We start from the raw sequence: 72089 nt of genomic DNA, 5'->3' as shown, positions 1-72089 counted from the left end.
ACTTACTGGCACAGTTGTTATCAGACATGAAGGGACGTTCGTTCCTATAATTCAGTTGTACCATTTCTCCGGACGAAGGACGGTCCGAACAAAATGGGTTCGATGAGCGGATGTTACCGGAGAAAAAAACAACTTTTTATGTCAAACACAAATATGCCCACCTGGCCATGAAAACGTTCAAATCCGACAATGACAACGTCCTTACGGTAGTAGACAATGGACATAAAAAACAATGGGATGATCCACCCATACAAAGGGCCTTTTCTCATCCCGAAGTATGTTAATGGTTCCACTCGAAGGGACTTTGGAGGGGCTGAATATATCAACATGAAAACTGTGCCTGTCCCAAACGCCCCACATTCTCGCAACATTCCGCTGCCAACGACGCAGCAGGCTTTGTCATCTAAGGTAGCTACTAGAACAGACGACAGTAATGGTGAAAAAATGTCAAAGCATATGTGATCTTCAGTATCGGAAAAAAGACAAAAAAAATCTAATCAAAATAAAGAATGTCCTTTGTCGTTTTCCGCTCTCATTCATCCTTCCGAGCTCGCCTACTTCCTAGACTACATACCATAATATGAACCTTCATTTGTCGAATACCTTTTCGCTCTCTTTCTGGGTTTTTCGGTTATCCGGTTTTTATGCTTATGACACTTTGACCGGCCATCTCCTGTCTCAGTCTCAGTCGGTGCGGTGCTTTGGGGTATGGTCAACGTTGTCATATCGACTAAAGTACGGGCTCCCCATCATCAGGCGGTTCTGCTTGAATTAGGACGATCCTGCTTCTCGGTGTAGGGAGCCAAAAAACGGGGGGTCTCCCAAGGTGGTCGATTGGATTTGGTTCTAACGCGGAGGAGGAGGAACGGGAAGAAGCTTGGACTGGTCGGTTGGATGTCGTCCCGTGAAGCTAACTGGTGATAGCAGACGATTTAGAGGAGGAAAACACGCGAAGGTTGACGCTGTGTGGCATAATAATTTATTCAGATATATTTTGCCATTTTTTCGCTCTCTCTCGCCGCTCTCCCCCTAACCGTTCATCTGCTGTATAATCTCGGATGGCCTTGGCGAAGTTTTCTGTTCGAGCGCCTCGTCGGTCAGACCAGCAAAATTTGGAGCTTGTCTTTAAAAGGCGGAAAAAATTTATAGAATACTTGAAATGGTTTTCAGGAGCTAGGTAACAAGTATGTCAAGGGTTTCGAGAAATGTTTAGCTTAAAACAATAGTCTATGCTATATGTATGTTCATTCATAGAAGGGGAAGATCCTTATGTTCCTTAGAATCAACAAGAGGTCTAGTTTTACAAGCCTACATCCTCGAGATATGAATTTAAATTTCAAAATTCAGGGATTGACAATGTTGTTACGTTGTTTTCAGCCGATACTTTTTGCTTTGATAACCGATATCTGCTCCACATCACGACAAGTACGACACCGAACCCAGCCGGGGCGAACTCAAGTTGATTGAGATAAAGTGGAATCAGCCATGTATTTATTCCAGGGTCCATCCAGCTGTTGGGCGGAGGTAGATGGGGATGCAGACAGAAGGACAACGTCAGCCAGAATCGAAAACGGGGAAAAAAATCTCACATCGCATACAGCTAGAGCGCCATCATCATCTTTTGCCTTTGCAGTTGTTTGATTTTGCCTGCATTTTCTTGTTTCATCTCATCATCAGCGCAAAGCCGGTCGCCACCATACTACATATCATCGTGTTCGTCGTATTTATGGCAGGATCTGATCCCGGCTGATGAATGGCCATCATCCTCCAGCTTTGAGCTGGATGGGATGAAAGCGAGAGGTTGCATTCCGGATTATTTAATGCACCAGATAGTGCACCCCGGTCTTTTCATGAGAAGTGTTCCGTCCAATGAGTATTGAAAAAGATGATTTTTTGCTTTATCTGCTTCAAGATCGTCAGACCTGTTTCCAACTTTGCCATATTGTCACTACTTATAACCCTGGATTTATTTTAAAGAGTTTTGAAAAAGATATTGATTTCGAGTTAAAAATTATTTCTTTGTATCATAAATATATTATAATTTGTAACATAGTTTCCAAAGGCGAACGGAAACGAATCAAATTAATTTTTTTGATCCATTCATAATTGAGGGTTTTATAGGGGAATTCTGGGAATTTTAGGGATTGAAGTTTCTGCCGAGATCTGAATCCTTGATTTAGAATTAAAATATTAAAACTCTGCTATTTAAATATATTTTTTTTTGTATTTTTCTAGAATATTTTTATTATTTATAACACCGTTGTTCTAGAACAATTGTTTTTAAAGTTTTCCCTACTGCCCCCTTGGGGGCGTTGAGAGCTTATAAGGGGGCGGTTAGCTCAACTTAGAAATTTGGGGGGTGTTAGAAGGGCTAAGGAGGGCGGTGGGGTAATTTTCAAATTTCTCGTTTTCACAAATTACGGAACAACTTAGAATTGGAATGACAACGAGTACGTTCAATACCCAAAAATGAAACGACTTTTAAGAACTCTGAAAACAAAGTAAAACCAGGTTAAGGAAAAAATTCTTTAAAGCTTAATTCTTTTAGAAATGGGACACTTTCTTATGCTAATAGCTCATTTACTAGTTATAAGAAATTTAAAATTTGATAGCATTTTGTTGCCTGTAAAAATTACTAACCGACCATTTTTTTTTAAATTATAAATTCACGCGTTTTCGAGATATTTACAATGCAAGAGAAAAACAAAAAAAAATCTTGCACAGTTTCCTCCAAAAGCATCAAATTGATAGCTGACAAAATCGTTGATTATTCAAAGGATTAGTGTGTGTGAGTGGTGGAAAATTATGCAAACACTGTCCACAAAGTCCACAAAGTTCAAATTAAGCATTATGATTGGCAACTACGGTTAAGGGTCATCAGGGAAGACAAGTCTCAGACCAGAATTTTAAATTTTCAATAAACGATAAACTAAGTGCAGATCGCTGAAATGTCCAACAATTTTTCTCTGGTAAGCTAAAAGTGTTGCTATGAATCATTCAAACATAACCACAAACAACAAATTTTTGCTAGTTCCAGAGTTGTAATTTGGTACCGAGGCAATGAGACAAGTGATTTCTGAAGGACGACAAAATTTCTGAAAAACCCTATATCAAACAAATTCCAGAGTTTGAATCCAATAACATGAATAACATGTCTGCTCGTGGTAAGGTCCCTATAGCATATTTATGTATGCGTTTGATAGTTGTTTTGTAACTATAAAATATAATGATTTGCCAAGATTCATCTCCTATATAATAAAAAACAACAATTTTCAAATCGAAAACATTGATTTTTACTGTTTTTTAAAGCCTAAAAAGAGTAATATTGTATGTACCCTTCACAACCTACGATCTATACTAACCGGTTATACTTTAATATTAATCTTTTTCTTACAAAAACCGATAAATATTTTTTTTCATGAAATATCATAAGATTTCCTCCATTTCCTTCATAGAAAATATTTCAATCAAACTAATGGTTTTTAAGATATACGCATTCGCAACTGTCCCATTTCTAAAAGAACTAAGGTTTATTATGTGATATAAGCCTACTTGGTTGAAGTATTGAAACTTTGCTTTTTCCCCAGGAACGGGTTCAGCCCAGAAGGGGCTGCCCAGCAACACCCAGTCCCTGGTCTAAAGCCACGGGGACTAACGGGTTTGGGCGCTCAAGGCCTCTTTTGTTCCTGGGTCTCAGGGCGTATGTTAGGCTGGGGGAGTTTTCGGATGGGTGGATTCCTACAACAAAAAGTTACCTTGGTTTAAAGCTGGTTTATTCGGCGAATTCTTACTGTCGGATGGAAAGCACACGGGATCGGGATGGTAGCGGGGCAATCGGCTCACTCGGTCAAACGTCTTGATCGTCAGACACCGGGCGATGCCTGGATGACAGGGGAAGGAAGCGCGGTACCACGCACCACACTCACGGCACGGCTGGGCAATCCGGTCTCTCTACCGGGCTTGGATAGGCAACCCACACACGCGCCTACGGGACCTCTCGGCTGGACCGTCGTCGCACCGGACGCAACGTATGGAGACGCCTGGATGGGACGGGAGCAGTGCGATACCACGCACCACGCTAACGGCTGGCTGTTTCTGTCTCTCTTCTTGATCTCGCTGGCAGACCAACCACGCGCTTTCGGATAGGCGCGCACCTCGGTATGCGGTTGGGCCACGGGATGGGATGAAAGCGATAATGCGGTACAACGCACTCGAGGCTGGCTGAGGCTGTCTCTCTCCGGTTGGTCGCACCTCGATTTGCGCACACGGGTGTTGGCGATGTTCGGGGACCACTCACCACGCGTTGTGTGTCGTTTGTTGGAATTGCACACACACGATTCTTCGGATCAGTTTAAGCTCCGTCTAACCACACACCACGGAACGTCTCGAACCACCACTGACTCGGAATGTGGTCTTTGGGAGCGATCGCAAGGCACGTCTCAACTCGTTCACCGCCGGAAACCAAGAGACTTGGTGATGCGCTTTGACTCACCAAGCAACCTCGCATCTCGATGTTCGCTGCTTATCTGCGTTCTTCCAGAACGCGTGGTTGTCGTCGGTGTTGCGTTTCAAGCTTACGCAACGCTTTGGGCCATGTGCGTTTCAAGTTTTGGCCTACTTTGCGCTGATCACCACGTGTTCGAATTCGAATCCGCCGTTGTCTTTCTAATCTAAGCTATTTATAATGTTTTAACCTAACTCCAACCCATCAGTTACTTTATTCAAAAAAAAAAATCAAATCAATGTTACTCGTTCGGTAACAGTATTCTACTGAAAGATTCGTCTCTGTGACGCTCACTGAATAAGATAGTAAGTTACTATAAAAATACCGATATCTGAACTTTTCTAAAACCGCGGTTGAACAGCCGATGGAAGCGCTGACGAATTTGGGTGATGGTATTGCATTAGTGCAAGTGAGATGCAACTATAATTTCACCCAACTTTTAACAGTTCTAAAAAGTTTTTCTTAAGGAGAGATAAAATAACTTTTCGCTTCCATAACCCATTAATGGGATTTTTTCGATTGCTTTGATTCAGACAAATATCTGTAAACTCACAGAGTTGTGAAGCAAGTTTTTCTTCTGTAAGTCACAGTCCCAGATTTTTTTTCTAGTTGTGATAGATTTCGTATTCGTTCTATTCAATGATCTGATTTGGGGTTTGTAAATTTATTGCAGGTTGTACTAAAAAGCAAAAACTTTAGATGGCAATGCAATGCTTGAAAATCTTTGAAATGTATTGCTTAAGAAAATTACAAAAAAAATCTTTCGAATTGAATCGGAATAAAAGGCAAATTTATGCACAATATATTCTGTTTACAAAAATATAGGTGGGTTTGTTATTAGATAATTGTTTTGATTTTAAATTGAAAAAAATGAAATTTTGGCAGGAGGAACAAACTTTGTGACTTTTTCAAACAACGGTTATGCAACGATGCAAATTAGATTTTTTATTCTGAAGATTTTAAAAAATACGCTCAGGGGGGCGTTGAGCTCGAAAATTTAGCCAAAGAGGGCGGTGAAGAAAAAAGTTTGAAAACCATTGTTTTAGAAAATGAATGAAAGCAACAATGTGGGACTCTATACGATGTCACTTTTAAGCATCACAATCATTGTGCGAAGCTCGAAAGATTTCTTTTCTGTGTAGGGGAACCTGGGGTAAGACCGTCAAACTCGGAGTTTTACGGAGTAATTACGTTTCGCAAAAATGCACTTTTTTTTACCCCCTCCTCTCCCGTATGTCACAAATCGTGACGTTTTGACGTACCCCCCGTATGATAATTACGTCACGCTTATAGTGACCACCAACCCTCCCCCCCCCCCCTCCAATCTTCTAATTTTTGATGAAATAAAATAATTGTCTTATTACTCGTTGCTTTGTGCTTGTTCCAACACACGCGCCATACTATGAACCACTTTTTTTTTAATTATGCCTTTTTTTATTACGTTTGCTGTTTCATGAAGCTTGACCTTCGAAATAACTCAACATTTTGAATTTGGTCGAAGTTCTAACAATTTGCCGATTGTCCTTCTTCGGCATAAAAACATCATATTTGACTTTTCATCACTGAACTACCGTTTTTGCGTAATGGAAAGATTCCAGATCCGGGTTGTGATATAGCTCAGTTGGTAAGTCTGTTGCTTCCTGAGCCGATGTCCGCGAGTTCGAGCTCAAGAGTAGAAATCGAACACAGTTGTACCGGATAAGTTTTTCAATAACTGTCCGCCAACTGGAACTTTGATAAAGTCGCGAATGCCACAAAGGTGGTAAAACAACTATAATCGAAACAACAAAAGTTTTAGGTCCTATTTAAACAGAGTAGAAACATTGTGGGACCTATTGAAGTGCTTTGCAGAGAAAACGATCGCATTTGGAGGCAGTCTTCTTGGTATGTTTAGCCATTCATCGTGTCAATCGTTATGAAAGACTGAGTTATTTGAAATTTCCACATACCGTTAGCCTCCTCAAGTATTAGATATTAATTTTGTCGATTTTTTCTCCTTATTTATCTCCGGGAAAACAGGCGAGACTTGTCAACGATAAGTTCTTGGTTGGAAATCTCTCAGGTGACCGCTAAAGAGTTCGTTTTGCTGTCCATTATGAAATTTTACAAAATATCTCCCCCCAAGCAGTACAAATATTTTGCGCACGATTTGACCGCCGTATTTTGTTTATTTAACCGGTGGACACTTTTCTATCTTGTAGAAATGAAGTTAGGCCTATTTATAAGTCAGCTAGGTGAACCAGTCAGAGAAATTTGACTTCTTTATCACTTCCTCTATTCATATTTCCGGATTGGGCTTCAAAACCCCTCTCACACTGCTCTCCTTTCAAATTTTCGCTCACACTTAGGACTTCTTGAACGATTTATCATATGAACTTTGATCGTATTGTTAATTTCAGCTGTTGTTGGCTCTCCTACTGAGACTATTCTAGATTTTTCGCGATCCTGCCCAAAAAATGTTGCCAATGAACTTCAGTATTGGATGCTGTCACAAAAACCACTTGAAAAGTTGTCACCGAATTTTATACACATACACATTGCATTACTAGGTATGTAGCTTCACTGAAAGTTTAATCAATTTCCATCCATCCATTCAAAAGTTATTCACAAAACTAAGTGTTGCATTTTTTTCGAATACACTCCTTATGTGCAGCCACATTCTTTTGGGACAACTTCACAAATTCTTTTTCACCTTCTCGCGTTACAAGTTCGTAAGTAATTTCGGCGAAACACTTGTTAGTGATTTGCAATCTGACAACGCTGTTTGAGGGTCTCTTTAAAAATATGCAGTTCATGTTTTCGAGATGACTCCCATATTTACATCCTAGATCATGGGTGGCCAAACCATGGCCCGAGGGCCACGTGTGGCCCGCGACCAACTTTTTGTGGCCCGCGAAGCTCATTTTGGAAAACTATGTTGTAAGAATTTAACATTTTTCTTGGCCTGGATATATTATTGGATACGTGTAATTGAATATACACCAACTAAATTTAAAACAAAGATCTGAAAATTTCTTTGAACTGATATAAGTCAAAGGGGTAAAAGTGTAAAAAAAACTTGTTTCGAAAAAACACGCTTTTAAATGGTTGTGTTTGGCCATTTTTCATACATTTTTCGAACATTTACAACTATCTTTCAAACGTAAAAGTATGCGAATATAATTTTCAAAATATGAAAAAATACCAAATCTAATTTGAAACATGGAGAATCGATTGGCAGTATTTACTCAAAATTGATCATATTATACTCCTAGCTCTGAGGGCCTCATATAATTTTACAAAAAAGTGACCGTCACCGAATAAAAAAAAAACAATTACAATTACAATTTTTAAATTTTTAAAATTGTACGGTATTTAAGACATTAACTGTTAATTCCACACTCATTTTTCAATGTTTTCCGATTGGGTTTTTGTGACTACATATCCTTGGAAGATCGTATCAAATTGTATTTCATCAACTAAGTTCATCCATCAAAATTTAATAACTTTTCAAATTCATGTAAAGTATCAAAAGTTTGCTCTGTATTTTATTCCAATTTGATATTTTTTGCTAAGCTTCAACAGAAAAGGGTATATAAATGAAAATACAGACCCCGTTCGTTTTTGGCAACATTCGATTTTGGCAACATCCGATTTTGGCAACATCCGATTTTGGCACATGTGCCAAAATCGAACGGTTTTTAGAAACAACATTACAATTTAGTTTTCGTTATAACATGACCAATTTAAATCAGACAAATACCACTAATATGTTTTTGTGTTCTGAAATGGTGATAAAATGCAACAATAAAAACAAAAGTTTAAAAAAAAATTATTAAGTACTAAAAAATGGCAAAAAGTTGAAAAATTCAAAAAGTTAAAAAACAAATTCAAACAAAAGACTGAAAATGACTAAAAACAACTAAAAAATGATGAAGAACGAAAAAAACAGCAAATATGACAAATGAAAACAAACATTTTAAACAAAACAAGATAAGTGCAAAATGCATCAAAAACATAATGAAAAAAATCAAAAAAATGGTCGGAAATTGACTAAAAATAGCGTTTTTGATAATAATATTAGTTATTTTGTAGAAATAACTGATAAAAAAGTGGAGAAAAAAAACCGTTCGATTTTGGCAACATTCGATTTTGGCAACACAAAATGTACGAGCGTGTTGCCAAAATCGAACGGGGTCTGTAAAACCAAATCAAAATATTTTTCAATTGGCAACGTGCTCTGTATTCATGTTCATTAATAATGAAAAACAAGATAAAAATTTACAGTTGGGTAGTAGATTTCAACTAGAATCGGTTTGGTACTGATTAATTGCTCAGAAGAACCACTTTTTTTTAGCAAAAATTTCACTTTAAAAAGGTGCAATAATTTAAAACAATCAAATTCGTATTCATCCTGGTTGTAGAAAGCTTCCCAATACACTTGTCAAATCGAGATACTGTAAAATTTGAAAAGTGTTGAGGTTGAGGTCCGTAGGTCCGTCAAAATCTTGTAAACGTTACTTTTTTTTAAACTCCAATCTGCGTTTTTTTCTAAATTTTTTTTGTCAATAATTCCATTCTGAGTTTTTTTCTATTTTTTTTATTTCAAATTTTTCTTAGAAGAGCGGTGAACTTGAAAAAATTGGAAAATGGGCGGTTATTTTTCTAAATTTGGAGCCCATACAATTGCCTAAATGTCTATTGTAGTTGCGCGATTTGCCGTTTCTGGGATGGAAAAATCGAGGAGGTTTAAAATCTCTTGAAAAAATGATAAACATACATAAGTTGGGAGGGTTAACTATTTCGAATTGCGTAATATTTCTACTATTTTCCAAATGGAGCAAAAATTGTAAGAATATGCAAGTAACAAAAATGGTTTATCACTGACCACACTGACATGACACTTAGAACAAAAATTCAATCATTTTCTGTCTAATTTTTTGCTGTCAGATTTTGCAGGTTCGCAATACCGACGGCAGGTGGCGAACCTGAAAAATTAAAAAAAAATGCCCTGTAGCAAAAATGGTCCTGTTTAACTCGATTTTATCGTAGAAATTGCGTGTTTTATTTTTAAAGTTGGGTGGCATTTCCTAACTGGGATAGCATTTCTTCAAATCGGTCGATGCGCACTCTTGAATCTACATTGCGTACTGTTGGAAAAAATTATCCAGAAAACAAATCGAGTGTCTAGTCAGCAGTGATTGAAATCCTCACCAATTTTCTCATCAGAGGCATTCAAAATACACACTTTGAGGCCTCGCATAGCTATACAGGAGACGATACATATACATTCATTCAAACCTCCCCCCATGAGGAGGATCTGCTCTGAGAGACACTATTCGTTTGCTGCCCCGAACGAACTCTCTCAACGTTCGGTTGCTACATGATGCATGGAGAAGACGAGGCACACATACTCATTTACGTTTTTGAATTTGAATATCTCCTGCCGATAGCTGTCGTAGAGGAGAACATCTTCAACCTCGCCGCAAAGGTTGAGGCAACAACAAAAACAACCGAACTTATCGCGTTGCACAGTCCCGCAACGTATAGTGCAAAGAGGGGGGAGGAAAAAGAAACGAAAAAACTAGCTGCCTGCGTGCGGTTGCTGTGCAATAATAGCAATAGCAGAAAAATCTCACGCATTCGATCCAGGCACAAACGAGGAGACTCGGGTTCGCTCTGCCTTTTGAAGTCGCTTCCCTCAAGCTTGTAACAGGAGATGAGCGAGAGCCATTCGTTTGGTTTTTTGGATTCGCTGACTCTAATGTATACTGCTTCTTGAAGGCGGGCCATATTGAGAGCGTATGCATCATCGGTTTTGTCGTTTTCGCTGCCTCAAAGCAACCTTTGCTTCCGAGTAAAGCGTTGAGCGAGAGAAGGTTGATCAATTCATGCTCAGCAAAATTCAATCACTGCTAGTCAGTATGATCAGTGGGTTTATTATGATGACTCTAGACTCGATGTGAACTAGGAAAATGGTTTTTCTCTTGAGTTGTCAAAAATCTGTTTTTATTTGTTGTCTAAGAATACTCCAGAACAATTTGTTTTTTTTTGGCCCGCAAGCCAATCTCATTTCTGAAAATTGGCCCGCCTATTGAAAATGTTGGCCACCCATGTCCTAGATGATATTTCATTGTCAATTGCACTTAAATCAAAGACTTTGTTAATCGAGAATTAATCTCCGCGCTATAATTAAAACACAAACATTTCTTTGTCAATCATATCCTAAAGAGGCGAAGGTCTATTTTCAACCTGAAAAAGCAATCCGAACATTGATCGCGATTGAAACATTCGATTCCCCAAGGTTTGGCTAAATTAAGAAATTCTAAAGTCTAGGTCTATCTAGAACTATTTAGGAAATCAAAACCGTCTGTTAGTTACAAGCTGTGGAATCGAGAGGAAGAAAAAAAACGAGCCAACTCACTGATCATTCCGGAGCGAGGCAATAACAGAAGTAAAAAAAATGCACGGAGAACCGAAGATCCGGAGAATGATCTCCTAAAAAATAAAAACTTGTTTATACTTCCTTTATTGATCTTTTAAACATGCGTTTATGGTTTGCGAGCCACAACGATCGATGGTGGAGTTTTGATTTCTTTGCTTACTGATGCTAAAGATGCTGATTGTGACCGACGAAAGACGTTGGCGCACGTTTTCATTGCTATTGGTGTGTCTTTATTTCCGTATTTTTCAATTTTTCAATAAAGTTGCTTTGGACTTATTTATACAAATCTCACATTTTCTTCCTATACTTTCATAAAATCTCAATAAACTTTTTATTTAAATGAGAAAATCGGGTGTTCATCGGTACTGTAAGGTTTGTATTTTTGGAAAAGCGCTATGTGACGTCATTTGCTTTTCATATGTCTTCTTAGCCACACTAATATTGGCTTCAATGCTCCAAAACGCTATCCCATTTGTGAGAAGATCGAATACCATTGATTCATTTGTAGGTAGGGTATTGAATGGATTCTTGTTCTTTGAAAATCGAGCGCGAATGAAATTTCAGAGGGGACACATCTCAGATCGTGATTTGGTCCATTCCAGAATGTTTCATCGAGCTTGTCATCGAAAATATTCGAATGGTTTATTCGATTCTCTGTTTACCGAACATAAGTTGTGGTCGCACGATTCGTTATTTTGGTTCGGATTTCGGAAGATTTATGATCGCTTGAGTTGTTTAAGGATCGTTACGCCCGTTTCTAATAGAAATGTCTCAAGCTTTAGTTGGATCTCGGCCAGCCAGCAAATGATGAGGCTCATCCGGTCAGGAAGCTGAGGATATCTTCTTCTCGCCCATTCTCATTCTCGCCGAATCTCTCACCAAACTGTACGTAAACCTGTCAGCTTGATTGTTATCGAATGTGTGCGATCTTGTTGTTGTGCTCGGTTTTATAGTGGCTTAATTAAGAGATTTTGTTTTGTGATTTTTCTACATCGACTGCCATTAGTCTGTTCGTTTAGTATTGGGGTGAGCGATTTTAGACGAGAATTGTCGTGGCCTTGAGAAATGCGTTCGCGAATCGGAATTCGATCGTAAAATGGAAACATTATTATTGCGGTGGGTTATTAGCTAAGCTGATCGATATCTTAATTTGGAACTAGAACAATTTATCTTTTTTATGATGAATTTCAAATGCGAACTTTATTTAGATACTTCCCAAGCAACCAAAAGTCACATATTTACTTGAATGAAGGCATTGAAAGTTACATATTGGCTGACAAAGAGAATCAACTGCCCAATTCCCTTTAGTTAACTTTATGTACTCATTAATGAACTTGAAAGTTGCAAAAGTTATTAATAAGTACGTTGTATGTGACTTGTTTCCCAATTCCCATTAGGGAACTATATGTGCTCATTAACGAACTTGAAAGCTGCAAAAGTAATCTATACGTACGTTATACGGGACTTAAGTCACATAAAGGGCACAAAAGTGCCCAATACGGGATTTGGTAAGTCACATAAAGGGCACAATAGTGCTCAAACGGGATTTGATAAGTCACATAAAGTGCATTGATGTGCTTTCAAAATCAAATCACCTCTTCGAGTTTTAGCTTCAGTTAGAACAACATATAGGTACGGTCTTGTGGTAGCGTGTTTGATTCTCACTACGAAGGCCGGGGTTCGATCCCCAAGCCGGGCAAGTTTTTTTTCAACAAGTAATTTAGTAATTGATGATAATCAAGAGAAGGTGATATGAACCGAAGCCAACAGTTCAGTTGTGAGATAGAGAGAGATTTTTTTTGCTCATTTTGCGATTTTTCGGAAGCTGAATTAAGAGGCCGCTGGAAGCTGAATAGAAGATCATTAAACTTGTTTTGGAACTTGAAAGTATCAATAAGAACTTAAATTTTGAGCTGCATAGAACGTACTTCATATCAATGATGGGGCTGAGTAAGCGTTTTTGTACCTGTTTTATGAGACTTTTGGTTGCTTGGGTTTAGGTTTAGGGGCCTAGGGTCAGGGCACCCTGGATGAAAGCTAAAGTCTCCTTAAGTAAAGGATCAAGTCTTCTTTAACGTAAAAATATCACAATTTTTTCGTCTCACGAAAATGTTTCTAGTTCATCTACGGGTTTTTGTATCGTTCTATCCTTTTGGGGCATGTTAACTTGAAATTCACGGTCCGGAAATACAAAAGACGGTGAGTAGCTATTTTTTTTTCAAAAAGGTATGATGAAAATGAAAAAAGGATACCCCCATTCTCCCCTAGTTAATACTTATAACTCTTGGTTAAACAGTTTTTTCATTAGAAGGTATAACAATTTACAATACATCAAATCATGAACAACTTTCTAAACTCAATCAAAAATTCCATTAATTGGAAAATCACAGCCTTTAATCCGGTTCCAGCCGTTTATCGAATTAGATAACCGTTGTTCTCACAATCGTCTAATAGGATGAACGGCTCATGTATTTCGGTTTTTGACACTTTAACTTCCTGAGGCCATTCTCTTGTTAGCAGAGCCTAAACATCCATCTAATTTCCGCACAATTGATTATTGTTCCAAGTTAATTAGTACGCGATAGAAAAAAAAGCTAAACGACCAAACTTCATGATATAACGCTATCTCACCTGCCAATAGCTTCCCAAAGTATCTCCGAAAGTGACAAACTCGTTTCCCTCAAAGTTTAGGTGCAAAATGTAAAGCTGAAAAAAAAACTCCGCTAAGCCCCCTCGACGACAAACTAGTCAAAGTAGAAATCCAACGAAAGTGATGGAACGATTTCGGTGACAGAGTCATCAGCATTTGTGTTCCCATCCAACTTTTGATACCTACCTTCCTATTTTTACCTCGCAATTCGCAAGACGTCGCTGGCTGAAGAAGTGAAAGAATCGACGACGCCATCGTTTTGCGGGAAACATCAGAGAATGAACCTCTATAAATATCATACAGTCAAAGTTTCGACACAGTCATTCAGGTGAAAGGTGATATTATTAAGTCATTAATATCTCATTTATTTTGGTTCGCCCCTTCCAGGCAGCCCGCGTCACAGGTGAATGCGATGTCGAGGGAGCAAAAACAAGAAGAAAAAAAATGTTGACAATCGCCGAAGAAGTCGTAGTTGTTTGCTTTAGACTCGATTGAAGATGTGGGAAATGATTGGCGTTTCATTTTGGCTTGAGACAACTTTCAGCTGACAGAGTGAAAATCGATTTTCTCTAATCGCATTAACAGTTCACTGAAAGTTCCGAGATGTTACGTAAACGCAGAAGTGCTTGCTGCTTGGGATTCAATTTGGACATAAATTATATCAAACTAGCTTAACCCTGTGTGCTTTGCAACATATCATAAAGGCAAGGCTGGTAGCGGTTTGACAATGAAAAAGTAGTGAATTTAGTGACCAAAATTTGAAAAAAAGTGACCAAATAGTGACTTTGAGGACCGAAAAAAGTGACCAAATTGTGACTATGTTTATCGAAAAAAGTAACTTTGAAGTACAAAAAATGAGACCAAATCAGGTCCGTGCGAAGGACCCGTCCATGGGGGGGGGGGAGGTGGTGGTTTGGAAATTCAAATTTTGATAAAAATAATAACAATACCAAAAATATAAAATTGAAAAGAAAGGGGTTTCTCACACCGTTTGTCACTCATGTTCAACACAAAAACTACAAAAATGACTGATAAACTAAATTTTGGAAACATATTACAGTGAATGTTTCAAATTTTCGATAAGTCAAGAAAGTAAGAAATAAATTAGTTTCGAAAGAATTTCTTAGCAAATTGAAAATTTAAAAAAATCTGAATTCTAAAATAAATGTCCAATCTTGTACAAAACTTACCATGAACGGATGTTAGGAAAATGATAGTAATTGTTAATTTTTATTCATCTAAATTTGGAATTCTTTTCTTCATTTTCAACTGGCAGTTTAGTGAGAAATTCCGCTGTAATTTTTTAATTTGAACAAAAAATATTCAATCACGATTTAAAATGTGAATTACTGATTACTGAATAAGAAATGATTTTGGAACAGAATTTATTCAATTTTCGATGGTTTAATTTAATTTGATAAAAACAAGAATATATAATTATTTTAAAAGTGCCAGTTGTATAAGCCAGACATAAAACCTTTAATAAAGTAAAATCCTCCAGTTATCAAAATTTCATTTTTGAAGCTTAAATAATAATTTCATGTTCAACTACACTGACAAAGCAATGTTAGAAAATGAGTAATTACGTGAATGATAAAAACTGATGAAAAATTAAAAATAATGAGTTCAAAACATTTGATATTAATATTGAAAGCACAAATCAAATACAAAGTTAGTTAACACTGCGTATTAAAATTTATTTTTAAAGTTGCTACTTAGAACAATTTTTCAAACGTTTTAGATTAATTTGAAAATTATGATCGATCCAAAAAAACATGATTTCAAATAAAAAATATTAATAAATAGTTTTAAAATTTTCGATCGCAGGTTTTTAAGCTTTAAATTACAAGCTCTGAGTATTTTGTCTATTTTGATTAAAATATTGGGTCCCGAAAGAACAGAAGGTTGAAATTATGTTTTATTATTAAAAATTTGGAGTTAAAGGCTTCTGGTTGAAGAACACGAAAATTCAGAATTAAAAAACAAGGAAACAATTGTTAAAAATATGTCTTTAAAATTTAAAAAGTTTGATTTAAAAAAATCCGGCTAATTGATTAGAAAATTGAAAAAAAAACTGTATAATAAAATTCGGTAAATTTATTTGAAAATTGAAAAAACAATATGGAAATAAAAAAGATTAGCTTTTAAAAACATTTCAGGAAGAGTTTTTTCTATAAACATGTTTCACTATAACCATTTTGGTGCTTATTTTTTTTAAATTATTGATTTGGTAAATAGTGTCCTAAACTACAAATTTTGTCAAATTCGGCCGAACAAATTTAGTTTTGGTGATAAGAAGTTTACTACTAGTAAAATCAAACATTTTTAGATAACTGATTGTGGAAAAATGTCATAACAAGAATTTTTTACATCACAGAAGAAAGTGTAAAAAAAACTTGATTCTATTTATAGCTCTTCAATTCATATAAAACTTTTATTTTTAAATAACATGTTTTTGATTTGAGTTTTTGTAAAAAAAAGTGCAGAAACTTCTCTAAAGATTTTTAATTATTTTCAAAAGTCATTTCAATAACAAAAGCTGATAGAAATATTGCATACATATTTAGATTCGGGGAGCCCAAATTAGTTGAAATTACCGTTTAAATTCATTGCACTTAAGAAAAATGTAAATTTTGTGGCCTTGTGTAAATTTTTAAAACCCTTTTTTTTAGTATTTAGAAGAACAGAAAACACGAAATAAAATTTAGTATGAAATTGTTTTTTTTAGGAATATTTCGTATCAACATAACATTTGTTATGACATAAAAGATTTTTTTAATAAAAAAAATGGTTTGTTTCAATCTCAATCTTAGTTACACTTCTTAATAAAACCCATTCTAAAGCGAGATAAGGTTTTTATATATCAAGTTTTGAGTTCCAATACAAAAGGTTGATTGAACCAAAAATTAAAAGCTGCAATCAAAGTTAGTTTCAATTCATGGAACGTCAAATAATGTAGTAGATCGAAATGTCTCAAGCCAAGGGTGATTCATGCCGAAATTCCGCCGGAGGCGAAAAAAGTTTCTGACTGACTGATCAAGTAATTTACCGTTACTACCGTCAATATTAACACGCGCAACTCAAATTACTCTTTCATTGGTTTATTTTCGATGAAAAAGTGACTTTTGGTGATAATAGTGACCATTTTTCGGAAAATAGTGACTTTAGTGACCAAATGATGAAAAAAGTGACTTTTTAGTGACTGACCCAAAAAAAGTGACCAAGTTACTAAAAAGTGACTCGCTACCAGCCCTGTGAAGGTCGGAAGAAATACGGAATTCATCTTTTGTCACTTAAAGTTAGGGGGGATAGGTGTGTATGAACATAAAGTAAACTACATTTTTATAAATTTTTAACAAATTTCACAAACTTACTTACTTAATGATCCCGCGCCGATCCTCCGGTGCATAGGGCCGTGGTAAGAGACCTCCATTGTTGACGATCCGCAGCCATCGTCTTCACCTGGTCCCAGTCAAGATTCTCGTCGACAGTTTGGATTTCAGCGGCTAGGCTTCGCCGCCACGAGTTTCTGGGTCTGCCTCTCCTTCAATGACCTTCTGGATTCCAATCTAGCGCCTCTCTCCAAATCTCGTTTTCATCTTTTCGCAGCGTGTGCCCAATCCATCTCCACTTACGTTCCCGAATCTCGATTTCTAGAGCCCTTTGATGACACCGGCGATGTAATTCCTCATTCGAGATCCAGTTGCCCGGCCACCAAGCGCGGATGATATTCCGCAGGCAGCGGTTTACAAATACTTGCAGTTTTCGCGTCGTTACCGCATATGTGCACCAAGTTTGGCACCCGTACAGCAATACGGATTTGACGTTTGAGTTGAAGATTCGGATTTTTGTTCGTAGAGAGATCTGGCGTGAGCGCCAGATGTTTCGGACACTCGCAAACGCAAATCGGGCCTTTCTTATGTCTTTCCTGGTACCAATATCAGGCGTTATCTGGCTACCAAGATACTGGAAGCACTTCACTTTCTCAACTTGTTGCCCAGCTACCATGAAACTGGAGGGATTTCCTGTGTTGATCTCCATCGACTTGGTCTTTCCGACATTGACTTTGAGACCTGTTGACTAGGAACTTCCGGTGAGGTCGTCGAGTTTGCTCTGCATATCCGGTTGTGTTTAGGCGAGCAAAACAATATCGTCAGCCAGGTCAAGGTCGTTCAGTTGCTCCATTGTTGAAGGTTTCCACGGCAATCCTCGGTTCGGTACCCAGTCGATCGATCCAGTCAGAATCTCATCCATTACGATGAGAAAAAGTAGCGGTGATAAAATACATCCCTGTCTCACTCCAGCAGTTACAGGGATTTTTTTGGACCTTGCACGAAAATGCCTCGTATCGTGCTTCGATGAGATGGACTAGTTTCTCTGGAACCCCTCGTCGCCTTAGAGCCGCCCAGATGTTTTCATGGTTAAGTCGGTCGAATGCTTTGTCGAAATCAACGAAAACCAGCAGAAGAGAGTCCTGGAATTCGTTGATTTGTTCCAGTATGATTCGTAGCGTTGTGATGTGGTCCACACATGATCGTCCAGATCGGAATCCAGCTTGTTGCCGTCGGAGTGTAGCGTCGATTTTCTCCTGGATCCTGTTCAGGATCACTTTGCAGAGTACTTTGAGGGTTGTACAGATCTACGTTATGCCTCGCCAGTTACCGCACTCTGTCAGGTCTCCTTTCTTCGAGACCTTTACGAGGATACCCTGCATCCAGTCGGCCGGGAATGTTGCAGTATCCCAGATGTCAGCGAAAAGACGGTGCAACATTTGTGCTGACAGGCCAGGGTCGGCTTTCAGCATTTCAGCAAGGATGCAATCGATCCCAGGTGCTTTGTTGGATTTCATGTTTTTGATTGCCGCTTCTATTTCAGCCAGCGAGGGCGCTTCCGAGTTGACGCCATTTATGCGACTTACTGTTGGCGCTTCGAGCTGCGGGTTTTGTTGGCCATCGCTATTCGTGACTCGGAAGAGTTGTTCGAAGTGCTCAGTCCATCGTTTGAGCCGATCTGTTCGATCGGTAAATAACTGACCTGCTCGGTCTTTCAGCGGCATTCTTGCATTAAAACTTGCACCACTGAGGCGGCGAGAAGTGTTATAAAGCAATCGGATGTCTCCATTGGCGGCGGCTCTTTATCCCTCTTTGGCTAGGGAGTTTGTCCAGACTCTCTTGTCTCGTCTACAAGCTCGTTTAACTGCCTTTTCCAGCTCCGCATATCGTAAGCGGGCGGCTGCTTTGGCTGACCCGGTACATGCCTGCTCATTTTCGACTTTTACCTTTCTCCGATCATCGACCATCCTCCAAGTTTCATCCGACATCCATTCACTTCTTCTTCCACACACTTTATCAAGAGTACCATGGCTCGTCGTGATAAAGGCATTCTTGATTTCACACCACTGTTCTTCGACTGTTCCGTCTGTCGACAGCTCCGAGGCTCGGGATTCTAGCTGTTCAACGTATGCCCTTTTCACCTCTGGATTCTCCAACCGGCGGACGTCGTATCGACACCCGACTTTCTCCTCGCGCCGTTGGACACGCGCAACTCTCAGTCGTATCTCGCCAAGGACGAGGTGATGGTCAGATGCAATGTCTGCGCTTCGCTTGTTGCGGACATCAAGAAGGCTCCTTCTCCATTTTCGGCTGATGCAGATGTGGTCAATTTGATTTTCTGTTCGGCCATCTCGGGATACCCAAGTGACCTTATGTGCTGGTCGATGGGGGAAGAGCGATCCACCGATCACCATGAATCAATAATAAATGAAAAAAATTATCAACAAGTAAAAAATATTATAACGAGTAAACAACATGGCTTCTTCAAAGGACGCTCTACAACATCAAGTCTTCCCGAATTCGTTACATACGTTATCGATTCTATGAGCAAAGGCTTTCATGTTGAGGCTATTTATACCGACTTTAGCAAAGCCTTTGATCGCATTGACATGCCCCTTTTAATCTTCAAATTAAAAAAAAATTGGCTTTCATCCAAATCTTCTCTCCTGGTTACAATCATATTTAACTGATCGAACACAAATCGTTCGTTTCTAAAACGAATTATCCAAATCTGTAGCTGTGACCTCTGGTGTGCCTCAGAGGTCTCATTTAGGACCTCTCCTTTTCATACTGTTCGTTAACGACATTTCCTGTATTCTAAAACGGATTGAATACCTAATATACGCCGATGATATTATACTATTTCTAACGGATAAAAGAAACACCATTTTCACGTTTTTGCCTTTCTAACAGAAAGGTATAGTTATCGGTCGATTTGGGAGATCCTTAATTTTGGGTCTTAGATATACCTTTATAGGTACCTATCGAATCAGCTCGACGAGTTCTGTCGATGTCAGTGTATTTGTATGTATTGGTGTGATTTTTTTATAAACTTTGTCACTACGTTTTTGCGAAACTGGGAAGTACAATAAAAATGATTTTTGTCTTAAAAAATTTGATTTTTTTCCCTCTTCAATGTATAAAAGAAAGAAAAAAAAACAAAATAGTTTGAAAAATAAATTTTCATAGTAATTATCATCAAATCATCACTCCAAAAAACGTGTCAATTTGGCTGGCTAGCCACAACCAGCAATCACTAAAATCAAGATTATCGTATAAATGACGTCAAATTATAGATGACGTCATAGACACGATGGGCGCGCTCACTACCTTACACAAACGATGAAGTTAGGAACGACACCTTTCCCTCCCACTCAGAATTGCTGACTTATAAGTAACTGAGTGGGAGGAAAAGAATGCTTTTGGAAGCCCTAATAATTTTATACATTGTTTATGGTTCAGCTTTACGCCGAACCATTCCAAAAAATTTGGAGCCAAGCTCCAAATACTTAAATTTAATTATGGTTTTCACCAAGGGGTACAACCCCGAAATTAGTAAGTAACAGTCATGATTACTTGTGGCTAACATCGCATGGTACGGAAGCGATTGATACTTCGATGTTCGCTAGCAAAGGTTGCTCTGTGAAGGAGATAACGACGGAGGGATGCGTGCGGGCGGACGAAACAAACCATCTCAATTTCTCTCACACGCTTCTTTTTTATTAACCATAACCATACTTAATTAATAATCTAAAATGGTTTAATATGGTTACTTTTGAACGATTTTTTTTCGTAGAAATGTCAACCATGATGTTAGTTCTCATGTAAAAATAAGAAAAAATTGTTTCATATTGTGTTCTTTTAATTTATATTCATGTTCTGATTGATTTTGAACGGTATGTTTTTTTAATGATCAATATTTAAGAAAGTGTACAAAGTACAGACAAGCCAGATATACCACCACAACATAGTATTGGGTAGGAAGAGTGAAATTCACTGCATCAATTTTGCATCAAATTTATTACCATTCCGCAGAAAACAGCCATTTTTTAAAATAATTGTAACCTTTTAAATAAAAACTTTCAAGAATAAATTTCATATAACTAACTATATAGTCAGTTTTTAGAAGATAAATTTAAGTTTTCTAAGTTAGTGGCACCATATTGAAAAGTATATAAGCTTGGCTACCTTATACCAGTCCACCAAGATTTGTAAAAATAACGTCTTGAATAATATAAAAATGTAATTCCATGAGAACTATAACATATTTGATTCTGTCATTTTGACTATTTCCAAGTTTCCAACTAGTTCCACATGTTCCACATTCCACATTTTAGATTAATCGTAGTTGTTAGAATTTGGGTAAGATTAAATTATCAAAATTTGGTTCAAAATAAGAAATTGATTGTGGTTACAAATAACGAGTTTGTAGTGATATGATGGGTAATGATATATATGCCTTGAACGTCAGTATGATAGTGAACACCAGAAAGACCAACAGATTGATCCACATTTCAAACTGCGTCATTCAGATCTATCTGACCACATCGACCAGCTTGAAGGAGGTCTTAATTTCTTCATTATCGGACATTTTGCGTCTGCTGTTAGCCAACTTGTTAGCCCCCTCAATCGGGCTACTACTACTGGTCACTTCATTTTAAAGGCCTTCCAGCTCGATTATCGTATCCGACATCCGTTCATTCGCTTCCGTTTTAAGTTTTCGACATCTTTGGATGGAGATCGTCTTGAAAAGGTGTAACAAATGTTTTCGACTAATTTCAAGCAAAAAAGTTTCAAACTTCTTACCGCTAACTGTTATGGTAAAAGTGTTTCGAACTCTAACGCACCCAGGTATTCCGCCTCTACCATGGTCGTCTGTTAACATCGTCGTCTGTCATTTTATCGCTCAGAGGAAAAATGAACCTCTGTGACTTGCAAGTACATCTGGAAAGTCACTCCAGGTTTGGCTCCCACCTGTCATGCTGAGATTTCTTTCCGGTACAATATTTAAACTTTAGGCGATTTTAATATCTATTATCGAATACATAAATATTTGATAGTATCAAATATTTAAGAAATTTTTGTTGTGGGGGGAAATAGCCTACCAACATGTTTCTACCGGATTCAAATCATTCGTCCCCGTTTGGTAATCTGCATTGGGCTGTTTTGTACATTCTGTCAACTGCTAAATTGGTTTTGCTTGTTACTTGGCTTTTAACGATATTTATTATCTCTGGAATCCATGATAATTATGCTGCTCCACCTCATCATAAGTGAACTGGAGGCAAACCGGGAAAACTCACTTCGTCAGGTCAAATTCTTCCAACCACTGCCGGTAGTTGCCTTTTTTGGAGACCGGAGACGAAAATTACAATTCATGTTCCGAACAAACTTTGCGACGAACTTTCTGTATTGGCTCGATAATATTTTTTTCACGCACGGCAAAAATAAAAACAACCGTAACGAGTACTTTAGAGCAGAGGTGCCAGATGAACACACCTAATATGCATTGCTTTTTCAGTGGGCAAAGTTTAAAATCACCATAACTTGCATTACTTTCATATGTTCGTGTAACAGTGTTTGTTTACATACAACACCCAAATCGAACTATTCAAATTTTTTCGAAAGTTCTTTTCTGACCGGTTAATTAATAATAATCCGCTGCTGCACCCTCGAATATATTTAAAGAAAAAGCCACCGCCACCGAAAGATGATTAATACAACGCGTTCGCCCAGTGTGTCGTCAACAATTGATAGCAAGGTCGGTATTTTGTGGCTGCAAAGCTCGGGTGAAGCTGCCCATCGGAATGTTCTGCTTCCATTAGGTAAGTTTATATTTGAATGTTCAAGTGTGAAACCTTTAACTTTTCCAGCAGATGGTAGTTTTTTGATCGGTGCATACAATATTAAGATTGCTCAAACCCAATTCTAGGACGCCACGGCCAAGGCAAGTTTGATGTTCGCTCACGCATCGGTCAGCAGGGTCAGCATCTGATCACGTTCGAGAGCCTCGATGCGAACCGATACGCCTACACGGACTACACAACAGCTTTTACAACTTGTCCAATATCAAAGGACCCTCCTGCTGGAACTCGAACCGGGCTTACAAGTAAAAAGAACTCTGGCCCCAGCGAAGCTCTCAAGTTCGACTATGAACAGACTGAAAATAGAAACCATTTCGAATGTAAGAGAACCTTTTTGGACGACAGTAAACATGGTCAATAATTATTCCTTTTTTCCAGGGTATCCTTTCATGATCCACATCGATTTGGTCATATTGGTCAATTTAGTCCATTCTGGGCAGAAAGGAATAGGATTGACTTCCGATAGGCACCCTATTTATTACATTTGGGATGAACTCATCTTGCCGTACCTCACCCTAGACATGGAATGGGCCAAACAAAATTTAGCATCTCACGCTTGCATCAGGGCGTTGAATTTATTCTGGAAGAACGATACTCCAGTGGTCCATAACTGTCAGTATCCGGGACCAACCTCCACCATCCAGAAATGTTGTCGCTCATCCGATTCGAAATGTAGAAAGAATCAAGTAACTTTCATCCTTATCAGTCCTGAATGGTATCCTATCCAGTTATAAAGAGCTCTCTCAAGGCGAATCAACTGTTCCACCACAAGCCTCCTAGGCAACAGCGCACGTGTAAATCGCTCCTACCTGTTATACACTTAACCTTCAACAGAACCAGATCAAGCTGCACTTCACTCCCAGACCATGAAATTACAATGACATTTTTGGACAAAACATACCACAGGTCAAATGATGAGCTCGAACTATCTATTCTTGAGTTACTTGAGTTGGTGTTTTGTAATATATTGTAATATTTAATTTTATACTCATGTTCCTAATTGATTTTAAAAATATATTTTACTTATCATTGGACTCTATGCTAGAATTATTGATACTCTATTCTCGCTGCCTTCACTCCAACGTTTGTTCTCAGAGCAAACGTTAAATTATTTGAAACACATGGTTGGAGACCTTTTTGCCTTTCTAACAGAAAGGTATAGTTATCGGTCGATTTGGGAGATCCTTAATTTTGGGTCTTAGATATACCTTTATAGGTACCTATCGAATCAGCTCGACGAGTTCTGTCGATGTCAGTGTATTTGTATGTATTGGTGTGATTTTTTTATAAACTTTGTCACTACGTTTTTGCGAAACTGGGAAGTACAATAAAAATGATTTTTGTCTTAAAAAATTTGATTTTTTTCCCTCTTCAATGTATAAAAGAAAGAAAAAAAAACAAAATAGTTTGAAAAATAAATTTTCATAGTAATTATCATCAAATCATCACTCCAAAAAACGTGTCAATTTGGCTGGCTAGCCACAACCAGCAATCACTAAAATCAAGATTATCGTATAAATGACGTCAAATTATAGATGACGTCATAGACACGATGGGCGCGCTCACTACCTTACACAAACGATGAAGTTAGGAACGACACCTTTCCCTCCCACTCAGAATTGCTGACTTATAAGTAACTGAGTGGGAGGAAAAGAATGCTTTTGGAAGCCCTAATAATTTTATACATTGTTTATGGTTCAGCTTTACGCCGAACCATTCCAAAAAATTTGGAGCCAAGCTCCAAATACTTAAATTTAATTATGGTTTTCACCAAGGGGTACAACCCCGAAATTAGTAAGTAACAGTCATGATTACTTGTGGCTAACATCGCATGGTACGGAAGCGATTGATACTTCGATGTTCGCTAGCAAAGGTTGCTCTGTGAAGGAGATAACGACGGAGGGATGCGTGCGGGCGGACGAAACAAACCATCTCAATTTCTCTCACACGCTTCTTTTTTATTAACCATAACCATACTTAATTAATAATCTAAAATGGTTTAATATGGTTACTTTTGAACGATTTTTTTTCGTAGAAATGTCAACCATGATGTTAGTTCTCATGTAAAAATAAGAAAAAATTGTTTCATATTGTGTTCTTTTAATTTATATTCATGTTCTGATTGATTTTGAACGGTATGTTTTTTTAATGATCAATATTTAAGAAAGTGTACAAAGTACAGACAAGCCAGATATACCACCACAACATAGTATTGGGTAGGAAGAGTGAAATTCACTGCATCAATTTTGCATCAAATTTATTACCATTCCGCAGAAAACAGCCATTTTTTAAAATAATTGTAACCTTTTAAATAAAAACTTTCAAGAATAAATTTCATATAACTAACTATATAGTCAGTTTTTAGAAGATAAATTTAAGTTTTCTAAGTTAGTGGCACCATATTGAAAAGTATATAAGCTTGGCTACCTTATACCAGTCCACCAAGATTTGTAAAAATAACGTCTTGAATAATATAAAAATGTAATTCCATGAGAACTATAACATATTTGATTCTGTCATTTTGACTATTTCCAAGTTTCCAACTAGTTCCACATGTTCCACATTCCACATTTTAGATTAATCGTAGTTGTTAGAATTTGGGTAAGATTAAATTATCAAAATTTGGTTCAAAATAAGAAATTGATTGTGGTTACAAATAACGAGTTTGTAGTGATATGATGGGTAATGATATATATGCCTTGAACGTCAGTATGATAGTGAACACCAGAAAGACCAACAGATTGATCCACATTTCAAACTGCGTCATTCAGATCTATCTGACCACATCGACCAGCTTGAAGGAGGTCTTAATTTCTTCATTATCGGACATTTTGCGTCTGCTGTTAGCCAACTTGTTAGCCCCCTCAATCGGGCTACTACTACTGGTCACTTCATTTTAAAGGCCTTCCAGCTCGATTATCGTATCCGACATCCGTTCATTCGCTTCCGTTTTAAGTTTTCGACATCTTTGGATGGAGATCGTCTTGAAAAGGTGTAACAAATGTTTTCGACTAATTTCAAGCAAAAAAGTTTCAAACTTCTTACCGCTAACTGTTATGGTAAAAGTGTTTCGAACTCTAACGCACCCAGGTATTCCGCCTCTACCATGGTCGTCTGTTAACATCGTCGTCTGTCATTTTATCGCTCAGAGGAAAAATGAACCTCTGTGACTTGCAAGTACATCTGGAAAGTCACTCCAGGTTTGGCTCCCACCTGTCATGCTGAGATTTCTTTCCGGTACAATATTTAAACTTTAGGCGATTTTAATATCTATTATCGAATACATAAATATTTGATAGTATCAAATATTTAAGAAATTTTTGTTGTGGGGGGAAATAGCCTACCAACATGTTTCTACCGGATTCAAATCATTCGTCCCCGTTTGGTAATCTGCATTGGGCTGTTTTGTACATTCTGTCAACTGCTAAATTGGTTTTGCTTGTTACTTGGCTTTTAACGATATTTATTATCTCTGGAATCCATGATAATTATGCTGCTCCACCTCATCATAAGTGAACTGGAGGCAAACCGGGAAAACTCACTTCGTCAGGTCAAATTCTTCCAACCACTGCCGGTAGTTGCCTTTTTTGGAGACCGGAGACGAAAATTACAATTCATGTTCCGAACAAACTTTGCGACGAACTTTCTGTATTGGCTCGATAATATTTTTTTCACGCACGGCAAAAATAAAAACAACCGTAACGAGTACTTTAGAGCAGAGGTGCCAGATGAACACACCTAATATGCATTGCTTTTTCAGTGGGCAAAGTTTAAAATCACCATAACTTGCATTACTTTCATATGTTCGTGTAACAGTGTTTGTTTACATACAACACCCAAATCGAACTATTCAAATTTTTTCGAAAGTTCTTTTCTGACCGGTTAATTAATAATAATCCGCTGCTGCACCCTCGAATATATTTAAAGAAAAAGCCACCGCCACCGAAAGATGATTAATACAACGCGTTCGCCCAGTGTGTCGTCAACAATTGATAGCAAGGTCGGTATTTTGTGGCTGCAAAGCTCGGGTGAAGCTGCCCATCGGAATGTTCTGCTTCCATTAGGTAAGTTTATATTTGAATGTTCAAGTGTGAAACCTTTAACTTTTCCAGCAGATGGTAGTTTTTTGATCGGTGCATACAATATTAAGATTGCTCAAACCCAATTCTAGGACGCCACGGCCAAGGCAAGTTTGATGTTCGCTCACGCATCGGTCAGCAGGGTCAGCATCTGATCACGTTCGAGAGCCTCGATGCGAACCGATACGCCTACACGGACTACACAACAGCTTTTACAACTTGTCCAATATCAAAGGACCCTCCTGCTGGAACTCGAACCGGGCTTACAAGTAAAAAGAACTCTGGCCCCAGCGAAGCTCTCAAGTTCGACTATGAACAGACTGAAAATAGAAACCATTTCGAATGTAAGAGAACCTTTTTGGACGACAGTAAACATGGTCAATAATTATTCCTTTTTTCCAGGGTATCCTTTCATGATCCACATCGATTTGGTCATATTGGTCAATTTAGTCCATTCTGGGCAGAAAGGAATAGGATTGACTTCCGATAGGCACCCTATTTATTACATTTGGGATGAACTCATCTTGCCGTACCTCACCCTAGACATGGAATGGGCCAAACAAAATTTAGCATCTCACGCTTGCATCAGGGCGTTGAATTTATTCTGGAAGAACGATACTCCAGTGGTCCATAACTGTCAGTATCCGGGACCAACCTCCACCATCCAGAAATGTTGTCGCTCATCCGATTCGAAATGTAGAAAGAATCAAGTAACTTTCATCCTTATCAGTCCTGAATGGTATCCTATCCAGTTATAAAGAGCTCTCTCAAGGCGAATCAACTGTTCCACCACAAGCCTCCTAGGCAACAGCGCACGTGTAAATCGCTCCTACCTGTTATACACTTAACCTTCAACAGAACCAGATCAAGCTGCACTTCACTCCCAGACCATGAAATTACAATGACATTTTTGGACAAAACATACCACAGGTCAAATGATGAGCTCGAACTATCTATTCTTGAGTTACTTGAGTTGGTGTTTTGTAATATATTGTAATATTTAATTTTATACTCATGTTCCTAATTGATTTTAAAAATATATTTTACTTATCATTGGACTCTATGCTAGAATTATTGATACTCTATTCTCGCTGCCTTCACTCCAACGTTTGTTCTCAGAGCAAACGTTAAATTATTTGAAACACATGGTTGGAGACCTTTTTGCCTTTCTAACAGAAAGGTATAGTTATCGGTCGATTTGGGAGATCCTTAATTTTGGGTCTTAGATATACCTTTATAGGTACCTATCGAATCAGCTCGACGAGTTCTGTCGATGTCAGTGTATTTGTATGTATTGGTGTGATTTTTTTATAAACTTTGTCACTACGTTTTTGCGAAACTGGGAAGTACAATAAAAATGATTTTTGTCTTAAAAAATTTGATTTTTTTCCCTCTTCAATGTATAAAAGAAAGAAAAAAAAACAAAATAGTTTGAAAAATAAATTTTCATAGTAATTATCATCAAATCATCACTCCAAAAAACGTGTCAATTTGGCTGGCTAGCCACAACCAGCAATCACTAAAATCAAGATTATCGTATAAATGACGTCAAATTATAGATGACGTCATAGACACGATGGGCGCGCTCACTACCTTACACAAACGATGAAGTTAGGAACGACACCTTTCCCTCCCACTCAGAATTGCTGACTTATAAGTAACTGAGTGGGAGGAAAAGAATGCTTTTGGAAGCCCTAATAATTTTATACATTGTTTATGGTTCAGCTTTACGCCGAACCATTCCAAAAAATTTGGAGCCAAGCTCCAAATACTTAAATTTAATTATGGTTTTCACCAAGGGGTACAACCCCGAAATTAGTAAGTAACAGTCATGATTACTTGTGGCTAACATCGCATGGTACGGAAGCGATTGATACTTCGATGTTCGCTAGCAAAGGTTGCTCTGTGAAGGAGATAACGACGGAGGGATGCGTGCGGGCGGACGAAACAAACCATCTCAATTTCTCTCACACGCTTCTTTTTTATTAACCATAACCATACTTAATTAATAATCTAAAATGGTTTAATATGGTTACTTTTGAACGATTTTTTTTCGTAGAAATGTCAACCATGATGTTAGTTCTCATGTAAAAATAAGAAAAAATTGTTTCATATTGTGTTCTTTTAATTTATATTCATGTTCTGATTGATTTTGAACGGTATGTTTTTTTAATGATCAATATTTAAGAAAGTGTACAAAGTACAGACAAGCCAGATATACCACCACAACATAGTATTGGGTAGGAAGAGTGAAATTCACTGCATCAATTTTGCATCAAATTTATTACCATTCCGCAGAAAACAGCCATTTTTTAAAATAATTGTAACCTTTTAAATAAAAACTTTCAAGAATAAATTTCATATAACTAACTATATAGTCAGTTTTTAGAAGATAAATTTAAGTTTTCTAAGTTAGTGGCACCATATTGAAAAGTATATAAGCTTGGCTACCTTATACCAGTCCACCAAGATTTGTAAAAATAACGTCTTGAATAATATAAAAATGTAATTCCATGAGAACTATAACATATTTGATTCTGTCATTTTGACTATTTCCAAGTTTCCAACTAGTTCCACATGTTCCACATTCCACATTTTAGATTAATCGTAGTTGTTAGAATTTGGGTAAGATTAAATTATCAAAATTTGGTTCAAAATAAGAAATTGATTGTGGTTACAAATAACGAGTTTGTAGTGATATGATGGGTAATGATATATATGCCTTGAACGTCAGTATGATAGTGAACACCAGAAAGACCAACAGATTGATCCACATTTCAAACTGCGTCATTCAGATCTATCTGACCACATCGACCAGCTTGAAGGAGGTCTTAATTTCTTCATTATCGGACATTTTGCGTCTGCTGTTAGCCAACTTGTTAGCCCCCTCAATCGGGCTACTACTACTGGTCACTTCATTTTAAAGGCCTTCCAGCTCGATTATCGTATCCGACATCCGTTCATTCGCTTCCGTTTTAAGTTTTCGACATCTTTGGATGGAGATCGTCTTGAAAAGGTGTAACAAATGTTTTCGACTAATTTCAAGCAAAAAAGTTTCAAACTTCTTACCGCTAACTGTTATGGTAAAAGTGTTTCGAACTCTAACGCACCCAGGTATTCCGCCTCTACCATGGTCGTCTGTTAACATCGTCGTCTGTCATTTTATCGCTCAGAGGAAAAATGAACCTCTGTGACTTGCAAGTACATCTGGAAAGTCACTCCAGGTTTGGCTCCCACCTGTCATGCTGAGATTTCTTTCCGGTACAATATTTAAACTTTAGGCGATTTTAATATCTATTATCGAATACATAAATATTTGATAGTATCAAATATTTAAGAAATTTTTGTTGTGGGGGGAAATAGCCTACCAACATGTTTCTACCGGATTCAAATCATTCGTCCCCGTTTGGTAATCTGCATTGGGCTGTTTTGTACATTCTGTCAACTGCTAAATTGGTTTTGCTTGTTACTTGGCTTTTAACGATATTTATTATCTCTGGAATCCATGATAATTATGCTGCTCCACCTCATCATAAGTGAACTGGAGGCAAACCGGGAAAACTCACTTCGTCAGGTCAAATTCTTCCAACCACTGCCGGTAGTTGCCTTTTTTGGAGACCGGAGACGAAAATTACAATTCATGTTCCGAACAAACTTTGCGACGAACTTTCTGTATTGGCTCGATAATATTTTTTTCACGCACGGCAAAAATAAAAACAACCGTAACGAGTACTTTAGAGCAGAGGTGCCAGATGAACACACCTAATATGCATTGCTTTTTCAGTGGGCAAAGTTTAAAATCACCATAACTTGCATTACTTTCATATGTTCGTGTAACAGTGTTTGTTTACATACAACACCCAAATCGAACTATTCAAATTTTTTCGAAAGTTCTTTTCTGACCGGTTAATTAATAATAATCCGCTGCTGCACCCTCGAATATATTTAAAGAAAAAGCCACCGCCACCGAAAGATGATTAATACAACGCGTTCGCCCAGTGTGTCGTCAACAATTGATAGCAAGGTCGGTATTTTGTGGCTGCAAAGCTCGGGTGAAGCTGCCCATCGGAATGTTCTGCTTCCATTAGGTAAGTTTATATTTGAATGTTCAAGTGTGAAACCTTTAACTTTTCCAGCAGATGGTAGTTTTTTGATCGGTGCATACAATATTAAGATTGCTCAAACCCAATTCTAGGACGCCACGGCCAAGGCAAGTTTGATGTTCGCTCACGCATCGGTCAGCAGGGTCAGCATCTGATCACGTTCGAGAGCCTCGATGCGAACCGATACGCCTACACGGACTACACAACAGCTTTTACAACTTGTCCAATATCAAAGGACCCTCCTGCTGGAACTCGAACCGGGCTTACAAGTAAAAAGAACTCTGGCCCCAGCGAAGCTCTCAAGTTCGACTATGAACAGACTGAAAATAGAAACCATTTCGAATGTAAGAGAACCTTTTTGGACGACAGTAAACATGGTCAATAATTATTCCTTTTTTCCAGGGTATCCTTTCATGATCCACATCGATTTGGTCATATTGGTCAATTTAGTCCATTCTGGGCAGAAAGGAATAGGATTGACTTCCGATAGGCACCCTATTTATTACATTTGGGATGAACTCATCTTGCCGTACCTCACCCTAGACATGGAATGGGCCAAACAAAATTTAGCATCTCACGCTTGCATCAGGGCGTTGAATTTATTCTGGAAGAACGATACTCCAGTGGTCCATAACTGTCAGTATCCGGGACCAACCTCCACCATCCAGAAATGTTGTCGCTCATCCGATTCGAAATGTAGAAAGAATCAAGTAACTTTCATCCTTATCAGTCCTGAATGGTATCCTATCCAGTTATAAAGAGCTCTCTCAAGGCGAATCAACTGTTCCACCACAAGCCTCCTAGGCAACAGCGCACGTGTAAATCGCTCCTACCTGTTATACACTTAACCTTCAACAGAACCAGATCAAGCTGCACTTCACTCCCAGACCATGAAATTACAATGACATTTTTGGACAAAACATACCACAGGTCAAATGATGAGCTCGAACTATCTATTCTTGAGTTACTTGAGTTGGTGTTTTGTAATATATTGTAATATTTAATTTTATACTCATGTTCCTAATTGATTTTAAAAATATATTTTACTTATCATTGGACTCTATGCTAGAATTATTGATACTCTATTCTCGCTGCCTTCACTCCAACGTTTGTTCTCAGAGCAAACGTTAAATTATTTGAAACACATGGTTGGAGACCTTTTTGCCTTTCTAACAGAAAGGTATAGTTATCGGTCGATTTGGGAGATCCTTAATTTTGGGTCTTAGATATACCTTTATAGGTACCTATCGAATCAGCTCGACGAGTTCTGTCGATGTCAGTGTATTTGTATGTATTGGTGTGATTTTTTTATAAACTTTGTCACTACGTTTTTGCGAAACTGGGAAGTACAATAAAAATGATTTTTGTCTTAAAAAATTTGATTTTTTTCCCTCTTCAATGTATAAAAGAAAGAAAAAAAAACAAAATAGTTTGAAAAATAAATTTTCATAGTAATTATCATCAAATCATCACTCCAAAAAACGTGTCAATTTGGCTGGCTAGCCACAACCAGCAATCACTAAAATCAAGATTATCGTATAAATGACGTCAAATTATAGATGACGTCATAGACACGATGGGCGCGCTCACTACCTTACACAAACGATGAAGTTAGGAACGACACCTTTCCCTCCCACTCAGAATTGCTGACTTATAAGTAACTGAGTGGGAGGAAAAGAATGCTTTTGGAAGCCCTAATAATTTTATACATTGTTTATGGTTCAGCTTTACGCCGAACCATTCCAAAAAATTTGGAGCCAAGCTCCAAATACTTAAATTTAATTATGGTTTTCACCAAGGGGTACAACCCCGAAATTAGTAAGTAACAGTCATGATTACTTGTGGCTAACATCGCATGGTACGGAAGCGATTGATACTTCGATGTTCGCTAGCAAAGGTTGCTCTGTGAAGGAGATAACGACGGAGGGATGCGTGCGGGCGGACGAAACAAACCATCTCAATTTCTCTCACACGCTTCTTTTTTATTAACCATAACCATACTTAATTAATAATCTAAAATGGTTTAATATGGTTACTTTTGAACGATTTTTTTTCGTAGAAATGTCAACCATGATGTTAGTTCTCATGTAAAAATAAGAAAAAATTGTTTCATATTGTGTTCTTTTAATTTATATTCATGTTCTGATTGATTTTGAACGGTATGTTTTTTTAATGATCAATATTTAAGAAAGTGTACAAAGTACAGACAAGCCAGATATACCACCACAACATAGTATTGGGTAGGAAGAGTGAAATTCACTGCATCAATTTTGCATCAAATTTATTACCATTCCGCAGAAAACAGCCATTTTTTAAAATAATTGTAACCTTTTAAATAAAAACTTTCAAGAATAAATTTCATATAACTAACTATATAGTCAGTTTTTAGAAGATAAATTTAAGTTTTCTAAGTTAGTGGCACCATATTGAAAAGTATATAAGCTTGGCTACCTTATACCAGTCCACCAAGATTTGTAAAAATAACGTCTTGAATAATATAAAAATGTAATTCCATGAGAACTATAACATATTTGATTCTGTCATTTTGACTATTTCCAAGTTTCCAACTAGTTCCACATGTTCCACATTCCACATTTTAGATTAATCGTAGTTGTTAGAATTTGGGTAAGATTAAATTATCAAAATTTGGTTCAAAATAAGAAATTGATTGTGGTTACAAATAACGAGTTTGTAGTGATATGATGGGTAATGATATATATGCCTTGAACGTCAGTATGATAGTGAACACCAGAAAGACCAACAGATTGATCCACATTTCAAACTGCGTCATTCAGATCTATCTGACCACATCGACCAGCTTGAAGGAGGTCTTAATTTCTTCATTATCGGACATTTTGCGTCTGCTGTTAGCCAACTTGTTAGCCCCCTCAATCGGGCTACTACTACTGGTCACTTCATTTTAAAGGCCTTCCAGCTCGATTATCGTATCCGACATCCGTTCATTCGCTTCCGTTTTAAGTTTTCGACATCTTTGGATGGAGATCGTCTTGAAAAGGTGTAACAAATGTTTTCGACTAATTTCAAGCAAAAAAGTTTCAAACTTCTTACCGCTAACTGTTATGGTAAAAGTGTTTCGAACTCTAACGCACCCAGGTATTCCGCCTCTACCATGGTCGTCTGTTAACATCGTCGTCTGTCATTTTATCGCTCAGAGGAAAAATGAACCTCTGTGACTTGCAAGTACATCTGGAAAGTCACTCCAGGTTTGGCTCCCACCTGTCATGCTGAGATTTCTTTCCGGTACAATATTTAAACTTTAGGCGATTTTAATATCTATTATCGAATACATAAATATTTGATAGTATCAAATATTTAAGAAATTTTTGTTGTGGGGGGAAATAGCCTACCAACATGTTTCTACCGGATTCAAATCATTCGTCCCCGTTTGGTAATCTGCATTGGGCTGTTTTGTACATTCTGTCAACTGCTAAATTGGTTTTGCTTGTTACTTGGCTTTTAACGATATTTATTATCTCTGGAATCCATGATAATTATGCTGCTCCACCTCATCATAAGTGAACTGGAGGCAAACCGGGAAAACTCACTTCGTCAGGTCAAATTCTTCCAACCACTGCCGGTAGTTGCCTTTTTTGGAGACCGGAGACGAAAATTACAATTCATGTTCCGAACAAACTTTGCGACGAACTTTCTGTATTGGCTCGATAATATTTTTTTCACGCACGGCAAAAATAAAAACAACCGTAACGAGTACTTTAGAGCAGAGGTGCCAGATGAACACACCTAATATGCATTGCTTTTTCAGTGGGCAAAGTTTAAAATCACCATAACTTGCATTACTTTCATATGTTCGTGTAACAGTGTTTGTTTACATACAACACCCAAATCGAACTATTCAAATTTTTTCGAAAGTTCTTTTCTGACCGGTTAATTAATAATAATCCGCTGCTGCACCCTCGAATATATTTAAAGAAAAAGCCACCGCCACCGAAAGATGATTAATACAACGCGTTCGCCCAGTGTGTCGTCAACAATTGATAGCAAGGTCGGTATTTTGTGGCTGCAAAGCTCGGGTGAAGCTGCCCATCGGAATGTTCTGCTTCCATTAGGTAAGTTTATATTTGAATGTTCAAGTGTGAAACCTTTAACTTTTCCAGCAGATGGTAGTTTTTTGATCGGTGCATACAATATTAAGATTGCTCAAACCCAATTCTAGGACGCCACGGCCAAGGCAAGTTTGATGTTCGCTCACGCATCGGTCAGCAGGGTCAGCATCTGATCACGTTCGAGAGCCTCGATGCGAACCGATACGCCTACACGGACTACACAACAGCTTTTACAACTTGTCCAATATCAAAGGACCCTCCTGCTGGAACTCGAACCGGGCTTACAAGTAAAAAGAACTCTGGCCCCAGCGAAGCTCTCAAGTTCGACTATGAACAGACTGAAAATAGAAACCATTTCGAATGTAAGAGAACCTTTTTGGACGACAGTAAACATGGTCAATAATTATTCCTTTTTTCCAGGGTATCCTTTCATGATCCACATCGATTTGGTCATATTGGTCAATTTAGTCCATTCTGGGCAGAAAGGAATAGGATTGACTTCCGATAGGCACCCTATTTATTACATTTGGGATGAACTCATCTTGCCGTACCTCACCCTAGACATGGAATGGGCCAAACAAAATTTAGCATCTCACGCTTGCATCAGGGCGTTGAATTTATTCTGGAAGAACGATACTCCAGTGGTCCATAACTGTCAGTATCCGGGACCAACCTCCACCATCCAGAAATGTTGTCGCTCATCCGATTCGAAATGTAGAAAGAATCAAGTAACTTTCATCCTTATCAGTCCTGAATGGTATCCTATCCAGTTATAAAGAGCTCTCTCAAGGCGAATCAACTGTTCCACCACAAGCCTCCTAGGCAACAGCGCACGTGTAAATCGCTCCTACCTGTTATACACTTAACCTTCAACAGAACCAGATCAAGCTGCACTTCACTCCCAGACCATGAAATTACAATGACATTTTTGGACAAAACATACCACAGGTCAAATGATGAGCTCGAACTATCTATTCTTGAGTTACTTGAGTTGGTGTTTTGTAATATATTGTAATATTTAATTTTATACTCATGTTCCTAATTGATTTTAAAAATATATTTTACTTATCATTGGACTCTATGCTAGAATTATTGATACTCTATTCTCGCTGCCTTCACTCCAACGTTTGTTCTCAGAGCAAACGTTAAATTATTTGAAACACATGGTTGGAGACCTTTTTTTATATTGTAATCTTTAATTTTATATTATAATATTTATCTTTAATTGTACTCTGTGTTAGAATCATTGATACTCACGATACAAATATATTTCGCGCGAACACAAACGATGGCTGGCGATAACAGCAATAGTAACAACAAAAAACCACCTCCACCCCGGCTGGGGCTGAGTAAATTTCCTGAATATTGTACAAATCGCACCATACACTATGTCACAGAGGGTGGTTTGTACAAAATATTTTGATCCGGACGATTTTACTCAAACCGTTTGCGCGATCATTCAAGCAGTGCCATACCTCCTAATAATCAATTAATGGTCCTAGTAAATCACTTGCCGTGTTTCATGGTACATTTATTTGTTCAAAAAATTTTTTGAGTATGATGACACTAATCATCAAGCAACGAGTAATTTCAAGTCAACATATTAAGATTCAATTATTCGATATACATTCGATTACCATTCGAATTTTGATTTCTCCAATTGTTTGCTTATCTTAACATTGTGAAACGAATTCAAATCCATACGCGGAATACAAATTCAATTTACAATTTATAATTCATAATTTGGATTCAAAAACCAGCATCTAAATAGAATTTAAATTTAAATGCAGACTCACAATTCAGAATCACAGTTCAAATTAAAAAATCATCATTCAGCACAAAAAAATATTAAAATCATAAAATCAGATTTAAATCTGATTTTGGAATTGTAATTCACAGTTGTGAATTCAAGTTCTGGTTTTAGATTCAAAATGTACAAATTTCTGATAAAAAATAGTATCATTGAGGACCTCAGGATCAAAGGGGTGCAAGTGCCAAAATCATCAGTTTTGAGTTAAGTATACCTAACGATTCTTCATGTTGCAATGTACATCCGATGCAAAACTCAGATTTTCTATAATTTTTTTAACACTTGTTTGATTGAATTGAAACTGCTCGAATACGAAAATTATATGAAAACTCGAGCACCTTCACAAATTTGAAGCGCGTTTTCTCGAAACTATCATTTAGGCACTTGTACCCATCTTATTATATTTTATTATATCATAATGTCATGGGGTTAATTCATGAGATTTTATGATTTTATATTAAAATGAACGGGTTTCAAATTACATTTTCTGTTTTTAGAATTATATTTTTGGTTCCTATCTTTTCTAGTTGTAGCTGCAGAATCAGTTTCAAACGATTTTTAAATTGTGTAAACTAATCGAATCCGTTGATAATTTCAATAGATTACTTATTTTAATTTTGTGTCAATATCAGTTGCCCGACCTATATCGCGTTTTGATGAACGGAGCTCTAAGCTCGCGGGAATAGAGAGGCTACTTTGTACGTCTCGCAAGTCCAAATCAAGCTTTGCAGTCCGGATTTATAATGTTCCGGACAGATATCACATGCTCGCGTATGCCGGCAATGTTGCGGGCAGTAAACTGACACTGTACAGCTATCACTTATGCAACATGTTGTCATATTGTCTGTACATCTGTAAATCTCATGTCTCGTCGGGGTGAATGATAATCGTTTGCCCCTGGTGCACTGTATGGCCGTAAATTGCAACTGCTACCCTTTTCCCTAGTTAATACTTCCTAGGCTTCGGGTGGCTTGTGGCAATGGTAGGTACAGTTGAGGCTCATTTTTGGTGCGGCCGACGACCGCGCAGTTCGAACAGGTGTGTCTGACTGTGTTGTTGTGGCTTGCTTAGAATGAATTAGAATTGATCTGGAAGCGGTCCAGGTGGATGTTCAATTGGTACCGTGAAGACGATTGATGGTTGATCACGTTGCCAGGGATTCACAGATTGAAGAGAGTCTAGGATGCCGCGTCACGATTTGGCGTGGCTAGGCAGGCTGTCTGCTGACAGTCAAGAAACGACTACATGATGGATGACCAAATTCATTTGCCTTTTAGATCGAGTTGTGTAGTGTGTGGCGGGAGTTTGATATCATATCATGAGAGCATTATTCTCAACATTGTTACAACAGAAACAACTTTCTAAAAGCGCTATTTCAATTCAAAGTAACATTTGCATAAGTCGTTGAAATCGTATGTTTTTATAAACTGTTTTATATTTACATATATTTTAAAAATTTCTGTGTAGATTTCATACATCATGGAATTGGAAATTCAAAACCGTTTTGTTTCTATAACCTTTCGAAATTTTTTCTTTCTTCCAGAAAGGTATAGTTATCAGTCGATCTGGGAGATCATTAATGATGGGTCTTAGATATACCTTTATAGGTATACCTAAGACCTATCGAATCAGCTCGACGAGTTCAGACGATGTCAGTGTATTTGTGTGTATTGGTGTGATTTTTTGTAAACTTTGTCCACACGTTTTTGAGAAACTGGGAAGTACAATAAAAATGATTTTCGTCTTAAAAAATTTGATTTTTTCCCCCTCTTCAATGTATAAAAGAAAGAAAGAAAAAAACAAAATAGTTTGAAAAATAAATTGGGACACGATGGGCGCGCTCACTACCATACACAAACGATGCGTTCTAGTGAGGAACGACACCTTTCACTCCCACTCAGAATTGCTATCTTCAAGATAACTGTGTAGGAGGAACATAAAACTTTTGGAAGTCCTATTAATTTATAAGTTGTTTCTGGTTCAGCTTTGCGCCGAACAATTATTTTATAGAAATACCGGTATCTGAACTTATCATTTACCGTGGTTGAATTAAAAGGAATCTTTCGATTGCTTTGATTGAGTCTTAGAAGTCCTTTTTTATCATTTACCGTTTGATATTTTCATTTAACAAAAATTATTTACAAAGACGATTTTGGCAAACACCTTACCATAATGGCCTAAAATGGGTAATCATAAGAATTGTACACCGCATTCAATTTATTATTTATGAAAACAAAAATGTTCTGAATCTGTAAGAAAGGCTCTAATCCACTGTTAAGTGTATTAAATCGGGTTTTTTTCTAGAGCTATCGTTCAAACAAATGTATTCAAATTTTTTGCATGATACAAAGCATTGTTAAAAGAACATTTAGTATTTTTTCGTAGAAAAATATTGAAAAATGAACCGGTGACGAAGCACTTTCGAGGATGCCTTTTACAAAACAGGATTTGCGGTGGACATTGTTTCTCAGCACAGAATCATCTGAGGTCAAAAAATCAGAGCAAAATATTTTTAATAGATATTTTTCTGGACCCCAACGATTTTATTTAACTTAAAAAAAAAATTTATGAAATTTTTGTGGCTGTTTGAAGTAAAAACTACGATTTTTCACGAAAAAATCCGCCATTTTTTATCTGTAAAATCTCCCCAAAGTAAAAAAAAAAGAAAAACGTTGGGGTCTGGTATTTTATATGTAGAAAATGTGTTCCAAATTTGAAAAGAATCGGATAAGTAGTTTTCAAATGACGATGTCCACGGACTTTAAAAATGTGCTTCCGAGAAAAACGCGTATGAAGTTTCTGCTCTTACTTTCTTGCAGTATTCGATAGGAGGAGATAAAGGCCTATAATTTCTACAGTTTTGCTTCAATTGACTTGAAAATTCGACACAACATTCTTGAAATGTTTTACAATAAGAAAATAAAAAAAATAAAAAATCGATTTTTTAAACGTATACGATAGAGGCTGCGAGTCAAGTCAAGATTAAAATTAGGGTAGGTTTTTAATGACATTTCTAGTGTGGTGGTATCACGGTTGCAGCCACCCCAAAGGTATGCTTTCGGAGGCTTGTGTGGCACGATATAGGGCCCCGGGAGTGGGTTGAGGCAGCAACAATCACCCCACCAAAGTTCTTCATGAATTTTCCCGTTCTGATATTGGCAGTTTGCTAATGTTATTTACCTATTGTTTGTGTAATTTCTCCTGGCTGGACCCTGTCAGATGCTTACCTAGGGTGACCATCTGAACTGTTATGTAACTTAAGTGCTCGACCTCCATCTCCACTGGTTTGATAATAAATTTTTGGATCCGATAAGAACAAGATCCGGCATTTATTCCGTTTGACCTGGAGTTCAGGAATATATTCACTGTGTCAACGTTTCCAGTAATGGTTCTTCAGTTCCATTACGTACCGGAACGTTACTAAGAGACATCCGAATTGAGAAGATAATTTCCGTTCTCGTTTTGCTCCTTGATGGGTCGTCCGATCAGCAAATGACCCGGTGTCAAGGTTTGAACATCATTCGAATCATTTGATCATGGGGAAATTGGCCTTGAGTTCATGATTGCCTCTTCAATTTCGACTTATAAGGTAGTAAATTTTTCAAAGTTTAAGCACGCGTTTCCGGTCACGATGTTGAGATTTCGCTGTTTTTATAGCCACTTCAAAAATTGTTGATCCAATAATTTGCTATTTATTCATTTATGATTGTCGTCAAACTTGTAGCTTAACATGAAAAACTTATAAATTTTCCATAAGTTGTTTTCATCAATCTATCGAAGTGTCTTCACAGTTGAGATTTTCATTTTTTCTTTCAAAACAATTACGATGAAAAGATCCTGCCGAAAAGCTCATCAATAGGCGTTTCTAAGAATTTTTGCGTACCCAAGCCATTTCAACTTGTCATTCTGTTTAGCTTCGCTCAACAATGCGCCCCATTCAGAAGAGGAGTCTGGCAACCTTGTTAAATGTTGCTTGTGTACGCGGACCGCTGCTATAAATACGTTTAATATCGGTGTAATTTGGAAAGTATTTGTGCTCAATATAGTGATTCGAGTGCGCGGAATATTACTCCTTATTTGTAAAGTTAAATTTTAGTGAAAAAGGCATTATATTGTATGTTATTTGGAAAAAATAACTACGACGATCGAATTAAAAGAGAAAAGGAATACAAAACGAAAAAGAAAAAGCTACTGGTCTAAAATCTCGCGTTCGGGCATCAGAAGCTTTTTATCCAGGAAACAAGGATAAAGCTTTCGTAGTGGTATAAGACTTCAAAAGCCATCAAGAAAAGCTTGAACTGTTTTAAGTGTGATGACAAAAAGTTTTTTTTTTCCAATTGGAATTCGGACGGAATAATCAATCAATATTCCTAGTATGCTGTTTCAGTAGGCAGTCCCAAGCTAAGTATTCTTTTTTCAATAATTTGAGAACTACTTCGACATTTCCTCTCGAATATCACTTATAAAAGTTTTCTAACAAATGATGATGTTTATGTATAAAGTGGATGAGTGAGGGCTTTTGAAATTAGTCTATGCAATTGCTAAAAAGTTTATTTTTCGGCACTAAACAGAAATGGAACAAAAACTTGTTCAATTATCGAATACAGGAGGGATAAAACTAGAAAACAACTTCGCGTATTATTCGTTGTTATGGTTTGATAAGTTCATCTACAGCACGCCAGAAAAGGGCTATTCGAAAAAGCTCAGAAAACTAACCACCAGATGGTGCTTGTGCATGTTCGAAATGTGAAAGCTTTTACCGTCGACACCGTTTCTCAACCCCTGATATTTAACATCGCATGTTGCGAACATTTTATGCTTGCCAGAAGATGCATTGAGATAATATACTTATCATTCGTTAATAAGTTTATATTGTACATACTTATTTAATAATATTAGCATATTCCAATTAAGTTTACAAATTATTTCCATATCTTCGAATTTTTATTTCCAATTCAGCTCCAAAAGTTCATTTTTTGGATTGGAAAGCTTAAAAAATCACGTGAAATGAATAAAAAAAACAGGTGAAGAGATTGTGAATGTGTTTGTTTGAATATTTTAGTTTAAATATCGAATATTTTTAAATCTTAATGTTGAATATTTTTAAATCTTTTTAGAAATATTGATCTGTGCATAGATGATAACTTTCATTGGAATGTGTTTTAAACGTACAGCAATATTGATCACACTCTCACCAAAATTAATCTAAATATATTTTAAACCTTTTTCTAAAGTTTTGTAAACAATGATGAGCTAAGGTTGTGTTGATCGATGGTGCGATAGAAATGAGCTTTCGATGTAAACTCATGTGAAATCCACAACCAGATGGTGCTAGTATATTCACGATTCCTCCTTCCTTCGTTTTACATTATATTTTCGAGCTTGCATGTTCGAAAACTGTGCGATTTAGAAAAACAAAACTGAATGTAAGAAAAAATCATGACAACTTATAAATGGAAGTAGAAAATTTAAAATATTGATTTACTTATTTTTTAAATGTTTCAGATATGTGTAGTAGAATATTGTATTTCCTTAGAAATGTTAAATAATTCGTTTGTTTTATAACTCGTTTGTTTCATATACACAAATCAAAAATGCTTTAAGGTAATATAAGGAAACTGGGTCCAGAAAATGATTTACTATAAAAATTTCAATAGAAAATTAATTAAGAATTCTCTATTAAGAATTTTTTTTAAATATTTTTGATAATTGTTCTAAAATATATAATTTTTATCGTCAAAAGGAAAATTTTGATTTCTCAAGTTCAAGTATGTAAAAAGAAGATTCAGTTATCATAAAAAATCACCTTGTAATGAAACTCGCTACAAACCACGGTATTTGTTTAACTCGATAACTCGGAAGTTTATAAAAATATTAGTTTGTTTTTAAACATGTAAAAGCGCTCTCATTGAAAAAAGTACATGTAGCAAAATTATGAGGCCTGAGATTAGAAATGGATTAGGGAATCTACAGACCGGCTGTTGAGAATTATCAAGAGCAAGATGATGAAATGAAAATAATTTTATACCGTTCTATTAAGTAATTGATTGATTGACACCAATTTAGATGATTCCGATTGATTGAAGAATATTTCTTGAATAAGATTAACAGTCGTTTTGTAAATTCGTTAATCTAATAGGATTTAGTTTGAGGAAAATAAGCTAGTTTTATTAAGGTTTTATTATCTCTCATTTCATATTTTTGTTGTAATTACGTACTGTACGTCTACTTGAATTCCTATTAGAAAATTAATGTCATAATTGTTTTTTTTAAATGACCTCATAGATAGAAACAGGAGTTTCAGTAGGAAACGATTAGGAGCATAGCAGGTGTAGGGAGAACCAAAGACTGCACCATTTACCAAAATGGATCCTGGTCTATACCTTTCTCTTACTAACAAATCTCCTTCCTATGATACTTGAATATAGATTCGCAGACGTACAGACGGTTTCCATAGTTGGTGATTCTTGCCTACCTTTGTTTCTGAATCTTTTAAAAGGAACTTTTGGAACAAACAGAAATATGAGGTTGCAAGATGAACCTATAGAGTATCTTACTAATATTCCTTCCCTTCTCCCTCATTGACTACTAGGACGTGGCCGGCGCCGTTATTAATCATTTAAAAAACGGAGAGCATGAGTTTTGTACATTGAGAATGAACTGCTAATCCCAAGCACCATTCTTTTGGACTTTGTGCAAAATTGATGGCCTCGATTAATCACGGAGTAGCAACCATTGGCGACGTGGAACTTGTTCTGCCTAGCCACGCCAGCGATCATGGAATTCGAAATGCATTGAATGAATTGGATATATTATTGTTATACTTTTATAGAACAAATTAAAAATGCTTGTATTCTGAAAACTGTCAATGATGCATTTCGGGTTTAATGATTTAAGGTGGATATGAGTAGTCAAACAAGCTAAGCTAAGCTACACCCATAGAAGAGGTTGCAAAAATCCAATGCCTATTTAGCATATCTCTGTGCCGATAATGCGCTGAAATGTGCACTGTGCCGAAAACGGTATGTTTGAAAAACCGTAACTGGCATAAGGACTCGGCTCCCAACCAAGATGATGACCACTACATTCAAGCGAAACAAGAAAAACCTATTCCTATTGGATAATTCATCCCAGAAACAAACAAAAATAAAAATTAAAACCACAGCGCCGTAGTGAGAATCGAACTCAAATTACAAATCATAGCGTCTTGCCAGGCCGGCATTTTAACCAGTGTACTATTCAAGCTTCATACAGGACGATGGATATTTGTCATAGGCTTTCTGTCACCGATCAATCGAAAAAAACGCACAACGGCGGCTTCTCGGCGTTTGGCCTTCTTTCAATGCATTCCTTTGTCTTTCGAAGGAAACGGGAAAGGGAACGGGAGTGAAGGAACGGGATACCCATTGAATGAGAACTGTGCTTTGCTTACTGCCTGCTATTACATACACACGCTACATATACACAGCTGCCAAAGCCGGGCAGCTTGTTTTGTTATGGAAACGGGAAAGGGAACGGGAGTGAAGGAAACGGGAAACCCATTGAATGAGAACTGTGTTTGCTTACCACCTGCTATTACATACACACGCTACATATACACAGCTGCTAAAGCCGGGCAGCTTGGCCGGTGCGTGGTTGTTTGCCGGTGAATTGAAGGAATGTTTTTTTTGTTGCTTTTACTGCATACACACGCACAGCTTGGCCGTGGTTTGCCGGTGCCAGTGGATTGAATTAGAAGGATATTTTTGTTGTTGCTTTTGCTACATTCACACGCACTGCTCGGTTCGCTGGCTGCCTGGTGTTGGCCGGTATTTATTTCTATCCTTCTTCGTCTTGTGATGCGATAGGGAGGGACGTGCAAACGTTTTTATTTTGTTTCTTTCAGACATACGCAATTCGGTTAACTTGGGAGATTAATGCCAGTGGGAGCAAATCGAATCAGCACCGGTAGCGTTATCTTCTTGTACCAATGATGCTATGTAATTGACTACACGCCATTGGCACAGAGGCTGAATTTTGGGTGTAAGCTCAACAATGCGCCCCATTCATATGGACGCGAAAATCAAAGCTGGTAGATACCTGTTATTCCACAGAAAAATTACATAACATTGTTACTTTTCAACCGAGGAAAATCGAAGTAAGCCGTTAATATGGCTTCGTCGTGCTCTACATTGCACCTACATAACCAGGACCAGGAGGACAAAGTTGTTTATCGGATTTGATGTTCCGCCTGTCAGCAATCGGTACCTACTGGGTTTTTTTTTACTTTCGCGGTTGTTCTGTCTGCATATTGATGGCAGGGACTGAAATAGAATATATCGCATGCTTGGATTTATATACTCTCTAGAAAGTGATGGCAACTGCAGCATTTAACCTGTGGCTTACCTACCGGTGCCAAAATCTAGGAAAAAAGATAATCCAAGAAAATCAGTAAATCAGTAGCTCGTCTATCATAACTTCTCTTAAACCTATTTGTTCTGTGTTCTGAATGCATTTCTGCGGAATTGAATGTTCATATCTAGAACGATTTTTGGTTGGAGCTGCACTTTTGAGTTGAGATATGAGCCTGGTACATTGTATCTGTTAAAATATCTTTCCTTCTGTTTTCTAAGGTGATAAAAGTTTTAGAGAAACATTAGATATCAAAGAAAGATATACATGATGTGTTTCGATGGATGGTCCAGCAGTTGATCGGCTGAGCTTGATGTCTACGTTCGTATGGTCATGGTCATGTTCATCATGGTGAAGTTGGCTAATGCGCTGTTGTGCTGAAGTGGAGATTTCGGGTTCAAGTCCAGTCGGTGAGCCGGTGTTTCTTTTTCGAAAAATTCATGATATTTTCAGCTTATGTTCTTTTTTTATATTTCATATTTCTCAAAAACTATCCATCACCGTCGAAAATTTAGTAATTTCAGGTAGCAAATGTACCAAGACGAACTCAGAACATTAGATTTGATGTCTTTCCTTCAGAAATTTCACTAAACACAAGAACCAAATCTAAAGTTTCTGCAAATGGAGCAGTTTCGAACAGAAAATTGTACTTCAAACGCAATCTGAAAACTACTTATTCTATTTTTAAGCGCATCATTTCGACATAATGTTGTGTTTAGAAAGTTAATTGTTTTTTTTTTTCAGTTAGCAATAAGCGATAAGTGCTTCCAATAAGAGCTCACTCACGTTGTCTTTTCAAGAACAATTTCAAGATAAAAAATCGGCTTTCCTTGAAATATGCCAAATAATAGAGAACATTCATTTCTTTGCACTATTCATGAAAATATCGATTGGGTGTCTAAAACAAGTTTTCATAAATATTTACAAACATAATGCTAAAGTAAGTTTTTCGAATTTTCTTTTACAATTAGTTTTACTTAAACTTAATTTTTATTCCAAAAATTAAAAATATTTCAAATATTTCAATGAAAAAGATATAAACCTGATATTCTGACAAAATATACATTATAGTGCCCCAAATGACCTGACATTTGAAAAAGTTATGCGCTGCTGGCTTAAATTGATCCTAGGCCTTGTACAAGGTCTCATGCCGAATTTGGCCCAGATCGGATCACGTGAAGGGGTCGCTTAACGAGCCTAAAGTTTGAATGGGATTTTGGGACGTTTTTTCGGGAGGAACACGAAAATCCAGTTTTTCATGAATGACTTTGCTCCCCTTCGGCCGATTTCTTTTGAAAATAGTTTTTCTTAAAGCCTAAACTATGACAAACATTTCATCGAAGACTGCATTTAGATTCAATTAGATTCAAGTTAAGACACAAAAGTAAGGTTTCATGGATTTTCATGTTCCTCCCGATCAAAATGTCTCAAAATCCCATACAAACTTTAGACTTGATCGACTCCTTCCCGTGATCCGATCTGGCCCAAATTTGGCATGAGATCTTGTACTAGGTCTAAGATCAATTATAGCCTACAGCACATAACATTTCACAAGCTTGAAATTTCTCATACAAATTAAGGGCAATCTAGTGTTCATTTTAAAAGAAAACTTCAAAAATAACATTAAAAATTAACTAGACAAAACCTTAAAAGTTCCTGACAACGCTATAGAAAATTTTGAAAAAGCATTATAAAAGTGATGAATTGAATGTAATGATGATTATTTTTTTTTTATCGAAGAGAAGAAGGTGTTATGAGATGAGTAAAGAGAGTTACCATTTAATCATGGATTAAAACCCCACTTTTAGACATATTCGATAATTTTAACATTTTTGACATTTCTGTAATTTTTGATATTTTTGACAGTTTTATTATTTTTGACATTTTTGACATTACTAACATCATTGACATTTTTGGTTTTTTTTTTAAATTTTAGACATCTTAGAAACTTTAGACATTTTTGAATTTTTGGACATTTTTGACCTTATTACATTTTTGACACTATGGTCATTTTCAACATTTTTGACACTTTTGACATTTTTGACATTTTTGAAATTTTAGGTATTTTAGACATGTTTTATGCATTTTCGACATTTTGGATATTTTTGACATTTGGGACATTTTTGACATTTTTGACATTTTTGACATTTTTGACATTTTTGACATTTTTGACATTTTTGACATTTTTGACATTTTTGACATTTTTGACATTTTTGACATTTTTGACATTTTTGACATTTTTGACATTTTTGACATTTTTGACATTTTTGACATTTTTGACATTTTTGACATTTTTGACATTTTTGACATTTTTGACATTTTTGACATTTTTGACATTTTTGACATTTTTGAAATTTTTGACATTTTTGACATTTTTGACATTTTTGACATTTTTGACATTTTTGACATTTTTGACATTTTTGACATATTTGACATTTTTGACATTTTTGACATTTTTGACATTTTTGACATTTTTGACATTTTTGGCATTTTTAACATTTTTGTTATATTTGACATTTTCAACATTTTTGACATTTTTGAAATATTCAACATTGATGACATTTTTGACATTTTTGACATTTTTGACATTTTTGACATTGATGACGTTTTTTGACATTTTTGCCATTACATATTAACATTTTTTCAGTTTTGGCATTTATAACTTTAATTTTTTTTTCATTTTTAACATTTTTGATATTTTTCTCTTTTTTGACGTTTTTCTCATTTTTGACATTTTTGACATTTTTGACATATTTGACGTTTTTTTCATTTTTGACATTTTTGACATTTTTGACATTTTTGACATTTTTGACATTTTTGGCATTTTGATATTTTTAACGTTTTACATTTTTTTTTTCATTTTTGACATTTTTGATATTTTTCTCGTTTTTTCACGATTTTGACATTTTTTTCTCATTTTTGTCATTTTTCTCATTTTTGACCTTTTCCTGATCTGATCACTCAATTCATCGTTTAACTCATTTTCATATAATTTTGCTTCATTTTTTTTCGAATTTGATTCAGTTTTAGAAAATAGAAAAGTCCAAATATCCAACACAAATCCTCTGATATAACTTTAAAATTAGAAACATGTGTAAACATTCAAAACAGATGGTTGAATTACAATTAACATAGGGGAGAGTGGGGTAACGTGGGCCATAGGGAAATGTGGGCCATGGGGAAACGTGGGCCACTCTGAATATCTCAAATGTGTGTTGAGATAAAAATCTCAATCCAACTGTCATCATTGTCGCTTTGCGTAGGCATTTTTTTCTATATGTTGTTGACTTGAATACGCATCATATGCTTCTTTTGTTTATCAAGCTTAAAAAAAAATAAAAAAATACTTACATAATCAATCAAGTACCTGCATTGCATCGATGGGGAACCTAAAGTTCATAACATAATTAAGCACATACGGTTATGATCTTAGTTTTGTCATGTTATTTCACGTGGAAAAGCATTGATGCGTTTGTTCTAGCTTGTGGGGAATCCTGGGCCACATTTTGAAGGGTATCTGGGACCATCTATATTTTTATGTTTTTATATACATTCAGAACTTATAATACGTTTTCCCTATCTGTAAAGTTTTCTTATGTCAAATGAAGAGTGATGAAAAATATTTTGGTCATCCTATATGAGGAATTTTGAAAGAACGTTCGCGTGCCAGGTTTTTGAATCTATTCGATCATACACAACTCTCTCTTTGGTAGATAAGTAACTTTGTGCATTATTTGCTTAAAATATTTTTTAAAGGAATCTATTTTGGTACATTTCCATGAAAATTGTTACCTATTAACATCATGTTTGATTAACTTTTAAAAAGCCTTGAATCATTGTTTTATGTACAGCTTTAAATACAATTAAATACAATTCTGAATTTTTCATACTTCATAAGTAGAATGCATTAGAATAAAACGCGTGAAAAACACCCCTTGAGAGTGATGAACCGGACAAAAAAATCAGTCTTTACGAATCTAAGCCAATGCTAACTGTTAACTATGCCATCAAATTCTATCATACGTCAAATATTTGGTCGACCTAGTATGTGAATGTGATTTGGAGCCACGCAAAGCCTTGGCTGGTTCATTGGACACGAGAAAAAAAATATGAATCGATAGAAAAGAGAAAAATGCCATCAGCTAATATTGTGCACCATTTATTGGAGCTGTCACACTTGGCCGTGTTTGTTCGTGACAGACATTTTTATTATATTCATCCTTTCGGTCTGACGTGGGCATGGATGTCGCAAGGTGCGGTAATCAGGTGCGGTATGGGGATTTTTTTTTCGGGAAAGGACGCAGAATAGTCGTCAAACATGACTGCGCCAAAGGCCGGTGGGCACGGGAAGTTTCATGGCTGGTAGTGTAATTTTTCATTCGGAATTGATTTTGATTTGATTGAATTAGACTAAAGCGATCGAGTTGATGTTCTGTGCAATGGCGAAATTGACGGTGTCATCATCATAATTTTTGACATTTACTGCCGAATAGATATGTCACTTTGGCTATGATTTATATGAAGCTCTAATTGATAACTGATTTCAATTTATTCTTTGCAAGTAAATATGAAATTATAACATGGTTTGATAAAGTAACTGTTCGATTAGATATAATGTGTTGTGCATTAAACTTTGTTTCCTTTCTCATTCGATTGTAAGGCTAATGCTTTTCTAATTGGAGCCACTGTACTATTCTAATGTCAGGTTTTAAATCTGTGTTTTACTCTTATGTAAATCTGAAATGTTCAATTAAGGAGGTGTGTTGAAACTAAATAATGTTTCATGAAAATTTCTTCGTCCAGAACGTAAATGTTAAAACATCATTATCAAAGCAATGAATTAAGACATTTAAATAATTTCAGTTTTCAACATACATTTCCTTTAGCCACGGTTGAAAAAAAATATCCCAAAACTGTACCGCAGACTTGTACGCCTCACGGGGTTTCTCGGTCTCGCTTGAAATCGACTCTTCTGCCGGCCGCAAAGAGTTCAGCCAGAGTCAGACTAATGAAGACATAATTTCCCAACCCAGTCGGTGTTCTTCTAGATTGATTGATTCTAAGGTGCGGACGATAGATGGAAGAAACTAATATAGGAACCTGCCAAGTCTTTCTGAGGGGCGTACCAGTAACGAAACAAAGACCAAAATAGAACGGAATAAAACCGAGAAATAATACAGGTGAAAAGAGAACCTTCCGCACTTAATTTAAACCGGTTTGCGTTTTTGGGTTTCTTTGTAGCTTAGTTTATCCCTCACATCATTGGAACAATCGACAGCTGCAGCAGTTATGTCGCGTGCGGTTTTGTGGAGCTTCTGTAAAAGGCCGCAACTTTGGGGCAAATTTGGTTAATGCTTTTTATTTTCGGCTACACCTGATAATTTATGACATGTCTCAGAGTCTCAGGTAGAAAAAAATGTGATAGAGATTAACGTAACCAAAAAGAAATTTAATTCCAGACATACAGTTTTCAACAATACATCTTTTCAAAGTAATAGTATACTAAAGGGTAGAAAAAACTAGTTATTGAACAGGAGCTAACACAAGTTGAACATAAACCTATTGAAACAAAAAAAAAAACAGTGGAAAATTTTACAGAAATCGTTGTGCCACTGTTGAGGTATTTTCTATTCTTCTATTGAACTATAAAATAAGTAGGTACAAATTTTGATTTGGTATTTTCGACTGGATGAAGAATATAACAACTCTTTGACTGGGATGAAAACAGGATAAAAGTCAAATAATATGCTGTAATAATATCATGACTGTTTTTAAATAAGTCTTTTCAGATGATTTCTGGAATAGTGGCATCCTTTATTATCTGTATTTTCTGGAAATTTTACAACTAAAGTGTTCAATCATTGCTGGATCATTGAAAACGCCAATGTTTCAATTATCGAACATTAGTTGCTAGCTCAACCCAAATTGCCCCGGCAATGTATTCTATTGATTTTAAAACCCCTAAATGTATACAATTTTTTTACATTTTTCTGGTCATGATCTTAAGAAAAAATCAAAAAATATATCCTTATGTGCAACGTATAGCTTCTAACTCCAGCTTTCTTGGACACTAAGTGAAATTGGTTTTAAGCATTCCGTAGCTGTTCAACAGTCTTTTTCCCGAAGCATGATTTTTCGGATTTTTTCCTAAGACTTTGAGTAACGGAAAACTGAAGTGTTATAGGGTGAATAATGTTTGAGAAACATATTTGAGTTACATTACGAGGTTTTCAAAACTATAGGGGAGAATGAGGATACTTAATCCTTGAGGATACTTGATTACTTAGCTATATCTTGAAACTGGAATGTCTTATGCCGTTTTCGTTTTTCTCCACTAGCGCGGGGCAAAACTTTTTCTGAATAAACAAACTGAATGGTTACCCGAGACGATGCAAATATATGGTTGCTATACTCACTCATATGTTTACCCCCAACACTGACAACTTTTGCGGGGTGCAACCGCCTGCTTGAGGTTCAAATCTCGGGCAACTTCATATGAACTTCATAATACAATATTTTCAAAGAAATTGAAAACTCTCAACTTTTTTCAGAAAAAGTTTTCTAAAGTGTTGATTATGGGTACAATTAATCTCAAGAGTTCAAAACGGTATATTCTTCTTCTGAATGGATCGTGATCACTGCTGAATACGAGATTACTAAAAGTAATCTAATAACTAACAATTATCCAACAATTATCTGAAGAAAAGAGCTAAAATAAATTGGGGAGAATGAGGATACTTGATCCCTGGGGATACTTGGTGGCTGTGTGGTGGCGGCTTATAGAATACTACCACTGGGATACTGGTCCACGTCGTAAAAGGCGACTTATCCAGTACTTCCCATATGCGTTAGTCATTCTTCAAATGCGACTATCACATTGGGAGGGGGGAACCTTGGCTTGGTTTCAAGCCAAGTTTCTTCAGGGAGGATTCACCAATTGTGCTTATTGCTATTAATGCGCATGCACGAGTTGTATTCTCCTAAATTTGGTAAACACCCGCTTCAAGGTGGTTCTGTGCCTGCGGGCCCCAAAGTGGGGGTAGGAGGGTGTATAATAATCCTATCTTAAGCAGAACGTTGTTAAGGTCTGCACTATAGCCTGGCACTGGTGCAAAGGGCCGTATTTTTCCTGGCAACTCGTGGGATTCAGATTATACACACGATTTTAAAATTTTCATCCTGTATGGGATACCCCGCTTCATGCGTCGATATGAAGGTGCAGAGGTTCTTGTGTGTGATGGAAATATGTGTGGAATTCTTTGATAGAAATGCTTTCTATTAAGGTTGCACAGATAAATCTGCAGCACAAAAGAACCGCTACACTTAACTTATGTCGTTTAATCCTTAATGGAACTGCATCAATCGCCTTGGTCCAAGAACCCTATTTCCGAAATGGAACTTTTTACTTAGGGAATTTGCTCAAACCAAACTTTACTGTGTTCAGTGTAATTGGAATGACTAATGCCCGAATAATGCCTCGTGCATGTATATTGATAAACAATTCTTTAAATGCAACACTTATACCCAATCTAACAACAAGAGATATTTGCGTCGTTCATGTTTCGCTGCCTGATAGAAAATACGTCTACTGTTCAGCATACTCACCATATGAACAATCATCCCCTACTTACTTACTTAATGATCCCGCGCCGATCCTCCGGTGCATAGGGCCGTGGTAAAAGACCTCCACTGTTGACGATCTGGAGCCAGCGTCTTCACTTGGTCCCAGTCAAGATTCTCGTCGACAGTTCGGATTTCAGCGGCTAGGCTTCGCCGCCACGAGTTTCTGGGCCTGCCTCTTCTTCGATGACCTTCTGGATTCCAATCTAGCGCCTGTCTGCAAATCTCGTTTTCATCTTTTCGCAGCGTGTGCCCAATCCATCTCCACTTACGTTCCCGAATCTCGACTTCTAGCGCCCTTTGATGACACCGGCGATGTAATTCCTCATTCGAGATCCAGTTGCCAGGCCACCAAGCACGGATGATATTCCGCAGGCAGCGGTTTACAAATACTTGCAGTCTTCGCGTCGTCACCGCATATGTGCACCAAGTTTCGCACCCGTACAGCAATACGGATTTGACGTTTGAGTTGAAGATTCGGATTTTCGTTCGTAGAGAGATCTGGCGTGACCGCCAGATGTTTCGGAGACTCGCAAACGCAAATCGGGCCTTTCTGATCCGGGTCTCGATGTCTTTTCTGGTACCACCATCAGGTGTTATCTGGCTACCAAGATACTGGAAGCACTCCACTTTCTCAACTTGCTGCCCAGCTACCATGAAACTGGAGGGATTTCCTGTGTTGATCTCCATCGACTTGGTCTTTCCGACATTGACTTTGAGACCTGCTGCCTTGGAACCTTCGGTGAGGTCGTCGAGTTTGCTCTGCATATCTGGTTGTGTTTGGGCGAGCAAAACAATATCGTCAGCCAGGTCAAGGTCGTTCAGTTGCTCCATTGTTGAAGGATTCCACGGCAATCCTCGGTTCGGTGCACAGTCAATCGATCCAATCAGAATCTCATCCATTACGATTAGAAAAAGTAGCGGTGATAGAATACATCCTTGTCTCACTCCAGCAGTTACCGGGATTGGTTCGGACAAGACACCGTCGTGCAAGACCTTGCACGAAAATGCCTCATATTGTGCTTCGATGAGATGGACTAGTTTCTCTGGGACCCCTCGTCGCCTTAGAGCCGCCCAGATGTTTTCATGGTTAAGTCGGTCGAATGCTTTTTCGAAATCAACGAACACCAGCAGAAGAGAGTCCTGGAATTCGTTGATTTGTTCCAGTATGATTCGTAGCGTTGTGATGTGGTCCACACATGATCGTCCAGATCGGAATCCAGCTTGTTGCCGTCGGAGTGTAGCGTCGATTTTCTCCTGGATCCTGTTCAGGATCACTTTGCAGAGTACTTTGAGGGTTGTACAGATCAACGTTATGCCTCGCCAGTTACCGCACTCTGTCAGGTCTCCTTTCTTCGGGACCTTTACGAGGATACCTTGCATCCAGTCGGCCGGGAATGTTGCAGTATCCCAAATGTCAGCGAAAAGACGGTGCAACATTTGTGCTGATAGGGCAGGGTCGGCTTTCAGCATTTCAGCAGGGATGCAATCGATCCCAGGTGCTTTGTTGGATTTCATGTTTTTGATTGCCGCTTCTATTTCAGCCAGCGAGGGCGCTTCCGAGTTGACGCCATTTATGCGACTTACTGTTGGCGCTTCGAGCTGCGGGTTTTGTTGGCCATCGCTATTCGTGACTCGGAAGAGTTGTTCGAAGTGCTCAGTCCATCGTTTGAGCTGATCTGTTCGATCGGTCAATAACTGACCTGCTCGGTCTTTCAGCGGCATTCTTGCATTAGTCCTTGCACCACTGAGGCGGCGAGAAATGTCATAAAGTAATCGGATATCTCCATTGGCGGCGGCTCTTTCTCCCTCTTCGGCTAGGGAGTTTGTCCAGGCTCTCTTGTCTCGTCTACAAGCTCGTTTAACTGCCTTTTCCAGCTCCGCATATCGTAAGCGGGCGGCTGCTTTGGCTGACCCGGTACATGCCTGCTCAATTCCGACTTTCGCCTTTCTCCGATCATCGACCATCCTCCAAGTTTCATCCGACATCCATTCGCTCCTTCTTCCACAAACTTTACCGAGAGTACCATGGCTCGTCGTGATAAAGGCATTCTTGATTCCACACCACTGTTCTTCGACTGTTCCGTCTGTCGGCAGCTCTGAGGCTCGGGATTCTAGCTGTTCAACGTATGCCCTTTTCACCTCTGGATTCTCCAACCGGCGGACGTCGTATCGACACCCGACTTTCTCCTCGCGCCGTTGGACACGCGCAACTCTCAGTCGTATCTCGCCAAGGACGAGGTGATGGTCAGATGCAATGTCTGCGCTTCGTTTGTTGCGGACATCAAGAAGGCTCCTTCTCCATTTTCGGCTGATGCAGATGTGGTCAATTTGATTTTCTGTTCGGCCATCTCGGGATACCCAAGTGACCTTATGTGCTGGTCGATGGGGGAAGAGCGATCCACCGATCACCATGTTGTTGTTGCCACAAAATTCTACAAACAGCTCTCCGTTTTCGCTCATCTGTCCTAGGCCATGGCGCCCCATGATGCGCTCAAGGTCCTGATTTTCGGAGCCAATCTTTGCGTTGAAGTCGCCCAAATGGATTTGAATGTCACCCTTCGGAATTCTCTCAACCACGCTGTTCAGTTGACTGTAAAACTGCTCTTTCTCCTGCAAGTCGGCAACGTCAGTTGGCGCATAACACTGGACCATTGTAAGGTTTCTAACCCGTGTTCTGAATCTGGCTACGATTATTCTTTCGTTTATCGGTTCCCATCTAATGAGGGCCGCGTAGGCCTGCGGGCTTAACAGGAAACCAACTCCTCGTTCCCGAGTAGCATGTTCTCCTCGTATGCCAGAGTAAAGCAGGACTTGCCCGGACTGTGTCTTGTGTTCTCCAGTGTTAGGCCAACGGACCTCGCTCAGTCCCAGAATTTCAAGCTTGAGGCGGCTAGCCTCTCTAGCAAGTTGTTCCAGTTTGCCTTGTTGGGCAAGGGTCAAAACATTCCAAGTTCCAATTCGTGTCCGTGTTTTCATGCTAAAAGTCGTCGCCAAAGTTCCAGGTCGGTCATTTCTTTCGGATTCCGTAACAATTTCAAATCGGGAGCAGTAGGTTGTTAGCCTAAAGTCCCTATCCCGCGATGGGGCTGCCATCTTGGACTTAGCTGGCGGGAGCCGCATTTCATAAATTCAGCCGCTTGCTGCAAGGCAGACGCTGTTTGAGCCGCCCCTGACCTGGAGAACAGACGCTCGGTTGTTGTTGCACGCCGCCCCTGACCTGGGGAACAGACGCGTGCGGCCACCTTCTCAGTCTGCATGCGACCAAAGCATCCACCGGGGTTGGGTACCCGATCTCCGCTTAGGTTACTCGCATCCCAGCCGGCACCGCGGGGAGGTAGAGATAGGAGTTGTGAATAAGAGGTGATATGACCACTATGGGGTCTCGTGTTGCACATTATCCACCGTTTACCAGCCAAAATCATCCCCTACGGATGATTTAAAAAATGTCATTTCATTCTGTGAATCACAAAATATACCTCTTTTAATAGGCTGTGATGCCAATGCTCATCATTTTGTATGGGGTAGCTCAGATATCAATCTGAGAGGCTTAAATTTAATGGAATATTTAAGCAGCACTGATTTAGAAATTCTTAATGTAGGAAATAAACCAACTTTTGTTAGGTGTGACAGAGAAGAGGTGATTGACATCACACTTTGTTCTAGAACAATATCTCAGGAAATTTCAAATTGGCATGTGCCTAACGAAGAATCGATTTCTGACCACAGGTTTATCTATTTTGAACACTCAGGTGAGTTTTTAGAAACAATTACATTCAGAAACCCAAGAACAACTAATTGGGACCTATATTTGGAGCATCTTGCTACTAAATTTCATGGATATACACCTGAAATTACTACTCCTCTCGAGTTGGATGAAGTGGTTGCAAAAACCACCGAAATTATTTTGAATTCTTATGAAGAAGCGTGTCCCCTACGAACGTTGAAATTCAACAAAAACAGTACACCATGGTGGAACTCAAATCTCAGTAAATTACGAAAAAACTGCAGACGCTCTTGGAACCGAAGGCGCACGGAAGGTTTTGATGCTTTCAAGTTGGCTCGCAGAGCTTACCGGAAAGCAACAAGAGCTGCCGAACGCTCAAGTTGGCAGAGCTACTGCACAAACATTTCAAGCTTGCACGAAGCAAGTAGGTTAAATAAAGTCTTAGCCAAATCAAAAGATTATCAGGTTTCATACCTTAAAACCCCTAGTGGTGATTATACATCAAACGACGAAGAAACATTAAGTTGTCTATTCAATACTCACTTTCCAGGATGTGTTGATCAAGATCCATCGATAGAGCTTGAGTTCTTTTCTGGAAGTCTAGATTCCTTGCATTTTGCTCGGAAAATAGTTACTACAGAATCGATCAAATGGGCAATCGATGGTTTTGCTCAATACAAATCTCCTGGAAGTGACGGTTTATTTCCAGTTTTGCTTCAAAAAGGTTTCGATCATTTCAAACACATATTAAGAAAAATAATGATAAGCAGTTTTGCTCATGGATATATTCCTAAACTTTGGCGGCAGATAGCCGTGAAATTCATCCCTAAAGGGGGACGATCATCATACGACGAAGCCAAAAGCTTCCGTCCTATTAGTCTAAGTTCATTTCTATTAAAAGCACTTGAACGTTTAATTGATCATCATATCAGGCAAGAATGTCTTGTCCAACATCCGCTTAATGCGACACAACATGCATACCAAACAGGAAAATCAACATTAACTCTTCTGCACAACGTTGTACATAATATTGAAAATAGTTTTTCACAGAAAGAATCATGTCTAGGAGCATTTCTAGACATAGAAGGAGCATTTGATAATGTCTCGTTTACATCAATAATGGAAGCGGCACTACTTCATGGAGTGCCTAGTGTTATAACTAACTGGATTAGCGCAATGCTAAGTAACAGGAATCTTCATTCGTCTTTAAGACAGGCTTCAATAACAAAAGTTAGCACACGTGGTTGCCCGCAGGGAGGTGTACTATCACCTCTTTTGTGGAACCTAGTTGCAGACGGATTGTTGAGAAAACTCAATGACCGTGGAATACCAACCTATGGATTCGCAGATGATTATCTTCTGCTGGTAAGAGGTTTGTGCATAAGCACATTATTTGATATAATGCAACAAGCTCTGCGCTCTGTTGAACGATGGTGTTCTCATGTAGAACTTTCAGTTAATCCTCTAAAAACTAATATTGTTTTATTTACTAAGAAACGTATCACCCGCGGGGTGCGCCCTCTGCTGTTTTATGGTGCCGAAATCACCGTGTCTGATCAAGTTAAATATTTGGGTGTCATTCTTGACTCCAAATTAAACTGGTCTGATCACATCGAATTCAGAATCAAAAAAGCATGCATGGCCTTCGGGCAATGCCGACGTGCAATCGGAAAAAACTGGGGACTCAAACCCAAACATATTCACTGGATTTACTCCACAATAGTAAGACCAATTCTGGCCTATGGGTGTCTAGTGTGGTGGCAGAAAGGAGAAGTTGCAACAGTTCGGACTAAACTAAATCACCTTCATAGAATGTGTCTTTTGGGGATGTCCGGATCGTTCACTACAACTCCTACTGCAGCACTAGAGGCTCTGTTTTCTATCAAACCTCTACACTTGTTCCTAAAACAGGAAGCCTTCTCATGTGCTTTTCGTCTACAGGCAGTTGGTCTCTGGCTGTCAGGAAATATCGAAAGATCATCGAGTCATACAAATGTGTGGCCTGAATTAGTTAGATTAAACAAGTTTAATCTAGCGCCAAACGATTTAACACTCTCGAGTAGTTTTCCCTACATGGGGTTTAAAGTCAAATTTCCATCTCCTCAAGAATGGTTATCAGGTTTCGTAGAGGACCAAATGTCCTTTCATATTGTATTCTATACTGACGGTTCATTATCAAACGGCCGTGCAGATGCAGGAATTTACTGTCACGAGTTGAACATAGAATATGCTCAACCTCTAGGAAAATATTGTACAGTCTTTCAGGCTGAGCTATATGCTATTATGTATGGAGTGCAAATTGCACTTCAAAAGAAGATTATGTTCAGAACAATTTATTTCTGTTCAGATAGCCAAGCAGCAATCAAATCACTCAGTGCTTCCAGTTCTAGATCAAAACTGGTAATCGCATGCCGGAAAGCAATCGAAGAACTTGCTGAAGGCAATGGATTAAACCTTCTATGGGTACCCGGACATAAGGGAATTTTTGGAAACGAATGCGCCGACGAACTCGCTAGAGCTGGATCGGAAAAGGAATTTTACGGACCAGAGCCGGCTGTCCCAATATCGCCATGTTGGTTCAGAAACCAAATTCAAACTTGGTCCTCTAACCAGCATGAACGATACTGGGAAGAGTTGGACACTTGTCGTCAAACTAAATTATTTTTAGAAAAACCATCTCCAATCATATCGAGTTACTTATTAACTTTAAATAAATCTCATTGCAGCATCTTGATCAGAGCACTCTCCGGTCATTGTAAACTCAACTATCACATGCACAACATTCAGCGTGCTGAATCTCCAGTATGTGGTAGTTGTGAATCAGATGTGGAAGATCCCTTCCATCTTATATGTAACTGTCCCTCATTTGCCAGACTACGTTTTCGTACTCTGGGATCTTACGCTTTAAGCGAATCTGAGTTTAAGAAATTAAACTTAAAAAACATTCTATCATTCCTTACCGAATGTAGAAAAGAGCTTTAATGCTAATAATCCCTAGTGGAAAGGCTTTATGCCATCTTAAATAGATTGAATTTATTTCTTCCTTTTATAGGTTTTTCAGGTTTCTCGGGTAAATGATGAAATCTTGGATAAAAAAAAAGGCTAGGCACAATTTTCCCGTATGTTTGGATAACGTGCCGCTATTAGCCTACCCCCATTCTGATACCTGATACCTGATACATTACGAGGTTTTCAAAACTATAGGGGAGAATGAGGATACTTAATCCTTGAGGATACTTGATTACTTAGCTATATCTTGAAACTGGAATGTCTTATGCCGTTTTCGTTTTTCTCCACTAGCGCGGGGCAAAACTTTTTCTGAATAAACAAACTGAATCGTTACCCGAGACGATGCAAATATATGGTTGCTATACTCACTCATATGTTTACCCCCAACACTGACAACTTTTGCGGGGTGCAACCGCCTGCTTGAGGTTCAAATCTCGGGCAACTTCATATGAACTTCATAATACAATATTTTCAAAGAAATTGAAAACTCTCAACTTTTTTCAGAAAAAGTTTTCTAAAGTGTTGATTATGGGTACAATTAATCTCAAGAGTTCAAAACGGTATATTCTTCTTCTGAATGGATCGTGATCACTGCTGAATACGAGATTACTAAAAGTAATCTAATAACTAACAATTATCCAACAATTATCTGAAGAAAAGAGCTAAAATAAATTGGGGAGAATGAGGATACTTGATCCCTGGGGATACTTGATTCCTTAGCTATATCTCGAAATTGGAATGTCGTACAAAGATCAAATGTTCTAGAAAAATGTGCTTAATGAAACAAAACAGCAATGGTTGAAGCTCAAAAATTTTTAACAAAATAAGTTTTTGAGTTATTGAACTTTGTTTGAAAATTTCACAAAATGTGACTTGAAGATCTTTTTTCATCATTTTAAAATGTTCCTAACATGGAAATATTATAACAAAAATATTTGTTCCAATACATAAATTTTTCGAGTGTAAAATGAACTCCAAAATACAATATTTTCAAAGCGATGGAAAACTCCCAACTTTTTTCAGAAAAAGTTTTCTAAAATGTTGATTTTGGGCACAATTGATCCCTAATATATGGGTACAAATGATTCTGGTATATTCTTCTTCTCAATGGATCGTGCTGATTACGAGATTACTAATATTTATCCAATAGCTAATATTCATCCATCAATTATCTGAAGAAAAGGGCTAAAATAATTGATTTTCTCTAATTTATAAAAAACTGCGCCCGTAAGTATGCAATGTCATAAGGGTTGAGAATAAGCTATAGAATTTTTTTTCTGACAACTATAGATTGTGAAATGAGAACAAACATGACCAAAATAGTCAATTAACATTCTATCTTGGGGTTTTGTTTGATTTTTCCCATGGATTAGGGCTTCCTGAATAAAGGATCAAGTCTCCTTTAACTTAAAAAATATCGCAATTTTTTAACTCCCACGAAAATGTTTCTAGTTCATCAACGGGTTCAAGTATCGTTCTAATTTTAGGAGCATAGAAACTTGAAGTTACACGCTGTCAGAAAATGTGAAAGAGTGCGAGTTGCTAAATTTTTCTATTGTGTTCGTTTTTTAAGAAAAAAAATTACACCTAATTAAAAAAGCTATTCGGGGAAGCCTTATCAAGTACTGCATTTTACCCAACCGCATTCCTGTACCCCGAACCTGGTTCATACATTTATTTGTAAGCCCTTCTTCGATAATATTGTGTGGAGTACCCGGGATCATCTGTGCAAATAAAATCCCGAACACAGAGATGAAAAGAATTCCCTCCAATCCGAGAGGCATCCCGAGTTTCATCGACGTGAAACCATTTTCAAAGTAATAAATTAATTAAAATAATAAATCTTTAGCTGTCAGAAACGATAAGAGCTTCCATTAATTTCCCCTCGAATAAAAGCAAAAGATTCTCGCGGGCGCGTTTGGGACAAAAAAAAACAAAAATCTCAAGTTTGTGCTCTTGCTTCGAGTTTCAAGTTCCCGATCGAAGTTGGCCTGAAAGAAGAAAACTTCATCAAAGATCGCTCTCTATTGCTGCTGCCAACCTAAAAATCTCCCGTTCTTTCGTTCCTGAGACCGCAGCGCAGTTCAGAGAAGTTGAACTTTGGCAGCTAAAATCATCCGAGACACATCAATCATTTATTTATTCGGTTCTCCCATCGTCGTTGTACGGGGCCGGTAAATCTGCGGACTTCAGACCGATCCGTCGAGCAATCACAGAGCCAGACAATGGTCTAAAAGCCCAACGGCAATCATCGGAAGCTCACACGATTTGACCCTGGCTGAGATTTAGGGAAACCGGCGCGTTCGTTTCGTTGATGGAACCCAATTGGGGCGCCTCCACAGTAGGCCTTTGCTTTTTTGACATGAGGAAAACCGTTCCTGGTGCAAAATGGGCAGGGGTGGCGTCAAGTGATTATGCATGTATTTTTCGATTGGACCCCACCATATTGCTAGCCATTGCTAGATGCTCGGGTGACTATGATAATTTTTCCCTCCCCACCTGCAACATTCTCCTTTTTTTGACTGGTGCAGAAAGATTGAAGAGCTATGTGGTGCTTCCTTTTCCATATTCATTATAATCATTAATTTTCGACGTGACATTAAAGCCTCCGGTCTCCGTTCCACTTTTTTTTCTTCCCTGCGGATCGGAAGATTCGTGCAGCTTTTGGCATTTGTTTTGGCGCGGCGGCGTTGTTTTGTCTGATTCCACCGCGCGCTCCACAACACAAAACCGCTTGCTTTCTCTACTGGCCATGTTCGGCGGACTAGAAGAAAGCAAAAAAAAAACCACTGATGGGGTAAAAGCTTCCGACAACCGGCGCAAAACAAATACACTCTGTCATATGTGTCACTTTGGGAGAGAGAAATAATAGAGCCCGGTGATGATAATGATAATGACGGAGTAAACAATTCATCATTCAACACTGTGCGAAAACACAACCCTAAGACTGGTTGGCTGACTGACTGACTGACTGACGATGGCGAACGACATGAAGCTGGGATATAAAAGCTTCTGAGGGGGAGAAAGAATTTTACCAGAATATTGAAACTGAACATGATCCTGGAAAATAGAAAAGTTGTAATGGATCTTGCCATTCCGATCTGATAAATTTAACAGACTTGAAAAAGACTTTTGATAATTGCTTAGCTGAGTAGGATAATTGTGTGCAATGTGGTTTAAGTTGTGAATAATTTATGCTGTTTTTCATACTTCAATGAAAAAAAAAAAGCTTTTGTAGAGGACAGATAGTGGACTTGATCCCGTTTTTCATTTTCATAATATCTTTTTGGAAAAAATTTACAATTCACAACCTTTTAAAATTTTTAACAGCATGTTAATATAACTTTTTCTGTTAAAAAGATCGGTGTGATCTCAGAAATAAATAAGATGCATTTTCGTGAAGAGAGAAATATAGTGATTTTTTGAATTACAGGAGACTTGATTCCAAATTCAGGGTAGCTAAACCTTTTTTTCAAAATCGAAAATCGAAAGCAAAATTTGTAGATAAGACCCATTGGTTATTTTCAGCCGTATTGTTACTCGTGTAAGAGTTGATTCATCTTAAACTGAGAAGATTCTAAAAATTTGCTTCGATGACATTTCAGTAAAATATAGTGCTGTATTTATAATTGTGTAAGCTCGTAAAGCTTGAAAAAAATATTATATGAATATATTTTGAAGCCTGTTAAAGAAAAAACTTTTATAAATCTTTCACTTAAACCTTTCTAAAATTCCAAGATTTTTTTTTTCAAAGTTCTAAGAATTTATTGATACTTAGGGTAGTAGCACTAGTTTTTGAACAAGTACCAGATATTGAGCACTAGTAAAACAAAAACTAATTTAAACGATAATATACTGTATGTATGTATATAGATAATCTACCATGGGTGCACGGATTCGCCGCAGTTTCGCCAACATATACGCTGAATTACAATCTTTAGATCATGAGTTCGGCTAATCTTCAATGCGACTGATCACTTTTTCAATATTTTTTAAGTTAAGGGGAATGTGGCATTTTCATGTTTTAAAATCAGTACTGGACTCCTATGAACGAAAACTATGGTTGCAGAAATTTATTAGACTTCTATTAGACTTCTGACTTTGATTTAAAAATCGATTTTGGCTCTCTTCAAAATTTTATGCTTTGGTGTAACATTGATCAGTCTCTATTTTGACGGTTTTATCGAATTTTCTTGATCATAAAGGGCACCTTCTGATTTTCTGTGTTTCTTGGTTTAAAGTTCTTCGCTTTCCAAAAAAAAACAACTTCGTGGTCCCTAATGTGTTAAGGCCGAACCACAATAAAAATCGACAAAATTAACTTCGATGCTGCATAAATTAAAGGGCTGATTTTTTTAAAATTACTAAAAAAATTTTAACTACAAAAACAAATGAAAGTTTATATTCATTGAATTCCCCAGGCCCTCACACTATTCCCCTTCTTTTTTTTCCTTCAAACTTTACCATTTGTCAGGGTTTCTAGCCTTTTGTCCTAGACTGGCTTACTCTGGTAAAATGTCTCTATTTTTTTAATATCAAAAATTTACTTCAAACTACAACAAAAACAACACCAAATTATACATTTACTGAGGGAAATTGATGACATCTCACAGAAATCAACCTGTTTACTTATAAAAAAAACCCTTTGATTTCATCAGGAAGGGTGTTTGTTTGCGAGCCTTCGAAAACATCGAGAATTCAAGAACTTTTCAAAAACAAACCAAATTTTTCTCAATTTAAAACATAACATAGTTTTGAGATATTTTAATTTTAGACTTAGATATTCATGATCATCTGAAAAATTTCATGTTGATCAAAGTTACTTCGTTTTAAGGTACTTATGATTTACATAGGCAACGGAAGGAGACGGGATGAATCATCCAACCGGATTAAAATCCTTGCAAAAAAAACCTATGATTAACATTGTTTACGTTGTCTACACTGATCTGAGCCTTACATTTCATGTAAAATTTGATTCTATGTAAAATTCGGTAAAATGTGTTGCATAACTTGTTTTATTGAAACGCAGCCCTGAAAATGCGTTTCCTCATTCGGGTAAATTTGCTGTAATTTTATATGATTTTTACACGAAACGATGTGTTGCAGAATCGATTCAAAAACAAACACCGATCGACCGACTGATAAACAGCAGGTTCGACTTGATGCTCCAAGAAACATCCGAAATGCCAGATGAATCTTCTAACGTTTTGTAGTTTAAAAAAAAAGTTTAAAATTTTCGATGAATTTAAAATTCATTTGACTATGGTTTTTTTCCTTCAGAGATCTTTAAAAAAGTTAGTAGGATCAATTTTTGGTTATTTTCTAGTATTTCAATCATTTTTTGAAAAATTATTGACCATCAACCTAAGCGGTAAATTGAATTTTAAAAACTGCACGAAATCTTAAAAAAAATTATCAAGATTTTTTTTCCTGAATATTGTGTATGATAGGGGAGAGTTGTTTTTGGAAACACTTTAGGCAGTGGAAAGGAGAGATCTGTAGTATTTGCTGGTAGAACTTGGAATACTTTATTGCACTTCAACTAACTGTCTTTTATACAAAAACCATCCCAATGGTTACTTTACTAATTGTTTATTATTTACATATGTGTTGATATTTGTCCCACCGATTGCTTCGATTGGACACATTCGCAATCTTTAAACTTTTTCCGACGACCTCCACTTGACTTCCCGGTCCGACGACCTTACGAGGTACCCAGCTCGCAAGTCTACCAGGGACTCCTGGTTCGATGAAAACCACCTGGTTCCTGGCTTGACGACGTTTTATGATTCCAGCCCGCCAACCTTCCATGGCTTTCGGTACGACGATCTACCAGTGAATCTGGCCCGCCGACTGCTTCGTTCTTGCAGCCCAGTGACCTTCCATGGCACCGGTTCGACGACGTCTTAGTGGCTCCGGTCCGACGACCTTGTTGGTTCCGGCCCGAGGCTCTTGTTTTTGGCCCAACGCCTCATCAATGGCAAGACTACCTTCCGCTGGCTCTCGACTCGCCAACCTTCCAAGGATCCGACCAAACGACCTTCCAAGACACCTATCTGACAACCTCTCGTGTTTTCAGGCTTGTCGACCTCCACCAGGCTTCCCGATCAGATGATCTTCCAGTTGGGTCCTGGTCCGACAACCTTCCACGGTCTCCGGCTCGCCGACCTTCCAGTGATCCCGGTTCAACGACCTCCATATGGCTCTGCACCGACGACCTTCCAGTGGCTTTGGTTCCTGCCTCGAAGACGTTCCAATGGTTCCTGGTTCGTTGTCCTTCCTTCGGTACTGGCGCTTTTTGTCATCTTTGAAATCTAGCGATTCTTCTTCTCCGCCTTTGTTGGGCCCATAACCTATTGTGGGAAGCACTTTGAGCAGTAGAAAGGAAAGACTTGTTCTGCTTGTACGGTGGTTGAACTTGGAATACTGTATTTCTAATAATTCGCTTTCTTAAATACTAAACAATTTCCATGGTTACAAATTGAATGTTTATTCATTATAAACAAACATCATGCGTGTTTTGCTATTCATCTCATCGATTGCTTTGATGAGACGGATCTCAACACTCCTCCTCAACACACGCATTCCGCCTCCGGCGATTCCTCCTGAAGATGGGGCTACTCCTCTTCAACGCACGCACCAGAACACGCTCTTTCCTCTGTTGCAACTCGATGATCTTCCATGGCACCACTTCAACGACCTCCACCGGGATTTAGCCCGACGGCCTTTTAGTGGCTCCCTGATTGAATCTTCCTAGTGTACAAGTTATGCCACGAGATTTAGGTATATATTTAACGTGTTTAAGATGTTTGTTGTTTCTCTTACCTTGGTAAAACTCTAAGACGGAATAGTAATGCATGCCACACAGTGTGAGTCACATTCCTGCAGAAATCATTCGGAAAGGTAAATGCTAAATGATTGAAGACAAAAGGAAAAAATCTATAAAATCTCCAAACACAAATCTGTCATCCACAATCAAATTTCTGCCGTCACAAAAGCCAAAAAGGAAGACTTAGCCGCTGACAGCCGCCGCCAGTGCGTGTTGGGAAAATAATAATTTACGAGTTTGTGAATCATCGGATGACCCTTCCGAATTTGGGAAAAAAATGCCGAGGAGCTAGCGGAACTCACGCTGATTTCAACAAAGGCATCAACCTGAACGAAGAAACGAGAGAAAAAAAAGCTAGAAAACGTGGCATCCCGCCGGGTGCTAAACACATCTATTATGTAAATTTTTGTTTGTCTTGTAAAATAGACACACAATCAAGACAAAACTTTGGCCGGTATCGAGAATAATAATAAAAGCAGCAATATAAAAACAACAACAACGATGGAAGCAAATGCCTGAGCCTGCCTGAAAGTATCGAGTCAAATTTCGAGGCTGCGCCAGGCTGAAAGAAGCTAGAGCCTTTTCGGGCTTTGGTAAAGTTAGGAGGAAAACAACGATTGTGTTCCGGCCAAAACCGGCCTAGAACAAAGTTTCCGCTAAATCATCATCATTCGATTTTCGTTAACGGCGAAGTTTTATTCGAAATGTTGTTGCGAGAAATCGATGAGTAGCGATCCAAAGATGGTTCGGCCATAAATCTGTCCGTTGCTTATGGAAACAAATTTCAAGCCCTGATTCGATGAAAGATTTCTCCACGATTGAAGAGTTGGTATTACATATTTAAAAAGTAGATGAAGATTTTTTGTGTAGTATCTTTTACTGTTGTAAGTAATTTTTTAATTATTTTTCAATGTTGTTATTTTTTATTGGTATCAAAATGTTGCTCGCATTCTAAGATTCTTTTAGGAAAAAAATCTTTTCCGCAGAATTTCTCTGCTCTTGTTCGAATAAATATTTGCTTTACACTCGGGGTAAGTTCAGGGACGCCATAAATTTTATTGATACGACGGTCGTCGGGATGTTTGTAGGAGATTCTTGGACCCTTTGAAATAGTAAGGCTGACTAGGGCGTTCAGCAGAAGATGGCTGATTTATCGTTATGGCTTTTAACGAGATTGCGCTTGCCAGTGAGTGGAAAACAATCCAAATAATAAAACTCCAATGTATCAGTCGAAAAGCAACGACGACGTTGATTATAGCATATAGCATAAGATGGAAACCCCCGAAGAGGGTTGGAGTTCACTCACATCACATAAGTTGGAATATGGTCGCTCGATGAGGCTCTGTTATTTCAACCGCCATCCAATGGGAAAGATAAAATAAAAATCGAAAGTAAACACTCTCGCTTAGATGGCAAGCGGAATTGTGCAGCAAAGTGAGTCATCTCTCCTACAAAGTGTTTCATCTTATCGGAAACTGAACTCGGTGTGAATTTTGTTGACTTCACTTCTCTCATATTTATCAAAATAAGCTGTTTGATTTTCCTGTCTCTAGATTTGAAAACCTTGGATGCGAGTCTCTATTGAAAAAGTTTGTTAAAAAATCATAAGTTACTGATCGTGTTAGCGATTTGGTTTACATTAAGTTTACATAACTTTGAAAAATATCGTGAATTTTAGTGACCGACCTATATTTGTATTGTTTTGTGAAATCGGCGCACTTTTTTATTTTCCCAGAATTTTCTAATTGGAGCATAACTCAAAAACTGTTCTACTGATAATTTTTGGAATATCGTTTTCGGATTCAGCGCCCGATTTCACATTAAAAGTAATCTTCATTTAACTATGTTCAAAAATGCTATAAACTGCAAATCAAATATAAGTGAACCTTGAACTTAGAAAGAAACATTCGAAAAAAAATAACAGGAAGTAAGCAATTAAGTGTAATACAAACATTATCTATATTCGAAAAGTAAGTGTTCTTGCTTGCTCCAACCCAAACATAAATAGGTGAAGTTTCTCTACTTTGGAACATTTAAGCGGTAATACTAATAAATTCATGTTTTTCTCATAAATGTACGGGATTTTTTAATTTTTCATGTATTTTTTCTTTTTCGTTAATGTTCTCATCGACAAGTTTCAATGAGAATTTTTAACATTGGTTTCGCTGTTATTTAAAAAAGATTTACAAAAATATTGATAATCAAAATTTCCAACTTTGAACCTTCTGTTCCTGTTTTGGTACTGAACAGGTACCGTAAACTGGGAGAACTTTGATCACCAGGGTAACTTTGATTAACATGTTTTTTTTTGCAGATAATTATCATTAACTAAGTCTGAAGTTCAAATATCTGAAATGTGTTCCCTAAGTCTGAAAGCTTATTTATTTAGTTTCAAATAGGCTAAATTAGGTTTGAAGTTGGAGATTTTTTTCATTACTTAAAATCTTATTTTAAAGTTTTAAAATGTCTGTATTTCGAAGACTCACTAACAACACCCCTCCTGATAAAATCATAGCATTTACAAGCAAATGGGTTGGTTTATATGAAAGTTTGACTTTTTCCTTTGTATATGAATAGTTTATAGTATAGTATAGTTTTAGAGCTATTTTTGTGGTCATTCTATGATAATTTTTGAAATTAAAAAAACGGACATTTTCTGTGAGAAAGCCTGTATTAAACAAATGGCTAAAACCCCTATCAAATAGTTAAGTTTGAATAAAAAAAAAAACATATGAACAGTGGGAAGATCTAGGGAAATGCATGAAGGTAAAATTTCATTTGTTATTGAAGCAAAAAAAAAATTGAGAAAAGTTTGTATATTTTTTAAGGCTTGTGTGTTAATTGGCTTCAAACCAATCATTTTGAAGATGTTGAGATACGTTAAAACCATAGTGATCAACGTAAGCCCGAAACATGAAATCTGGAATTGTAACAAACATTTAGTTATGGCCACACCAAAATGAATGAAAAAAGTGATCAATGTCCTTCCAGTTTTTATGGTACCTTTTGTTGGACCTAGAACTGAAATACCTTTAAAAAGTTTACTTTTTCGAAATTCAAATTTCAAGAAATAAACAAGGTGAAAATTGATCTTGAAAAACATACCATAAAAATGGCTTGTCCCACGTCTTACGCCTTTCCAGGGTCCATGGCCGTAAGAACGATTTGGGGGGTAGGGAATTGGAGGTTAAACTAGAGTTACCACATCCTGCAACGCCAAAAAGAGTACTTTGAGAAAAAAATAAAAATTGTAGAGACAAACGCCATTTATTCAAAAACCATGATGTTTTAGGTTCTTCAAAACCACCAATTTGTTACAAAATACAGACTTACATGACAAATGCTCAGAATTTTAAGCTGAATCTCCAAAGTTTTCGATTTTATGCTTAGGAAGCACACCAAAGTTGATAAAAAAAAGTGCATTTTAAAAGTAGTTTTTTTTTTCATAGAGTCGTATTATTTTATTCTTCTAAAACAATATTGCTGATGTTTTGTGCACTATGCTTTCATTTAAGCAATGTTATTATGGGTATTGTCTTCTGTCCGGGAGTTCACTGCATACTCACAGGCGCTCATTTTGAACGAAAAATCTTGATTGAAATCGTGAATGTACTCATGATTCCTTCCATTGGTATCCAACCTTTGAACCATTAAAAAAAAAGCAAAACTGTAGTGTTGTGCAACGAATGCATAAAAAGTTGGATCTCTTGTGTTTATAAGAATACAATACATATGTATCGAAAGAAAAAAAGTTAATTTGTATGAGAAGGTTTTATTTAATTTTTTTCACAAAAAAAGAGTACATTTCGTAAATATCACAAAAAGAAGAGTACGCTCATTTTTTGATCAAAAAAATGTACTCTTAAAAGCGTACGTATGGTAACCCTTGGTTAAACCCCCAAGATCAAGCAAAATGTTCTTCTATAAACTCAAAATTTTTAACTACTAATTAAATTTTGATGGACGATTAAAGTGGATCAAGTGTTACAATCTTGACTCAGAACTAAGGACAAAACCTCGAAATCCTACCCCACGTCCCTAAATCTACAACAGTTTTTCTAAAATTTTTCACTTGTTGATAGACATTTGACCCTCCACAGCTATTCGCAAAACATCCGATTCGATAAATTTGACTTGTAGTTTGTTGTCGTTGCCGATGCCGCAAATGATGACTGATTTTGATGTTATTACATTCATTGTGTAGGTAATTTAATCTAGTTTCTCAATAAGATAAATTTGTATAATCAAATTGTCTGTAGTTGATTCATAATGAAAATAGTCCCAAAAAACAATATTTTTTTAAAACTGCTTATAATTTCAGACTGATTTGAAGTATTTAAGCGCTCTTTTGATTTTTTGAATTGTCAAGAACACATCCATTCGACGATGTATAAATATATGGGGTTTCGATGAACATTTTTTTAATTCTCCCTTAAAACAAGTACATTCACTTTTGTCTTTGCTGCTTGCTGCTGAATCTCACTTTTCAATATACCGAATTTCTAAACTCAAATTTAAGTTTTTTTCTCGTTAACTTGTTTATTATTTCTATAGAACATATTTGATTTCTAAAAAATCTCAGTTTTTCAGTATATTGAAATGATGATTAAGACGTTTTGAATCTGTGCTCCTGGTCATATAGACCCGAACAGCTTTGGAAGGTTTAAGACTGTACTCGTAAATCGCTATCAAAAGTTATATACAAAACAAGTTGGATGATGAATTTTTGACACAGTCCTTAGTTTCTAATATCGAATTTTCAATAAGATTTGACTCAATAAGGTTACCTGATTGCCCAGATTTTGTCCGAATAGTTTTGCTTTATTTGTAAAATCAAAGAAAAACATAAATTGCTTGATAACAGTTAGCTATTTTGCGTCGAAAACAATTTTTTGAAAGAAGTCTACTCAAATATACTGGCTGACGTATTTCGATAGGAAAAACAACTTTTCGGTTTTTTCCTTCTTGATTTTAATTTGGGAATTCCCAAATTAGCCTAGGGCCCACATTTTGGATTGTAAAGTTTGAAATCGAATGCCCGGATTTTGCTAGGTTTATAGATAAAATAGCCCGGATTTGCCCTGGGCGGATAAGTGCGGTAAAATATCTGGTGAGCTTAGACTAAATCGTTTCCGATGTTCTGGTTCGAATTTTGTATTTATAAAAATCAAAATTTTTGCCTGCGTTTAATACTAAAATTAGATTCATGTTCCATGTTCAAAACTCAACATTTCGGAAAACTGAAAGAAAATATTTAAAATAACAAACCCTTTTTAGGGTTTGAATTTTAAATTTTTATTCTTAATTGTTATGCAGAGCTGAAACTTAAAAAAGTTTCATAATGGTCATACAGAATTAAAATATCAAAGTTTCATCATTAGGAATTTTCATTCAGATTCATTAGTTGAATTATGAATAAATTATTCAAGAAAGAATTTATATAGAAAAACAAAGATTCAAAATTCAAATAAGAGATTTCTGGTTAAGGATTCTGTTAGAAAATGCCACAAACACTTTTAGTACATTCGATAACAATAAATCTCTTTTTTCTTGTAAAAAACTAAGAATTCATCAAATTTGTGCTAATCGTACTCAAAAAAAGGGCGCGTGGAGACAAGTAATTTCTAGCTGAGTTTGTAGTACTCGAATCAAGCTTCAAGCT

General features: G+C 37.3%; 4 protein-coding genes across 4 annotated transcripts; all 4 read left to right on the top strand.

The window, feature by feature from the left end:
* Positions 1 to 22367: 22367 nt before the first annotated feature.
* LOC129749177 (uncharacterized) lies at positions 22368 to 23694 on the top strand. Its single transcript, XM_055744090.1, has 3 exons — positions 22368 to 22735; positions 22843 to 23094; positions 23153 to 23694. Exons 1-3 carry the CDS (start codon positions 22621 to 22623, stop codon positions 23506 to 23508), a joined length of 723 nt encoding a protein of 240 aa, XP_055600065.1. The 5' UTR covers positions 22368 to 22620; the 3' UTR covers positions 23509 to 23694.
* A 2776-nt stretch (positions 23695 to 26470) lies between these two features.
* Positions 26471 to 27797, top strand: LOC129749155 (uncharacterized). The gene is made up of 3 exons (XM_055744051.1): positions 26471 to 26838; positions 26946 to 27197; positions 27256 to 27797. Exons 1-3 carry the CDS (start codon positions 26724 to 26726, stop codon positions 27609 to 27611), a joined length of 723 nt encoding a protein of 240 aa, XP_055600026.1. The 5' UTR covers positions 26471 to 26723; the 3' UTR covers positions 27612 to 27797.
* A 2776-nt stretch (positions 27798 to 30573) lies between these two features.
* LOC129749175 (uncharacterized) lies at positions 30574 to 31900 on the top strand. Its single transcript, XM_055744087.1, has 3 exons — positions 30574 to 30941; positions 31049 to 31300; positions 31359 to 31900. Exons 1-3 carry the CDS (start codon positions 30827 to 30829, stop codon positions 31712 to 31714), a joined length of 723 nt encoding a protein of 240 aa, XP_055600062.1. The 5' UTR covers positions 30574 to 30826; the 3' UTR covers positions 31715 to 31900.
* A 2775-nt stretch (positions 31901 to 34675) lies between these two features.
* On the top strand, positions 34676 to 36003 carry LOC129749174 (uncharacterized). Its single transcript, XM_055744086.1, has 3 exons — positions 34676 to 35044; positions 35152 to 35403; positions 35462 to 36003. The coding sequence occupies exons 1-3, from the start codon at positions 34930 to 34932 to the stop codon at positions 35815 to 35817; spliced, it is 723 nt and encodes a 240-aa protein (XP_055600061.1). The 5' UTR covers positions 34676 to 34929; the 3' UTR covers positions 35818 to 36003.
* The last annotated feature ends 36086 nt before the right edge of the window (positions 36004 to 72089 follow it).

Source organism: Uranotaenia lowii, chromosome 2, assembly GCF_029784155.1.
Source record: "Uranotaenia lowii strain MFRU-FL chromosome 2, ASM2978415v1, whole genome shotgun sequence".
NCBI classification, from domain to species: domain Eukaryota; kingdom Metazoa; phylum Arthropoda; class Insecta; order Diptera; family Culicidae; genus Uranotaenia; species Uranotaenia lowii.
This window is presented reverse-complemented; position numbering and strand designations above follow the sequence as displayed.

Coding starts and splice junctions, on each gene's coding strand:
- LOC129749177 (XM_055744090.1), top strand. CDS start 22,621: ATGATTAATACAACGCGTTCGCCCAGTGTGTCGTCAACAATTGATAGC. Junction 22,736..22,842: donor GAATGTTCTGCTTCCATTAG/GTAAGTTTATAT, acceptor ACCCAATTCTAG/GACGCCACGGCCAAGGCAAG. Junction 23,095..23,152: donor AAATAGAAACCATTTCGAAT/GTAAGAGAACCT, acceptor CCTTTTTTCCAG/GGTATCCTTTCATGATCCAC.
- LOC129749155 (XM_055744051.1), top strand. CDS start 26,724: ATGATTAATACAACGCGTTCGCCCAGTGTGTCGTCAACAATTGATAGC. Junction 26,839..26,945: donor GAATGTTCTGCTTCCATTAG/GTAAGTTTATAT, acceptor ACCCAATTCTAG/GACGCCACGGCCAAGGCAAG. Junction 27,198..27,255: donor AAATAGAAACCATTTCGAAT/GTAAGAGAACCT, acceptor CCTTTTTTCCAG/GGTATCCTTTCATGATCCAC.
- LOC129749175 (XM_055744087.1), top strand. CDS start 30,827: ATGATTAATACAACGCGTTCGCCCAGTGTGTCGTCAACAATTGATAGC. Junction 30,942..31,048: donor GAATGTTCTGCTTCCATTAG/GTAAGTTTATAT, acceptor ACCCAATTCTAG/GACGCCACGGCCAAGGCAAG. Junction 31,301..31,358: donor AAATAGAAACCATTTCGAAT/GTAAGAGAACCT, acceptor CCTTTTTTCCAG/GGTATCCTTTCATGATCCAC.
- LOC129749174 (XM_055744086.1), top strand. CDS start 34,930: ATGATTAATACAACGCGTTCGCCCAGTGTGTCGTCAACAATTGATAGC. Junction 35,045..35,151: donor GAATGTTCTGCTTCCATTAG/GTAAGTTTATAT, acceptor ACCCAATTCTAG/GACGCCACGGCCAAGGCAAG. Junction 35,404..35,461: donor AAATAGAAACCATTTCGAAT/GTAAGAGAACCT, acceptor CCTTTTTTCCAG/GGTATCCTTTCATGATCCAC.